The 56,963-nt window shown below is 33.2% G+C and overlaps 7 protein-coding genes across 32 annotated transcripts; 3 read left to right on the top strand and 4 right to left on the bottom strand.

The window, feature by feature from the left end:
• Positions 1 to 6,519: 6,519 nt before the first annotated feature.
• LOC101262366 (protein gar2-like) lies at positions 6,520 to 7,768 on the top strand. The gene has a single exon (XM_010316965.4). The coding sequence runs from the start codon at positions 6,647 to 6,649 to the stop codon at positions 7,622 to 7,624; it is 978 nt and encodes a 325-aa protein (XP_010315267.1). The 5' UTR covers positions 6,520 to 6,646; the 3' UTR covers positions 7,625 to 7,768.
• Positions 7,769 to 11,607: 3,839 nt separating this feature from the next.
• On the bottom strand, positions 11,608 to 16,606 carry LOC101247074 (zinc finger protein ZOP1). 2 transcript variants are annotated; one of them, XM_004230757.5, is made up of 6 exons: positions 16,311 to 16,606; positions 15,101 to 15,301; positions 14,300 to 14,423; positions 13,106 to 13,201; positions 12,623 to 13,020; positions 11,608 to 12,061 (listed from the first exon to the last, which is right to left on the bottom strand). In XM_004230757.5, exons 1-5 carry the CDS (start codon positions 16,317 to 16,319, stop codon positions 12,662 to 12,664), a joined length of 789 nt encoding a protein of 262 aa, XP_004230805.1. In that variant the 5' UTR covers positions 16,320 to 16,606; the 3' UTR covers positions 11,608 to 12,061; positions 12,623 to 12,661. The 2 variants fall into 2 exon arrangements, with proteins under 2 accessions (XP_004230805.1, XP_019067451.1); XM_019211906.3 differs by lacking the exon at positions 11,608 to 12,061 and adding an exon at positions 12,383 to 12,534.
• A 248-nt stretch (positions 16,607 to 16,854) lies between these two features.
• LOC101246769 (protein ANTAGONIST OF LIKE HETEROCHROMATIN PROTEIN 1) lies at positions 16,855 to 18,669 on the top strand. Its single transcript, XM_010316964.4, has one exon. It carries the CDS (start codon positions 17,061 to 17,063, stop codon positions 18,417 to 18,419), a length of 1,359 nt encoding a protein of 452 aa, XP_010315266.1. The 5' UTR covers positions 16,855 to 17,060; the 3' UTR covers positions 18,420 to 18,669.
• Positions 18,670 to 19,816: 1,147 nt separating this feature from the next.
• On the bottom strand, positions 19,817 to 34,558 carry LOC101261764 (pentatricopeptide repeat-containing protein At5g39710). Of its 24 annotated transcripts, none has more exons than XM_069292951.1 (10): positions 31,846 to 34,552; positions 31,296 to 31,382; positions 30,794 to 31,115; positions 30,046 to 30,228; positions 28,055 to 28,360; positions 26,878 to 27,241; positions 24,339 to 24,661; positions 23,000 to 23,137; positions 20,290 to 20,592; positions 19,817 to 20,138 (listed from the first exon to the last, which is right to left on the bottom strand). In XM_069292951.1, the coding sequence occupies exon 1, from the start codon at positions 34,355 to 34,357 to the stop codon at positions 32,054 to 32,056; it is 2,304 nt and encodes a 767-aa protein (XP_069149052.1). In that variant the 5' UTR covers positions 34,358 to 34,552; the 3' UTR covers positions 19,817 to 20,138; positions 20,290 to 20,592; positions 23,000 to 23,137; positions 24,339 to 24,661; positions 26,878 to 27,241; positions 28,055 to 28,360; positions 30,046 to 30,228; positions 30,794 to 31,115; positions 31,296 to 31,382; positions 31,846 to 32,053. The 24 variants fall into 24 exon arrangements, with proteins under 24 accessions (XP_069149052.1, XP_069149068.1, XP_069149049.1 ...); XM_069292967.1 differs by lacking the exon at positions 31,296 to 31,382 and adding an exon at positions 20,708 to 20,810 and having other exon boundaries at positions 20,290 to 20,609; positions 24,374 to 24,652; positions 30,945 to 31,115; XM_069292948.1 differs by having other exon boundaries at positions 20,290 to 20,609; positions 23,000 to 24,661; positions 31,296 to 31,452.
• LOC101262062 (GATA transcription factor 26-like) lies at positions 19,984 to 28,756 on the bottom strand. Its single transcript, XM_004231356.2, has 5 exons — positions 28,723 to 28,756; positions 28,055 to 28,360; positions 26,917 to 27,241; positions 24,374 to 24,531; positions 19,984 to 20,138 (listed from the first exon to the last, which is right to left on the bottom strand). Exons 1-5 carry the CDS (start codon positions 28,754 to 28,756, stop codon positions 19,984 to 19,986), a joined length of 978 nt encoding a protein of 325 aa, XP_004231404.2.
• An 880-nt stretch (positions 34,559 to 35,438) lies between the features above and the next one.
• LOC101246189 (CDPK-related protein kinase) lies at positions 35,439 to 41,827 on the bottom strand. 2 transcript variants are annotated; one of them, XM_004230755.5, is made up of 11 exons: positions 40,967 to 41,827; positions 39,568 to 39,698; positions 39,204 to 39,245; positions 38,986 to 39,094; positions 38,534 to 38,612; positions 38,153 to 38,449; positions 37,964 to 38,076; positions 37,001 to 37,108; positions 36,817 to 36,879; positions 36,561 to 36,728; positions 35,439 to 36,411 (listed from the first exon to the last, which is right to left on the bottom strand). In XM_004230755.5, the coding sequence occupies exons 1-11, from the start codon at positions 41,480 to 41,482 to the stop codon at positions 36,271 to 36,273; spliced, it is 1,767 nt and encodes a 588-aa protein (XP_004230803.1). In that variant the 5' UTR covers positions 41,483 to 41,827; the 3' UTR covers positions 35,439 to 36,270. The 2 variants fall into 2 exon arrangements, with proteins under 2 accessions (XP_004230803.1, XP_069146423.1); XM_069290322.1 differs by having other exon boundaries at positions 39,568 to 39,829; positions 40,967 to 41,702.
• A 4,947-nt stretch (positions 41,828 to 46,774) lies between these two features.
• LOC104645417 (uncharacterized) lies at positions 46,775 to 51,795 on the top strand. Its single transcript, XM_010316941.4, has 2 exons — positions 46,775 to 51,313; positions 51,660 to 51,795. The coding sequence occupies exons 1-2, from the start codon at positions 50,128 to 50,130 to the stop codon at positions 51,692 to 51,694; spliced, it is 1,221 nt and encodes a 406-aa protein (XP_010315243.2). The 5' UTR covers positions 46,775 to 50,127; the 3' UTR covers positions 51,695 to 51,795.
• The last annotated feature ends 5,168 nt before the right edge of the window (positions 51,796 to 56,963 follow it).

Below are 56,963 nucleotides of genomic sequence, written 5' to 3'. Positions count from 1 at the left end.
ATCAAATAAATTTTTAAAAAAAAATTAAAAATGTTTTAACAAGATCTTTTATGAATCAATCCGTGCTAGGGAATTAGGTATATAAACATCAACCCAAACAGGCTAAAATGAGTTTGGACTAATATAGACGGATCAATATGATAATTTATGCAATAGATTGATCATCTCTAGGTATATGTGTACACAGTACTGTAAATTTATTCCAAATTCAATGGCTAGAATCAGTAAACGGTCTTTTATGATCACGTTTTCGAGTATGTTTTAGTTTAATCACCGATTTAACATAGTGCTTAATTAAATTTTGGTCAAACCACGATCATCTAGACGTACTCAGCTGCCAATTTAGCCGCCACTATCCTATGGGAAATAAATATTTGGGTAAAGAGGAGTTAATATTCTTTAGTTTAAATTAAATTGAAGAAATATATACTAACAAATTGGAGGGTTGAAAATAAAAAAGTTATTAAACACAAGTCAAGTGCGTACAGAATGAGGCTTTGGTTCGTCAAAATTTTATATTGTATTATAATGTACATGATTACCTAACATATTTGTCTTTTTATTCGTCGAAAAGTCGAGATTTTATTATTCATAATCTATGATTTTTTTATGGCTTGGTTCTAAATATCGATATGAATATTAAATGGATATGTTAGACTAAATTTCTATGAGTTAAAATAATAAAAAGGAATTCTTTTTTTTTTTAAAAAAAGCAATATGTTTATGGATTTAGTTGATTTGAACAAATAATAAATCATAACTTAATTATCGATCACTTAAATCATGATCATTTTATCTATGTCTTGTTTCATTTTTAATTGTAAAAATTTAAGGAATTCCATAGTGTAATTCAATAATTACATTCTGTCCCGATAAATTTAGTATTTACAAAAAATCCCTTAAATTTGTAGTTCCGTGATACTTTAGACTCTAGTGATACATGGTAAATGATACATGGTAAGTTTAAACTGTTGAGAAAAAAATGGGGAAAAAATGGTACAATTAATGTTGTTACTAAAACAGCTTAATTTTAAGGTAACAGATCATTAATCACCATAAAATCAGCACGTAATTGGATATTGATTTCAAATTTTGAAAATCAAAATTATATCATCTATTTTGAAAACATTTTTTATGAACAATCATGGCGGAAAGAAATTTAGTCGTCAGTGGAAACACAGATGTGGGTCCTCAATTGCAAGCTTCTTAAGCAAGGTTAGTCCCAAAAAAAATCAGTTGTACAACTCGACAGTGAAACATTATTCGAAATTTAATTTTGCTCTACGAAATCTCAATTTTTTTTTCTTTAAGGTACGACCCTAGACAACCCAGCAGCAGGCAGGCAGCCTCCTGTTACTGTAAATTTTTTGCTTTGTAGGTGGCGCACATCAATTTTTGTTTTCTTATGTGTATTGGTCTACCTAGAATACAAGTATTTGTCATAGTAAGCCATAAGTTGAGGAAAGGTTTGAACTAATTGAAAGAGCAATAAGAAGAGGACAATATATATAAATGCATATTTACTCGTTAGTTTCTGCTCTTGTTGTATTGTATTACTTTTTTCATATCTGGGAAACTGCTACTGCAATTAAAAACAAAAAGTAACAAAACTCAAAAAAAACATAATTATTTTTCACTCATGCTCCTCTTGTCATTGGATCTCTCCTATTCCTAAGTCCTGACAACATAAAATAAAAGAATCTTGGAAACAAAAATCATTGTCATCTCCCCATTTGGCGTTACTCATTTGGTCTTTACTTCATCCTGCAAATACATTGACAAACGACAACGTACATGTATCAGTGAATCAACTAAAACATTATAACATGTGATTCATATCTAATACATGTATCAGAAACATCGACTATAATATACACACTGATTCTATATGTATCATCAAGTACAATGGATGACGCATTTATTAAACTTAGTGAATGATACATTATAACAATTTTCAAAACATGTATCAGTACATCAACTAAACAACTAATACCTTACTGATACATGATATCAGTTTTCAGAAATTCATACTACACGCAAAACATGTGATACATATCTACTACATGTATCAGTGCATTGACTAAACACTGTACACACTGATTCTATATGTATCATCAAGCACAGTTGATGACGCATTTACTAAACTTATTGAATGATACATTATAACAATTTTTAAAACTTCATGATACATATAAAATATTATGATACACAACAAATTCATATATCAATTCACCATCTACAACACTATACACACTTATTCAAATGTATCAGCAAGCACACTTGATTCCTTAAAATTTTTACTAATTTTAACAACAGTTTTAAGTACCAAAATACTAACCCGAGACAATTTTAAAACCTTAAAATTTTTACTAATATCATATATCCTTCTATTAATTGACGGATCCATTACTATGATGTAATTAACAAAAACAAAAAAGAGAAGAATATATGAATTGATGATGGATTAACTATAAAAAAAGGTCTGGGTTCTTACGATTCAAGATTAGGAAGAAATAGTCGAATATGGATTAAGAATAAAAAGAAGAAAATAAAAAAATATGCTGGGTTGAGAAGATTCAAAATTATGAAGAAATAGTCGAATGAAGATGATTAAGGAAAAAAATAAGTGAAAGTTGACTTTAGTAAGAACAAAACGGTAGAATGCATGGGAAGTTACCCTGCTTCCTAATTTTTTGAATTTTGAAATTCAAAATTTTAAAATTTGTTCTTTTATTTAAATTTAATAATTCAAAATCAAAAAGCTGATTAAAAGGTTGAGTGTTTAAATGGATAAAATTTAAAATTCAAAAACTGATTTAAGAGGTTGAGTGTTTTAATGGAGAAAAAATAGGCATTAAAATTGGTAAATGTGTATTATAGGAGAGAGAGTGTAATGTATCTAAAAACTTAAACTAAAATTAAAAAAAATAGGAAATTATGTAATATTTAAAAAAAGTAGGGAAAATTGGAGAATATAAAAATTATAGTTGTGTATTTAAGTTATTTTTACTTTTTAATTAGGTTAATTTTTATCTTTTAAGTGAATTGATTTTTTTCCCTTTTAACAATCAAATTTATATTTAATTGAGAATATAATTTTTTTAAAAAAAATTAAGATCATGTTCAAAGATATCTTAGTAAAGTACTATAGTAAAAAAAATATAAACTGTTGCTTACACTTTTAATTGTTATGTTGCTATTCGAAACTAAATTTGACTGATTTTTAAAGTTGAATTAGATTATATTACTTCGATATTTTTTTTAAAAAATAGATATTTAAAAACTATACGAAATTACTATAAATTATAATTTTTTTATATAATATATGATGAAAAATACTTCTAAAATAGTAATCAAAATTCTTATTGTTCGACTTTAAAAAAAGAAAATTATTACAATTAAAATGAAACGCATGGATATAAAAGCCGTGCATAAAAAGATAAAACGCAAAATAATAACAAAATTTGTGAATGACCCGTTCATGAATGGACTCAAACTTTTAACCGAATTAAGTTGAGTCATGTCCCAATTGACCCGCAATAAATAATTAAATATATGATCAGCTTTTTAAAATTATAAGGTCGAATTCATAAACAGATCTCTAAATTTGTTGAGTTTTTTTCTCAAGTACCGCAGTTATATTATTTTCCTATTAAATTATTGAACTATCCATAAATTGTTCATTTTAAACATTGTTGGCTGATTTTGATCGACTTTTCTATTGTAAATGCCTTCAATTGTGTTCGTATTGTAATGATTTTGATTGAAAGAATGGAGACAAATTGTGTGAATCTCATTTGTTTTTCTAATGTGTTTTCAAAAGACTGAAGTAAAACACAATTATTCTCGAATATTTTTACTATCAATTAGACTAATGAGTTCTGGAACAACATATGTATCCTCTGTCAAATATCCCTTACAAAATCTAATTTCACGTCAGTCAACGATGTTTATTTAAAAGGAAAAATTTATGAATAAATCAATAATTTAGTAAGAAAATAATATAGTTGACGTACCTGAGGGGAAAACCCAATGAATTTAGAAATTTGTTTATTCATGTGCCCAAATTTTAATCAGACGTCCAAATTCAACCTAATTTTTAGGGACTAAATTTATTACCCTTCCAACACGACACATTCAATAGTTTTGTTTTCATTTAAAACAAGGGAGGAACCAAAAATAATTTACTCCCTGTTTCACGTTATGTTAATTAATTTAATTAATTTTAAATTAAATTTAATTTAATTAATTTAATATTTTAAATTTAGATAATTATAATTCTTCTCATATTAATATAACGATGAAATTATATTTCAAAATATTAATTAAAATCTATATAATTTGATTTTAAAAAAGCAAAACGTGACAAGTACATTTAAGTAAAAAAAGAGTACTAGCACTAACTTTCTAAGGGAAGGAAAAAAAAAGATAGTGAAACATTATTACGAGGTAAAAATAATCGTATATGACTACTTATCAATTGAATAGATGGAAAATGACATTTTTCCTTAGATGAAAAATTCTTGTAAGAAGATATAGAATTCTAAAAACAAATTTGTGATTAATAGGCCAAAACCAAATCTCACTTATATGTATGATCTAGCTTGTTTCGTTTGATCCGTAAAAACTATTCAAGAACAAATTTAATTTTCTATTTATAAATTTATGTATATTCTATAACAAAAATTTTAAAAAGTTTCTACTTTCAGAGAAGTATCAATTACCAAGTATATGCAAATATTTGACGTTAATCCTAATTATTATTTTATAAACTTAAAATTATAAATCCATGGTTCTCAATACTATGTTAGAAAAAGCTAAAAGTTATCCATAAGACCGAATAGTACTGTCTAGCTAAAATGTAAATAATTTGTTATACAATAATATTATATTATATAATTGATAGAGACCATTCACATAGAACGCAGACCAATTTATGTACCTATTTTATTCTCAACTAACCAAAAATTCTCCAAAGCATGGACTTAATTAATTATTTTTGTTTTCTTAAGAAAACATTAGTATCAACTAATACGTTATGGCTCATACAACGTGGCTCACACACTCATGCAACTAGCTTTGAGTTATGACTCATGAAATATAATACCAAAAAAAAAATTACTTATTCCATCTTATATTAGAGCAACACTTTTTATTTTATATAGTAACTAAAAAATTATTAATAAATTGATTGATTTTTTTATTTTTCTCTTTGTTTATATTAATGCATATAAAAATAAGTTGCAGAGATAATTATTTTAGTAAGATATTCATGTAATATAAATGGAGAAAGTACAAAAGAATCATAATTAAGGAAAACACAAAAGTAATACCTGCCTTATCAATTATTGTCAAGACAGTTGTTAATTTATAAAAATTGAAATAATTTTCATATTTAAATAGGATAAGTGTCACAAATTAATTTTAAGACTTAGCAAAATAGAGAAAATGAGAAACCAATCCAAGGTGTTTTCCTTAATGAGTTTTCACCTATTTTTTGTTCATTTTTAAATGTTACGTTGTATTTTTTGAAAGTTTAATTATTTTTTTGAGATTAAATTCGATAATATTAATTTGACTATTTAAATAAAAAATTTAAATATTCAAAAATTATACGAAATAATATATAAATTTTCATTTTTAACCTATCAATATAATGAAAGGACTCCATAAAATGTTAAATAAAATTTTATCGTTACACTCTAAAAATAAAAATCATGGCAATTAAGAAGACAGTATGATTTCCTTCTGAATATGTACTCAATGCTTTGATCCTAATAAATCCATCAATAAATTTGCAAATTCGATTTCTTTTTTTTGTAGTAAAAATGTGCATGATATTATGGGCATCAATAATCATTAATACACGCCGTGATATTCCTGTAACCGTTGTCATTGAAATTTTTTCAAGAATCGAGGAGAAAAAAAGTAGTACTGTTAAGAAAATCAAATGTAGGAATATCAATTAATTATTTTAAGAGGTTAAAGTGAACGAATAAATATGTATCGAAAGATTGATTAGATTTAAATCAGTGACATTTAATACATTTTTAGCCTCTTATTCTTTGAACTCATCTGCATTATTGAGTGAAAGTTGCATTTGATTACTCCATTTTTCACATTTCTTTTCTTCTTTTGTTTTCTAATTCTTGTTGCTTTCTTTATTTTTTCTTCCTCACTTATCAAAAAAATAAAAATATCCACTAGCTGACTTTAACTTAGCCGTAATTTTTTCATCATCATAAGTTTTTTTTATCCTTTAATTTAAACTTCAAACAAAAAGGAAAAAAACACACTTAAAATGGAAATCAAACGGTAAAATCACGAAAAAATCGGATTCTTACATCAAGATTATCATCACCCTTTATTATTTTTTAAATGGACGATAATACCCCTACACAAATTCAATCACAACAATGCTTATCAAAATCAAATAGGGGTAAAATTGGTTATTTGACAAGTAGTTGTTCATGAGTCTTGATCATAAAAAGTCCATAAAAGTAAACGTAAGAAAAGGCGACTCTGTCTCTGTCATTTGGCCTATTTTCCTTATATAATCATTCTTCTCTTCCCCTGTTTTTCTAAAACTAAAACTTTCAGTATTTTTCTCTTTAAGAAAATTTATCGAACAGTTGGTGTGCATAAAATGGAAACAGAGGTGATGATGCAATCTCCGGCGCCGGTTGATTTCAATATCGACAGTGGTTGTACTACTCCGTACATGAGTGCTCCATCAAGTCCTCCACGTGCTGCCACGTTGTTTTACAGTGCACCTGCTAGTCCTACTCGGATTTCCCCTCTTTACGATGAATTCAATTGGGAAGAAATCCCAAAAGAGAAAGATAACCCAGATGAAGATGATGAAGATTTTGCTTTTGATTTCAGTGGGCAATTGGAGAGGATTTCGTTATCGGCAGCTGATGAGCTGTTTGATTGCGGAAAGATTAAACCTTTGAAACCACCTCCACGGTTTCAGTATGAAGGAAAACACATGGATTCTCCAAAATCACCGAAGAAATCGTTCATGGAAACATTTTCTCCTCGACACAAGAAAAAAGATTTCGACCCATCTGTTACAGCTTTACAAAAACAGAGCCGAACAGAGAAACCCCAACAGAATTCTTCAAATTTATCGCCTTTGAAAGTTTCCGACTTATTATTTGATCACGAAAGCAATCAAGAAAACACAAAAAAATCCGCCTCTGTTTCTTCTTCTTCTTCATCATCATCTTCCTCCTCTTCGTCTTCTTCAGTTTCTTCAATGATCTCACTCTGGTCCAAAAAATGGAAAATCAAAGACTTGCTTCTATTCCGAAGTTCTTCAGAAGGTCGACCAAGTAGTACAGAACAACTAAACAAGTACGAATTGTTGAAGAAAACCCATGAAGAAGATGTTAAAAATTCAAGCTTTAGATCAACAGAGAGTGTTAGATCAAGAAAAAAAGGACCCATTTCTGCACATGAATTGCATTACACAATGAACAGAGCAGTATCAGAAGAAATGAAGAAGAAGACATTTTTACCATACAAACAAGGCTTATTGGGTTGCTTAGGTTTCAATGCATCGCTGCAAGATTCTGTATCAAAAAGTGTCGCTAATTCTATGTCTATGAGTCGCCGTTAATACTTCAGATACTGTAATTTTTTGGGCCTTAATTTTGTTACTCATTTCATTATTTTCCTTTTGGAAAATTAATTTGTTACATATATTTCTCTCTGGAAAAATATTTTTAAAAATACAAAAGAGAGAGTGCTTACATTTTTTTCATACTTTGTGTATTTTACATGATTCTTTTTTGTGCATAAAATGTTCACTTCCAAAATCCTTTTGCATATGGTTTGTTGTCCCCTTTTTTTTTATAATCTTGAGTCATATGTTTTTCTTTTAAATCGAAAGTCTATCAAAAATATTTAATTTAACTCAAAAAAATAAGATTTGTCTAAATTCTATCTTTCACAAAACTCATACATGAAATTATGCTGATCAATATATTCTTGTTGAGGAGCCCCAAGTAATATGAATTCGTGTGAGGCTCATCTCTCTCTATTCTGGCACATAAATGAAGGGATCGAAGAGATTATGGCAGATCATGTTCACCAAGAAATGACCCGAAATTGGATCTTCGTCTACTATGCTCAAAACTCGAACTGAGAATCACCTTAGAATATCTTATATAACCCCATTATCCTTAAGGATAGAATAAGATCTCTTGCTTTACCCACAACTCCTACTAACGTAGCAAATTTGATCGCTGATATGCTATTCGTTCTAGTGATAAATTTAAAACACGATTTTAATTCTTAATTTAATTTTATATTTTAGAATAAATCCGTTCTGAAGAAAAAACCGTCTGTACTGAAGAGGAGCTTCCAACCACACTGTTAATAAATTTATGAGTAAACTTGGTCAAAAGTTTACAATAGTCGTATGTGAAAACGTCTTGACACGCAAGGGTACATATGAGAGCTTCACTACGATAGATTTAATAGTTTTAAAATGATTGATAATTATTTATTATTACTAAATAATATACTCCGTCTTATATTTTCCAATATTTATCGTGATGAATACTTTATGGATGGCACGTCTATAGACTTATTATCTGTTTTAAAATTTTAATTGTACAAAAAAATAATCCATTTTTGGACAATACAAGTGTTTGTATTTTATTTTAACTTATTTCTGTTATTCTTTATAGTATATACTTAATACATTTTTATTCGGATTATCCACATGAAGTCTCCGGACAATCAATCAGTATCTAGATTATTTTTTTTAATAATATTCTGCCCTTTAAATTTAGTGCATTTATTGAAAAATTGCAGGTGGTCATGTACTGAATAATTTAAGATTCTTTAGTAATTACCTAAGGAATATTTAGCATGATTATATTCGCACCAATAAATAGTTAATACTTGTTTCCTTTCTTATTATTAATAAAATAAAGTATTATTAGTGAAACTCCACTTTTTTTTTAGATTTAATTAAGGACGGGGTTGTCATTTGTCAACTGTACTTCTTTATACAATTTTTTTTGTGAAGAATTTCCATAATTAAATTACTCTTTTAGAATTTTGAAAACTAAATATTCCATAAAGATAGATTCAAAAATATAAACCTGTCAATATGGGTTAGCTCACTCTATTCGGGCTAATTCATATAGGCTTTAGTATTTTACGGGCCAGGTCGGGCTAGTCTATTTTTAGTGTGAGCTAGAAAATGGCTAGCCAACTCACAAGTACGTGGGCCACAGATTTGTCGGGCCAGTCCATTTTATTTAAAAATTATATTATTTTTAGAATTATTAAATTAAATTATAAATTATAATTTAAAAATATTGTCATAAATATCAGCAAAACAATGTTACATGATGTTAATGTTACTACTTTTTAATCAAATCCACAAATAAAATTATCTTTGTAATATAAAATTCTAAATTGAAATATTAACCTAATTGTTTTGAGTTTAACAACTCTTTAATTTTATATTTTAATATTACATTATATTTTTTAATTAATTTTTATTGGTCCACTGGCCGGCCCACTGATATTTCTCAAGTTCTACAAATCAACGGACTTATTCAAGCCATGCTAAAAAATCCTTTTCTCAAATGAGCTCCAAAAATCATAACCTAACCCTATTAAATTTCAGGTTAAGCCAGGTCGGTTCAACAGGGCTAACCCATATTAACGGCTCTACAAAAATATAGTAATTTGATAATAAGCCAATAACCAAAATAATAGACCTTTAAAAAGCATTATTTAAAGTTAATGTCTTTTTTCTCTGTAATCATTTAATTAATATTTTACATTAAAAGGTCTATCATCATGACAAATATTTTTCGGCCGGTCGACAACCAGACTTGTGCGGATTCATGTACTATTTATAATATAAAATAAAGTACACAAAAAAGTTTTGCATAAAATTAATATAACAAAGTACATACTGCTGGACTTGGTATCCTTGTTTAATATAAGAAAAAAAAAACTATAGGTCATTCAAAAATCTTAAACCAACAAATTTTCTCATATTAAATCTAACAACTTTTTTTTAATTCATTTTTAATTTTTACTATAGTTGATAGCAAAGGACGAATCATCTGTTGATCTATGATAAAAAAAAAACTACGCCTGAATTAATATAAAGTGGAAGCTTAGATGCACAATTTTCATTATGGTCCAGCTATTTCTAGTACTTGGCACAGTTCAATTAAGCAAGAAGGACCACATCCCAATTTATTTATTTTTACTTTATATTCATATCGTATGTAAATTAAGAAGTACCAAGTTGTTCGTATAAATAGTAAATAAACAAATTAATTAGTTGCCAAACGAGACCTTTTTTGGTATAACAAAATTAATTTTCATGCCATTACAGCTCAATGATATATTAATTTTTTGATTATCTACTCATCACTTTAATCCAACTTTTTTGATTATCATTTTCATTTTTAATGACTTGGTTAGTTGCTGAAATGTACCAGTGTCATTATTTTTCAAAATAAAATAATGTAATAACTAAGATATTGAAGAGAACTTTATGCTTTTTTTAGGGGGAAGTAGCATCATTACGTTAGTATAAACTTTTATTTTAGCAATAGTTAATTTTGTAGGGTAAAGTAGAAACGACCACCATCGTGGGAATCAAAACTTTTTTTTAGAAGAAATTAAATTCATTGAATATAATTTAGCTTTTTTTCTTCTCAATTCTTGGTATGTTTTTTTTGTGGGCTTAAAATCGACCATTTATTCTAATGATTGGATTAGAGAGTAAATGACGGATTAGATTAGCATAAACGGAGGTGGATGTAATTATTTGGATCGTATGGTGTTAACAAATAACAAGTGTCCCTTTGTTCATATATATAAAAAAGAACTTTGTTATTTTTATTTTTAACATGATAATCATGACCTTACAGTGTTTCTGTCGGTGGTTGTTACTATAATTTATGTTCTTCACAGATGTACTGTTTTTTTTAAAAGAAAAAAATGAGGTAAATGTTGACTTTTTATTGATTTTGAATGTATCAAACGTCAACAATAATTGTAATGTATGTTCATTCGTAATGGCTAAAAATGTGAATTTTTTTTTAACATAAGAAAAGAATTGTAGGAATAATTCGAAATTGAACTTGAGAAGTCGTTATTGTTGGAGGAAAGTAAAACATTGCAGAAGAAAGCAAAAGAATAAAAGCTGATATAAAAGAAAAGCTATGAAAACCTTATTGGGATAAGAACGGAGTTAAAAAGAAAATACTTATTCGCACCAAGTGTTATACTATACATACATTTTAAGTCATTAAATTTTGTGTCTTTGCATTTTTCGTTGCACAAGTCAAGCCAAAACAGTCTGTGTTTGTTTCTTTCTCACAATGGGTGTTTAGGCATTTATAACACTTTTTCGAGTCCAAAATGCAACCACGTGACTGGAACGCCAATTACTACTAATTCCACAATCACGGCTGATTTATTTGACATTCAAAGTCAAATAAAACTGACCCACCTAAGTCAATGTCACCCATATTTGTGGCCTGGGTCTTCATACGCATAAACAATTAATTTCATGCATACAAAGGAACAAAATTGAAGGAAACGACGCATACCTCATAGAGAATGAAAACACATTTCAATACAATTTGGAAAAGAAATTAAAAATTTTCGTTCAATTTCTCTGAACGCCGGATAACTTGATCTCGAAATTAACACGTAAAAGAAAAGAATCAGTTTGAATCTTGAACCAAATTCTTCATTCGCCACACATGTACAGTTATATAAATGTTTTAATTGGGAGAACCGCACATGATACAACAACAATACAAACTTCGTGATGTAGGGGCAGTTCACTGGTTGAAAGTGCATGAATAGATTAGGCTGCATACCTCACCCAGACTCCTTGTGTACGGGATTTAATGTAATAAACTGTCAGTCAAGTAATTGGTGAAGCAATTAGAATACCACCTTCGCAGCCTAACATTGTGTGGTGAATTTTGGGTGATTGAATGTTGTAAATGTCACTGAGAATCCTCAACACATTTGTTTGGCATCACCTTGTCAAATATTCCTGCATTTAATATAAGATGAAAAATACTCAGATGATAACTCTGGTCAATTCTAATGACCTATAACAGCCCTTGACCCCTTTTTCTCTCTTCACAGAGAAGAAAATGAAATTAGGAAAAAAAGGGACCTGATCCTAACACGGAGAACATTGAATTCCATTCTAATGCAACTTACTAGTAGTTACTAGTGTGCTACACCAGCAACATGTACTTCTAAGGAAATTGAATAGCAAGGTTGAGAACTTTCTCCAATGATTTGCATATCAGAAGAATCCAACTAATAAAACAATGAATTTTCTTTAGAAAAGTTACTTAGGCAATCATTCAATGAAATAGCACGGCCTTGATGATATAACAAGATAACTGTACATCTTTAGCACAAAATAGAAATTCCCATAAAGAACATCATTCATTGAAGTATAAGGCCATAAAATGACCTAACAAGGCACCTTGAAGAACCCATCACAGTGAAGTCCTACAACAAAAATTCAATATGGCTCCTTGATAGCTTCCTGACTGATAGTTTAGAATTCAGACTAGACAAAATCATACTGAAAACTCACCTCCTTTCAGCGAGAAAATGTTTGACAAAGATACACAAATCAATGCTTATACAGACCAAGCAGTGATTTCTCTCTCTCTTCAACTCTCTTCCTTGCAGCCTCCCTGGCCTTACGTGCTGTTGCTTCCTCCTCAGTAACAGCTTTTGGCTTCTCATTCTCCCTTTTCCTTTTGTTAACCATTAGTGAAGAAGGTCTACCTTTAGCAGATCTCATGGGATTTGGAGGGGTTGAAACAACACGTCCTGGTGGAGGACCACTTTGATGAGATACTGTGTTTTTATTTTCTGAAGATCCAGCACCCATTGTTGATACAGGTGCTTTCGCTAAAGGTTTCTTTGAAATGGACGTTGAAGAAACTTGAGTTGCAGCAAGTGCCTCTTCCTGTGTTACCCACCTACCTATGTCACATTTCATTTAATTAAACAAACTGCCAGAAAAAAAAGTGTGGGGTAGCTTTTTGGATCTCTGGAAAAGCAAATTTACCTAAAACATCTGTATAATAGAAGCCAGAGTTAGGATCATAGGAACATCCATTACTTTGATTGTAATAGTAGCCGGATGAGCTGTCATACTCCCATTCTGTTGTACAAACACAAATTTAAGTCGCACATTTAGCAAGACAAAATTAAGGCCACCATTTTGACTCAATCTTGAAGTAAGTGACGTAAATAGCGTAAATGTGGAAGAAAAAGGAACTCTTAGGCGACATAAACCTTTTGTGTTAATTGTCAATACAGTTGGAATCCACCCCAGCAATGTTAATTTCCTGTTTCACTTCACCACCCTTTGAATCCCCTAATATAGAAGAGAACTTTGCCACTAAAGCAAAATAAGCAAATTCTTTAGGACAAGATATTTTCACCCCCTTCAAATTTATCATCTGGGAAACTGAACAGTAGCATTAACAAAAATGGAAGAAAGGCATGATGCTTCATTGCTTTGTTCATATTATGAATTAATGACCTGATAGAGTGGTTCCCATAAAACAAGAGGATTAGTTAACTTTGCCTATTAATCAAGGTATCCTCTAGACACCACAAATTGCGATATTTCTTTAACCAAGTTAGTCACGAAGGAATTGCAAAGAACAAGCAGTAGATGCAAAACCAAAAACCAAACGACAAGAATTAAATAACCAATGCCAGAAATTATTTCTTTGTACACAACAACAACAAACAACAACATCCCTAGTATAATCCCACAGGTGGGGCCTAGGGAGAGTAGAGTGTACTCAGACCTTACCCTACCTTGTGAGGGTAGGGAGGTTTCCGATGGAGCTTGGGCCAAGAAGAGATGAAAAGAAAGCAGTAATAACAAGAAGATAAAACGATAAACGAAATGGAAGAAATCGTTTTCTTTGCATATGAAAGTTAAAAGACTTGTATAACCTAAAATATCTGCAATCCAGATAATTAAGTGGGAGAACTGAGATATTGTCAAATGATAGTTTAACTCATATTCAATTTAACTTGGTAAAAGTTTTTATCTCAAAATTGACAAATGAATACAAACTATAAGCACTCATGAGATATCTCTAGTTTATAACCAACTCCTTTTGTTCGGAAAAAGAACTCTATTTAAAACAAATTGAAAGACAATGTTTCTAATCAGAGTCCACACAATTATAACCAAATAGTAAAAGGTATAATGTCACAGGACAGCAAAGAAATTGAACACCTTCTGATACAGCAGATCCCTTGGTAGTCGCTTGACCATTATCATGAGTAGCCAGGGCCTGTATATTGGTACTTCTGGCTTCTTTTACTCGAGCCATGTCCTTATCATAGCTGCGTTGAGCTTTCTGGTCAATAAAAAAAAGACATAATTAAGCAATAACATTTTTGTTCATTCACAGTCACCATCATTTAATCCATTTCTTCTTTAAACTATAAAACAAGTCAAAAAGACGATGGATGAAATTATGTAAAAAAAAAAAAAAAAATTAATAATTCTATTCGTGGAAGTTTAAGAGAACCTATGTAATAAGATCATGTTAAGTGTTGCACTCTGAGATATCTTAGGAAGTTAGGATAAAATAAGTTGGTACAACAGCATATTTTGAGCAGCTATATAACCTGCAAATTAGACAATTAAAGAAGAATAGCCAGCAAAGACATTTTCTCTAGTAAATGAAATTACACTAATCTCCAAAGCTGCTCAGCATATCACACCTGATGGAGGAGGAATTGCAGTAATGGTACTTGGGAGAAATTTGACTTAATAATTTTTCAAAACAGATAATCTTTTAGTAAGGTAAGTATTTTAGAACTTAAATGTAATTACAAACAGAAACATCAACAGATTTACACACATATATTACAAACCCTTCATAACCGTTTTAATTTCTTTAGGATGGTAAATACTAACATCATAATATTAAGCCACAGATACTATCGGTTGTCATCAGAGAATTGAAGTAACTCGTCATAAATGTGTGAACTTATATATGAACATAAATACCAATACAATAGAACTTACCGCTTCAATTTGCTCCAGAGCACGGGCTGCTTCTTTTAACTCTTTATCTTTTGTAGCTTTCTCTTGTCGCATTGTGTTAAGCCTATTGCCCACACTTTCCTTGTGGCGCGTACCAAGTTCATGGTTCCTAATGCTCGTAGGATTGTTCGATATGAAGATTTTGCAGAAATCACACCATTTATTTCCTTGGCTAACCCAAAACTGTACAATGAGAAAAACATGAAACAGGCATATTTATAAAATTGTAAGTTCATCACAAGAAAGTAAACATCAGTATAATTATCTTGGGTTCTGTAATCAGAAATCGGAGGGAAAGGACGAAGAATCTGTATACAGAAAAGTAACAGGTTGAGGAAACAAGAAATATGCAAAATACAATGACAGAAGGCTGGAAATTCTATTACAGTAATAAAAAGGTAGAGCAGCACTAAATCAAAAACAAAAGCAAATCCAACTAAAAGATGATTGAAGAATCAAAAGACTTTGTAATGGATGGAATGAAATTGTTGTAGGTATTTAACTTCCAAATGTTCATAGCTAAATCTGAATACCAGAAACTACACTAACAGCTAATTTTTAAAAATCCCTCCACCACCACACATCCACAAAAAAATATGAATATTGCATTTGATTTCTACAATATAAGAAAGTTGAAAGATCATGACCCTGCAAATTAATCCGAAATCCTACTCTATCACCAATCATACTTATCCAGCACAACTCAAAGAACCCGTGAAATGGAAATCTAGACAATATAGATGATATGAGACATGAAGACAGATACATAAACACATTACACTTAGCAAATGTACAATGAAATAAGCATGAAGAAGGAAGCACGATAAGCAACCCCAGAGAAAGATAATCATCATGTGATAGAACTTCAAATTGAAATCATAAACTCTACATCAATTCAACAGTGGTCTATGTTCTTTGAAAGAGGGTTTCACATTATTTGATCTGTCGCTCAACTAAAGATTACCAACTCACAAATTTGAATCATTTTACCAAATTGAGCCCATCTCACAAGTGATCAAAAATTGAAACAGTTGATCATCAATCAGGAGTACATAAAAGTAACCACAAATAACCCATTCCTAACATCTAGTCTAGTTAGAATTAGCAGGAATTCCCAAGTAGAAATAAAGGGGGGGAAAAGTCATTTTTTGAAGTTGCTAGCCAAAAAAATGGAAGATTAGCAGAGCGATACCTCAGTCATGGCTGCAACAGATACACGAATGGATTGAATGAAAGGAGAAGACGGCGATTCTCAAGCTCAAATCTGTTTCCTATTCAAAATCAACGGCCTTTTCTTCTAAACCCTAATTTTGAATCAAAGAAGTAGAACCAAATTGAGGAACAAAAAATAAATAAAAAAGAACTCGGATTCGGGCCCACCCGATCCGCTTTGAGATATTTGTTTGTTTAGTTAGTGCTGAAGAAAAAGGAGATTCAGTGTTATATAAAACATAGAATCTTTAGATATAAAATTTAATCGACCTTCACAATCTAAATAAATTCTTTTTGGAACCCAAAATAACCCGCAGCTATTATAATCTTCGTCATTATTTTTATTTTTCTGGAAATATTTTATGCTCATCGAATAAACTTTAAATAAAAAAATATAATTCTTAATTATATTTATTTTTAAATTGATATGTCATAGTAAATTTATACGAAAATGATTAATTAATCTTTGTTAATTAATTAATCAAAAATATAATAAGTAAAAAAGAAAAATTCGGTTTATCAAAACGAACAAGTATGGGCTTGTTTGCAACATTTGCGAAACTACGTGGACTTATTTGCTCTTCTGCTGTAAGTTCTTCCACCCCCGCCCCCACTCCCACCCACTCGTCGTCAAATATGAATTGGCTTGATTGACATTGCCGCCGGTGGCTGCAAAACCCTGTCGGTCTTCTCCGGCAAAGTGGACCTTCAATCTCCTTCTCTGTTAACAATGGATCAATCTTTTCTGCTGATGCTAACAAATCTTCTTCACCTCCACAACCACCTTGACCCCACCACCTCTCTTCTCTCCGATTCCACATCATCCTACTCTTCCTCCGTCGCTTCACCCACCTCCCCTACTTCCCTCCTCACCTCCACCTCCGCCGCACCTCTCCTCTTCTTCACCATCGCATCCGTTCTCTCCTATCTCGCTACTCACCCACACAAGAAAAAACCTAAAACTTCAACTTCTTCACCTAACAACAACCCCTCTTCACCATCGCCGGCAGCCGCCGAATTCTCCGTCTCTGCTTTTCGTGCCCTCTCCACTGAACATATTTGGGCTATGGAAGCTCCTCTCCGTGACGCTCAGTGGCGTTCCCTTTACGGACTATCGTATCCCGTTTTCACCACAGTTGTTGATAAGCTGAAACCCTACATTACCCAGTCTCAACTCTCTCTACCTTCTGATTACGCCGTTGCTATGGTACTTTCTAGACTCTTCCACGGCTATTCTGCTAAAAACCTAGCTACCCGTTATGGTCTTGAACCTTACCTGATCTCGAAAATTACTAACATGGTCACCCGCCTCTTGGCTACTAAGCTTTACCCGGAGTTTATCAAGATTCCGGTGAGTCGACGGCGTCTTGTGGAGACCACTCAGGGGTTTCAAGAACTGACTTCACTCCCCAATATATGTGGAGCTATTGATGGAACGGCCGTGAGGTTGCAGCATCTTCCGTCGGAAACCGTAAACTCGTCTATGTACTATAGCCGATATGGGTTCCCATCCGTATTGCTTCAGGTTGTTGCTGATCACAAGAAGATCTTTTGGGATGTTTGTGTGAAAGCCCCAGGTGGATTTGATGATGCAACGCATTTTAGAGACAGTCTTTTGTATAATAGGTTGATTTCTGGTGATATTGTTTGGGACAAAGGGGTTAATGTTAGAGGAGAACATGTGAGGCCATACATTGTTGGGGATTGGTGTTTTCCATTGTTGTCGTTTTTGCTGACTCCATTTTCTGGGAATAGGACTGGCTCACCTGCTGAGAATGCCTATGATGAAGCCTTGTTTAAGGGGAGGAAGATGGTTGAGGAAGCTATAGGTTTGTTGAAAGGAAGGTGGAAAATTCTTCAGAATTTGAATGTGGGACTAAGCCATGCACCCCAAACTATTGTTGCATGTTGTGTATTGCACAACTTGTGTCAGATTGCAAGGGAGCCAGAGCCAGAGCTTTGGAGGGAGCCGGAAGAGAATGGTTCCCCTCCAAGGGTGTTAGAAAATGAGAAATCTTTCTATTATTATGGTGGAAGCGCGAGGCAGGCCTTGGCTGATGACCTATATCAACGGCTCTCTTCAAGATGAGTGAAGTTTCCTGGAGGATGCTTGGTTTGATGTAAGGATAATATAACTTGTTAAATCTAGCTTTTGGTTCATGGTAGCTGATATTGCTCTTTGACAAGGAGTAGCAATGTACTGAAATATTGTTGTAGTCTAGTTGGCAACCTTAAAAGCACCTCAATATTTACAGTAGATTGCTTCCAGTGTGGAATAACTCTCTGCTGCTTTCGAACTCTGCTATCTGAAAGAAATAGAAAGATTTACTTGTCTCTGATTGATATGAGCACATATGCATCCGCTGCTTGTCGTATCATCTCTCTTTGTTCAGCTACTCAATTTCACCTTATTATGCCTATCATGACCTTTTAGCTATCTATATTTTTGTATTTTTCCTGACCTAATTTAGAAGGCAGCGCATCCCGAGTCATCGATCATACATAGGATTGAGAGATAGAATCATACATTGATGAGTCATTTTATGAAATCTGGAGTAGTAAATCATACATTGATTTATCATTTTATGAAATCTGGAGTAGTCTTCTTCTTCTTCTTCTTCCAATGAGCCAATGTAGATACTGAAATTAGGAAAATATAGTGCAATTGAGCTTTAATGTTTTTTTTGGCACCCACTAGTTGTAGATAATTCCATGGTTCAGTGCTATTGATTTACTGCAACACATTTGACAAAGTATGCGGATGTGCTTTCCTTGTTTTGTATGATCCAATATGTTCAGCTGGAAGCCATTTCTTTTCCCAATAATGCCTATTATGACTTTGATTCTTTTTGATTGATTTTTTCCGACTTTTGGAAGATCAAAAAGTCATGTCATGGTAAGGGGGACAGAAAAAGAAATGAAGCCTTCAATTAAGTTTTGAGTTGCAAAATCCAACGCTTGATGTAAAATGCAATCTTACATTCCTCACAGCTTGATGTTAGCGTAAAAAATAAAGAAGTCACGTCTGTCATTTGTTCTGCTATCTGCTGTATTAATTGTTGTCGCTTTTGTTTTCCCTTTGGAAGAGAACGGAGGTAAAAGAAGTAGATTTTCAGTTTAGTGGATATTTCGTATTGTACATTTGACAACTTTATACTTCAGATTCAGATAAAGACGTGAAACTATGAGTATTTTTTGTGTGAAATCCCAGCTTAAAATATTTTCCTACTTTTTATGGATTTATTTTGTTAGGAACAGACACAGAGTGTCGTAACAAAAACAAAGTCGTCAAGAAACTGATATTAGTTTTTTAATAATCGAACCAAAAAAATGCAAACAACACCTAAAGAATTGTAGGATTTCTAAGGTAAAACTCAAAGCATTACGGGACATCTCATTGAGTCATCTTTGCTAAAACTTGCTTGTTTCTGGAAATTACCAAGGAAATGATTCCACACTACAAATTATAATTTGAATACAAGAGAATGATCTGACAAAGATCTCACATCTTATATAACAGCATCTCCCGGTAAAAAAACATAATATAACCAAAACAACATTTATTCAGCTTTTCTTTTTCCTTGGAAGAAGGTCTTTGTACAAGGAAATCTATCGGTTCAATATAAAACATATGAGTTTAACGACCAACTTTGTCAGTTGAGTAGCCCTGGAAGTAGATGCCTAGTAATAAAATAGAGCTTCGTTAAAGCCAATAATTGGCCCCAACTAGATTTTCCAAAGAACAGGTGCTCCTGAGCTGCTTTAGTCTTCAAGGACATATGCCTCATCCAAGTAGCTTCAGAGCTTCCTGAAGAACAGAAGAGGGCGCAGTTGTTTAGTAAGATAATCAACGTCCAGCTGGATAAGTAAGGAAATATCATTTATATAATCGTGTTAGTTTTTTATTTCAGGCAATTAAACTCTTAGATTCAACTGGAAACTTCAGATACTGTGGATACCTATTTTGCACTCTATGAAGCAATCAGGTACAGCCTTGCCCCACCACTGTGAAATGCAACTGAAATGTCTGATCTAGCTTGTACTAAAAAGCTCAGCTTCACAAGCTTGACACTAAGCACCAACATGAGGTACATACTCCAGAAGCAATACTCACCAGTTTATATAAGAAACTTCATGATCAATGACCACAAAAATTCGAAGGATACCCATTTTACATTATGACCAAGACTTCAAGTATCGTTGTCTTCATCATGCATGAAGCAAATGAAAATCCCCGTACGCACATAGTTAATGTTCCAAGCCTTTAACATGCGAAAATCTGATTAAAGTATCCATGTTTTTAATCATCCTACAAATATGTATCAACAACCTACCTAGTGTAATACCACAGGTAGGATTTGGGGAGGGTATGCATACCTTACCCCTACCTTTGTGGGTACAAAGGTTGTTTCCAATAATAGACCCTTGGCTCAATAGAAATGTTTCCGAAGCAAGATTGGAAGAAAAATATGACAAAAATCTATTGAGAAAAAGGATGTATAATGAGTTAATGACCAAGGCAAAGCTAATATATGATATAATTATTCAAAGAACTACAAGCAATAGATTTAGCAACTCCCTAATTTATTAATGCTTGCTGAATAACCCGGTAACTCAATTTTGCAAGTTGTGATCCGTTGGTAGTAAAGTCACGGTTTCAATACAACAACATACCAGTTCCATTCTATAATTAAAACAAGAAAAGGCTAAGAAAGTTCCGAAATTCATTATGAAAAATATTGAGCATAATACATGACAACTTTATCAGAAAAACCATCCCGCCACAGACCAATAAAAATGTTCTGAGAATTTAGAATGCCCAAGTCAGAAGACAATAAATCCAATAAAGCTTAATTTACTGACTAAACAGTCTTTTCCTTAGAACTGCCCCCTTACGTATAATATATGAACTATTTGTTGCCTCTTTTATTCCCTCCTATTTTTTTTTAGTAACTAGCAAAAATGAAAAAGTTGGTGAGTAGTTGGGAAAGAAGAAATGGACGGGAAGGAGCAAAGGGCACCAGAGGGTTTGGCAAGAAAATGTAAGGAAGGGCTACCGGGCATCATCTTAAGATAGAATGTAGGAGTATTACTTATTGCACATAGCCAATTGGCAACTAGTAGAGTAGTAATAAAATTATCCACTTTTCCTCCTCTACCCTTAATCACAGGTCATGGGTTCGAAGCTTTAGAAATGAAGTTAAAAGAATGTTAGACAAATCTCATAGTGTTAAGAGCTAATTACATTATATTCTTACTCTTTTCTAAATTATAAAAATCCTTTACATTTGATGGAATCCGGATACAACCCAAAACGTCCTGATACATCGCTTCTCCGTTTCGAATACGTCCCTCAACAACCTGATACATCATGTCTCGTTTCGGATACATCACTCAACGTCCTGATACATCACATAAAGTGATGTATCTGATCGATACATCGCGTTAAGTGATGTATCCGAGAACAGGAGAAAGGAAGAACTTTTGTAATTTTTTCAAATGATAAAAGAATTTAGAAAATATGGTAAAATAGTTCATTTATGGAAAATTACATAAATACACAACTTACTTTACCATATTTTCTAAAATTTCCTATCATTTGAAAAAATTACAAAAGTTTTTCCTCTTTCCTACTCTCAGATACATCACTACGTGATGTATCGGTTAGAATACATCATTTTACGCGATGTATCGATCGGATACATCACTTTATTTGATGTATCAAGACGTTGAGTGATGTATCCGAAGTCAAGACATGATGTATCAGAACGTTGAGAGATGTATTAGAAACCGAGACGCGATGTATCAGGACGTTTTTGGGTTGTATCCGGATTCCATAAAATTTAAGGAATTTTTATAATTTAAAATAGAGTAAAAATATAATGTAATTGATTCTTAACACCATGAAATTAGTGTAACATTCTTTAATTTTATTTGTAAAGCTTCGAACCTATGACCTTTGATTAATGATAGGGAGGACGAAAGGTGTATAATTTTATTACTACTCTACTAGTTGTCAACTTGCAATGTGCAATAAGTACTACTCCTACATTCTATCTTAAGATGATGCCCGGCAGGCCTCCCCTACATTTTCTAGCCAAACCCTCAGGTACCCTTTGCTCCTTCCGTCCATTTCTTCTTTCCCAACTACTACTAACTTCTTCATTTTTGTTATAAACAAAAAAAAATAAAAGATAGGAGGGATTAAAAGTGGCAACAAATAGTTCATATAAAGCTTCGTTTAGCAACTCCCTAAGTTATTAGTGCTTACTGAATAACCCAGTAAACCCAAATTTGCAAGTTGTGACCCATTGGTAGTACCAACGTCCCAGACACAGTTTCAATACAACAACATACCCAGTTTCCTTCTATAATTAAAACAAAAAAAGGCTAAGTCAGAAGGCCATTGAAATATAACTTGCAAATTCATTAAGAAAAATATTGAGCAAAATACATGCAACTTTATCAGAAAAACCATCCCGCCATGGACCAATAAAAATGTTCTGACCATTTAGAATGCCTGATCAGAAGACAATAAATCCAAGAAAGCTTAATTTACCGACTATAAAATCTTTCCATTAGAACTGCCCAACATAAATTTTCCAAAATCATCACTTAAGTTACCTCAATATAAAAACAAAGAAAGAATCCCCGGAAGAGTTCCCTAACCTTGAACAAATTTAACTTTCTGCAATAAGTATTTGATGCTCCATCAGAACAAGTAGGTACGATCACTTGCATTAGATAATGCTCAAGACTATCAGTTGTACATCTGTGAAAAAAATGCCTCTCCCTCGATGAATGTTCCTATAGAAAATTCCAATATGCAAGTGAATTTTGAGATACATGCATAACATGCAAGCTGGAATGGGAAACCAACTCTTATCATTTAGCTTGTGCAATGTTGGTAAAAAACAATTTGGGTTGTTCAAACTTTACCGGATGTCCCCAACGACAATGCACAACAACTTGTGTGTTTTGGGACCATCTACATTGCCAATTGTGCATTTCTTTATAGTTCTTCTGTTTTATTTAACCATAATTTCAAGAGGTTCAATATCTATATATATACACATACAAAATTTAAAAATTACCTTATATATACCGTGTATTTTTTGCCGAGGGGGTCGAGTTCAGGTGAACCCCCTCGCTACCCTCTAGATTTATGTTGCAACTTGGGGGGCATTTATGAAACGCAATACTAAATTATTCTAACTCTTAATTGCTCTTGGATTATGTATTAGTGGCTCTCTAGCTTCTCTTTAGTGTAAAAATTATCGACTTGTTATAACTTAAAAGGAAATCGAAGAGACTTTTTGGTTGACTTAGTTTTCAAACTTTTTGCAGTTGAGCATACCCTATCCTAAAGCTGATATACCTACTACTTCAATAATAAATTCTCATCTCCGAATATAGAAGATGCAACAAGAGAAGCATTTTAGAGAACTATTTAGTGACATACCCTTGATGTAGTATCCATTAAATGTGGAGTCCGCACAAACTATCCGTAAATAATCTTGGGCTTGTTAAGTCCCACATTGTGGGATGAGGGAATTATGGACTCCTTATAAGGATTTGAGTCATCCTCCCCTCATAAGCTAAATTTTGGGGTAGAGTTAGGCCCAAAATTTATTTCTTTACATGATATAAGAATCACACTCATCCCAATGTCGGTGCAATGAGGGAATTATGGACTCCTCATACGGACTTGAGCAATTCCACCCTCATAAGCTAGCTAGTGGTTTGAGTTGGGCCTAAAATTCATTTCTTTACACTAGCAAACTTGACATATTAAATGCACCCATAAAGCATAATAGACATCTAATTCATTGAATATCCCATCCAATAAAACAGAAGAAATATAGATCTCCAAAACAAATAAAAAATTAGCAAACTAGATGGTCCCAAAACATACAAGGTGTTGTCGTTTCCATTAGGGACAGCCAGAAAAGTTGGAACAGCTCAAATTGTTTAAACGAACATTGCACAAGTTAGATAAAAGAGTTACCAGCTTGAACCTTATGCATGCTTCTCAAAACTCACTTCCAGCATCTGCCATTGGAGATAGAGACAGCAAGTAATCTGTATTAGTAGGTGGTGATACGAGCAGCATAGCTCCAAGAACAATCTCACTAGGAGGAATATATTTGTTCCTTGCATAAATTAGAATATTTTCGTCATCGGCAGAGAGATTTTCAAGCCTGGTTCCTGTAGATTAGTATGAAGTTGCCCCTGCCCCCTGGAGTCTTTCAACAGGTGAAAACGTGTTTTCTACTCTCTGATCATTCTTCTTGGGACACTCAAGATTAGAGAGGATTTTGTCTGCTTCTCCTAACAAAAGGTGAACGTTAGTGTACATAAAACAATAAGGTATTAATACAATAGATCTTTTTACTTTGTGGTAAAGCTTTTATTATTTGTATGGTTAAAGTATAGTAAAGAATGTCTTTTCTACTCTCTGATCATTCTTCTTGGGACACACTCAAAATTTCAGAGAGGATTGTGTCTGCTTCTCCTAACAAAAGGTGAACGTTAGTGTACATAAAACAATAAGGTATTAATACAATAGATCTTTTTACTTTGTGGTAAAGCTTTTATTATTTGCATGGTTAAAGTATAGTTGGACTGATCAGTTCATATCTTTATCGAAAATCCAAGTTACCTGTAATTTGTCGATGTCAATTCATTGTGCAAAGGGAAGTAAGTTTTTTAAGCTTATGGGAGATGTTATAATTAATGATCTATGAGCAAGAAAGAAACCCAATATTTTGTCTGTAAGAGTATTATACAGTGATTGATTCCCTATTTGTGTATAGAATATTTTGGCTTAAAATTACATCTCCGCCAACACTACTTCCTTTTTTGGAAAAATAATTAACTTTGTAGATTAAGTATTCTATTTCAAACAAAACTAAGAATACGAAGGTAATTGGTCTCCTTATATGGACTTGGATAATCCTCACCCTATGAGCTGGACTTTAGGGTTGTGCTAGGCCCAGAACCTATTCTTTAACAAACCCAAAAGTAGCTTTTTTCGGTTGATTGATCCTTCGGAGCCTAAGATGCTTATCCACTGTGTAAAAGAGTGACGGAGATTTTAACGTTCTCATTTCTTCCCGTGTCCTATTTTCCTTTTCTAATTAGTAATATATTTTATTCTCTTTGCTCCTTTCTACTGTTATTGTATTTCCTGGCCTTCTAAGAAGTTTTATGGTAGTGAATACATTTTTCCGGTTTCTATAATGCTTGTTGCTTTTATTAAAACTACTTCGTATTACTTAAAAATCAATCAAGTCATATAAAGGTTTTGAAGAGTTATAATAGGTAAAGTGGCAGATCAAGGGTTTTCTCTAAAGGACCAAAACATAAAAATGTAGTGCTTGAGATTTAAACTTGAAACCTTATGGTGAATTTTGCACAGTCTCAACCACTTAATCAATCTCTAATCTCATGTTAAAGAGGTTCAAAATCTCTCTCTCTCTCTCTCTATATATATATATATATATAATTTGAAAATAACCTTATATCCCGTGTAATTTTTTGCTGAGGGAGTTCGGGTGAACCCCCACGCTACCCTCTAGATTTATGTTGCTACTTGGGGCATTCATGAAACTCAATACTAAATTATTCTAACTCTTAATTGCTCTTGGATTATGTATTAATGGCTCTCTAGTTTCTCTTTAGTGTAAATATTATTGACTAATCGTTATAACTTAAAAGGAGATTGAAGTTTGGTTGACTTAGTTTTCAAACTTTTGTGGCTGAACATGACTTATCCTAAAGCTGATATACCTATTTCTTTAATAATCAGACTCCCATCTCTGAATATGGAAGATGCAATGGTAGAAGCATTTTAGAGAACAATTTAACGACATACCCTTGATGTAGTATCCATGTAATGTGGAGTCCATGCAAACAAATGGTACATAATGGATATTGGGCTTTTTAAGTCCCACATCATGGGATGAGGAATTATGGACTCCTTATATGGACTTTGGCAATCATCCTCTCATAAGCTAACTTTTGGGGTAGAGTTAGGCCCAAGATTGATTTCTTTACATGGTATCAGTGTCAAACTCATCCCAATTTATCATTTACCGATGTTGGGCCCCATATCAAATAATCCATAGACTAGATGTCCAGTCTTGGGCGTGAGGCGGGGTGTTAAGTTCCACATAAGTGCGATAAGAAAATTATGAATTCCTTATATGAACTAGAGCAATCCTTTCCTCACAAGCTAGCCCGTGGGGTTGATTTAGGCCCAGAATTTATTTGTATACACTAACAAACTTGTAGGCAAGCACACTGTGACCGCCACCGGCATCGGAATTGACATATTAAATGCACATACTAATTTATTGAAATCACATCCAAAAAAAAAACAGAATTATAAATCTCCAAATATAAATGCACTACTGGCAAACTATATGGTCTCAAACACACAAGTTGTTGAGCGTTGCCACTGGGGACATCTAGTAAAGTTGGAACAGCTCAAATTGTTTTAATAAAAATTGTACTTCCTAGATAGTAAGAGTTGGCACACATACCAGCTTGAACCTTGTGCATGCAGCTCAAAATTCACTTACAAATTGGAATTGGAATTTCCTACAGGAACATTCACTGAGCAAGAGGCATCATTATCTTCTGCCAATGGAGATAGAGTTGTCAAGTGTTTTGTAGCAGTAGGTGGAAGCATAGCTCCAAGACCAATCTCATTAGGAGGAAAGTGTTTGTTCCTTGCATATACTAGAATATTTTCATCGTCTGCAGAGATATTTTCAAAGTCTGGCTCCTGTAGAATGTTATGAAGTTGCCTCTGGAATCTTTCAATAGGTGACAAAATGCATTTTCTACGCTCTGATCTTTTTCTTCTTGGGACACTGTCAGGATTCCATAGAGAACCTTTGTATGCTTCTCCAAACAAAAGGATTCGTTAGAGCACATAAAACAATAAGGTATTACTATAATAGATCTTTTTACTTTGGGGTAAAGCTTTAATTATTTGTATGGTTAAAGTATAGTTGGACTGATCAGTTCACTATCTTTATTGAAAATCCAAAATACCTGTAATTTGCCGATGTCAGTTCATTGTGTAAAGGAAAGTAAGTTTTTGAAGCTTAGGGAGACACTATATTAATGATCTATGAACAAGAAAGAAACCCAACATTTTGCCTATAGAGTATTATATAATGATTGATTCCCTGCGGCTTTTTTAAGTAAAACCCTGAATGTGATTTGACAATCACATGGCAATAATCGGGAAACAAAAAGAATTTCCAGCATAAAAATAAATCCGAGAGTCGTGAATCCTGATACATGCTTACCAAGTTGTCTTAGAGCTCTTCTTTGTGGGGGTGGGGGTGAGGGTGATTAAATTTATCCATTTTGAATCAAAAGAATAGGAGAAGTTCTTAATTGGAAGCTACAAATATTGGGTGAACTGTTTCTTCCTTTTCTTTTGAATCAGAAGACTATGCACTGCTGGATTACTTTTCGGGAAGGTGCATCCACAATGATTTGGTTGTCTAATTTCATCTATCTCATATTTTTCTTTGAGATTAAGAGTTTTGCGCTTACTATCATGCAAAGCAGAGGAAAGAAATAGGAAGACATTAGTTCTCCACTTCTTATGACCCTTGTGCTTAAGAAAGGATTTGATTCAGAACGTGCATCAAATTTGCTGCGACAAGTCAAGTGCTCTATATATGAGTGAAATTATTTTACCATTTGTTTCTTCCATCTGCATGCAGTTTTCTGAGGATGATCCTGCTAAACATAAGCTTGATATGTTATTCATTTCCTCTTCAAGACAAGCTGAAGAGCCATCCTGTCCAGAAACCTCTATTCCAACTTCTAACTTTTTTCCTTCACGGGCCGGCTTCATGTCATAAGGGAGCAGATAGTTCTCTATTTCTATGTTTCCATGTCTGGGAATATAGCCATCTAGTGTCCTTCTACCCCGCCATCTTGATCCACATGCATTGCAGAGCACTGGTTTTTCAGGTGACCCATTTCTCCAAAGAATGGTTTCTGTTTGAGTTCACAATTAATTAGTGTTTGAACAGGGACAAAATAATAAAACATTCTTACAGGCAGAGACTTACCTCAGAAATTAAAGCACAGGGTTCACTGACAATTAAGATTTCTTTTAAAAAGGTATAGAATGCATTTCACCAGAACAGAAGCGTCCCGAAACTAGAGTATGTATACGGGGAATTTCTTTGGGCAAACAAAAGGAAATATCTCTGTGGAACATGCATAGACTTTTAGAATGTGTCTACAGTTTTTGTACTCACATTTTCATCACCGTGTTAAGGAACCATACAAAGTAGTTGAACTTTGAGCTTTATGGTGGAAAGATTGAAAAGGATTTGCTTGATACTTCAAGGTACCATGCAGAACAGTTACCCTCTTAACAGACTGCATTTATTTTCACGATATTTTAAGGAGGAAAGTTACCATCTAATCCCACAGTGATTAACTGTACAATATTCAACAGTGACTATATCTTTGTGTAGTGCTCAACGGTAAAATAATTCCGCACCCACTGGCGGACCACCCACCATTCTCTGGTGTGTATTACCATTTGATGGTTTACTTACTTCATATCTTGTCATTTTCTTACAACCCTTCTTCAAATACTCCTCTTTAAAGCCGAGGGTCTATCAAAAACTGACTTTCTACTCCACAAAAGTAGGGTAAGATCTGTGTATATCCTAACCTACCTACCTAGGTGTCAAAACAGGCGTGAATCTAAAGAATGGATCCTTCATGCTCTAAATTTTAAGATTCAAGGATACGGATCCAAGTATTGATACAGGTGGAGGGATTCGGCTAATAATAGTTCAAATATCTAAAGGAGTTATAAAACCTTAACTATGAGATATTATGTAGATCAGGAGAAAAAATTAATCAAGAGGAGAACTTACGCTTGATGCCACAATGGAAACATGGCCCCGTTTTACCCATAAAATCTGGTTCTGAATGATTCCAGTTCGAATCAGGTTGAATGTGCCACTGCTAACCTAATTTTTTTTGCTCTCAAAATCTAAAATGACGGAGTGAGGTGACAGATCACAAGATATAAACAGATAAGAAATAGGTAGACTACAACTTGTCATTTCCATAGATACAAATGAATCATGATAGAGTTGTCATTTACCTTGATCTATTGTGAACTATTTTTTTTTTAGAAGGAATCTATTCTGAACTCTGAACTATTTTGTATCCCCTTATGACAGCTCAGCAACTTTGATTACTGTAATTTCTCAACTATTTACACTATAACTCCAATGAGAGAAGTATTTGATTCTCTATCAAAAGAAAAAGGGGTGGGGGATTTGGGGGGGGGGGGGGGGTGTGAAAGATGGATTTGGAGAATCCTCATTATGCTATGCCTTTAGTCTAGTGGTCAATCTTGTTAAGCAATGAATCTGAAGGCAAGGGAGTGTTAAATAGTTTCAAGAAGAAAATTTGAATATAAGAGTGCGCAAATAAACGAGTTGCCAAATAACAACGATTTAATGCAGTAATTGCCTGCAATTGTGGAATCAGATTTAGATTGAAAAATCCAAGGTCCTCAGATTACACTACTGAGAGCAGATCCAGCAAAAGAATGACTACATTCAATTTCTTTGCATCTGTTTTCTTACCAATTTTTACATCTGTTTCCCCTTGCACTAGGAACTCCACGAGATAGATTTATCATTACTTACCGATTTGATGCCATAAAGTTTGGGAAGTATGGATGCAGAAATAGCAGCAGCATTTCAATGCCTTTGAGATAAGATAGGCATGTAAATAGTATTATCTCTTTGCAAGAGTCCTGTGCGTTCTGCAAGCAGTGCTACTGGATGTTCATTTGTCGCAAGAGATATTGCCTCAACATCTTGTATTACCTGCACAAAGCGATTATTCATGAAAAACAGAGAAATTTCCTTCATGCCCAATCTAGAGGAAACACTGAACTGAATAACAACACTTAGAAACAAGCTATGATGCACATGGAACAGATGCTCCTGAAAACCAACATCATACTCTAGTAAGATGAGATGTCAACTGTTAGCAAGCGAACAGTTGGTCTACTTGTGTCCTTAGAACCATAGGAAGCAAATCAATCAAATGTAACTTCTGGATGAACTTGCAAACAGTCTTTTGTGGGGAAATATGAAGACACCCTGTCGCTTCCTGTGAGAAGCCTACTTAACACAAATGCACCACAATTTCTTGAGACTCATAATATGTTAGCAGTATATAGAAAGTGAGAAGACCTGGGGCGGTATTCTTGGTCTTTTGTGATCTTGTTATGTTCTCGATTATTTTTGTATACCATTATACTAAAACCATATTGCACGTCAATGTATGAGAAATATGGACGAAGTGTTTAACTGGTCAAAAGATATATTTAAGCCAGTACTAGTTTATGCAACCAGAGTTTTTATTAAAATGGAAAAGGCCTTCTACCTCAAAGTGGCAGATCTGGGCTGATAGACTTTGAGCTTCAAGTTCTTTTGATAAAAGTTACAAAACCAGAAAGTTCTTGCTAGACTTGGATTATTACATTTGGTATTAGAATGGAAAAAGTAAGTCCAGAATTAGCAACTAGGATTATTACATTTGGCATTAGAATGGAAAAAGTTAGTCCAGAAGTACAGAGACTAAGTGATAGCTGATCTGAAGGCAAGACACTGTAAATCAAATCCTACTCTCGAAACAGCCATGCCCATCCATTAACAGACTTCATCAATGGTACATACAATGTTCTTGAACAGAAAAGCTCCTTAGGCTGCACGGAATGAAGATTTCACAATGGAAAACATGTATCAAATTACTGGCAGAAAGAATTGAATTACAACAGAATTGTTTTGCTTAAGAATTACTTAAATTGCTCTTTAATCTACAATCATGTTATTGTTTAATGTAGTTTTACTATGTGAGCCAAATGTACCAGTAAAAGACATAATACCTTGAGGTTTCACACTTTCTCGAATGAAACTCACTTCCTTCTCTTCGTCTTGTTTCACTTTTTCAAGTAAGCACCATACTTATGTAGCTGAGACGAATTAAAAATTATTTTTTCATCTTTTGCGAATGCATTGCTGGTATATGGAACTGACCTACCACTAAAATATAGCAGATGAAATAGAGATAGACAATATGAACATGAGGCATCACATTTGGCAAGGCCAGTAAATCAGCAACGGGAGAAGGCCATTTATTGATGGAATATATGACATAGATGCTGGGAGTTGACACATAGCATGATAATGCCATTACAGAAGAGGAAATCCCAATTTAGCATGATGATGCCATTTCAGAAGAGGAAAACCCAAAAAAAAATTGCAGCTAATGTCCATGCATTGACAATTTCAAACATCTGAACCTAAGACTAAATATAACTAAACTTCCTAAAGAAAGTAAAAGAATCCTATTTATATGTAAGTTCAATGTGCAGGATATTGACAATAATTGAGGTATGTACCAAGTCCAGAGATAAAAGGAGTTCAAAATCTGACCTACAATTTTCAAGCAAAGTGGGAATTTAACCCTCTCGAGAGAATGTCGCTCATCGGAGTTCAAAATATGACCTTCCACATTCACAATGTCATGAGAAACCTAAATGAGGGGGAAACAGTTTGTAGCAACCAAGTTTCCTGCTTGCTTGATGCATTCTACCTCATGCAGGGGAAAAGTTGGTATGATTGTCTTAAGATGATAAGTACTTTATTGTGGCATGTGACAAAATGCGGTTTTCCCACTATTTGGAAGAAGGCCGTCCTTGGCCATTTCAGTGAGTGCATTGAATACCGCATCCATGTTCCCTTCCTTGTAGTTCACCTCAACAATAACTTTTGCTAGCTCACCATCGGCAAGTTTACAGGTTTCCAATGTGCTTTGAATTACTTGATGTAATTCCTCGCTCATCCCTTCTTTAAAAAGTTCTTTCATGAGCACAATAATACTTACTGTATGAGGAATAAATCCAAGATTAGCCATTTCTCTGAAAAGATTCAAGGCTCTATGCAAATTCCCACCCCTGGAATGACCGTGTATAAGTAGGCTATAAGCTACTTCACTCGGCTTCTTGTGTTTTTGCAGCATCAACTCAAAAACTTGGTCAGCTTCATTCAACAGACCTTTCATGCAGAATCCTTTAATAAGATCTAACGCACTCTTCAATTCAAGATCCTTGCAACTTTCTATTAGCATGTCATAAGTGACACAATTTGGCACTGATTGCTCATACAACAACTTGAACAGAAGCCGCTTTGCTTCCCTAGTGCGAGCTTGTTTGTTAAGCCCATTGATTAGGACATTGTAAGTGACGACATCAGGAAAGCAACCCTTATAGATCATTTTGTTATGCAGGTGAAAAGCACCTTTAATATCCCCATTTGCACAGTATGCACCAATAAGTGTAGTATATGTAAACTTATCTGGTTGCAGACCTACTCTGAACATCTCTTGGAAAAGTTCGAAAGCTTCAGTCAGTCTTCGCTGCTCACAAAGACCTTGAATTAGGGATGAATAAGTAATAACATCAGGTAAAACCCCTTTTTCAACCATCTGCTGCTTAACACAGAATGCTCTTTCCAACCCACAGTTTCTACAGAACCCAGATATTATTGTACTATAAGTTACAACATCTGGGACCAGCCTTCTCTGTTCCATCTCTTGAGTCACACGTAAAGCATCTTCCATCCTGCCCACTGCACAATGCCCATTAATTAACGCATTGTAAGTTACAATTGAAGGGGAAAAGCCATTTGAAATCATTTCATTCAACAGCTTATAAGCCTCATTCATAAGACCCTGCTGAGAAAAACCAACAATCAATGTTGTGTAAGTTCTATCGTTGGGATATAATCCCCTAGCATGCAGTTGATCAAAGAATTCCATTGCACGGTGCAAATTCCCAGTCTTGCACATGCTATTAATCAAAGAAGTATAAGTCACAACATCTGGAGACAGCCCATTCCTCAACATTTCCGAGTGCAAAACAAGTGCTTGGTGAAAGTTACCCTCTCTACAATAGCCATTTACCAGTGTGTTATAGGTTACTTCATCAGGCATTAATCCCTTTCCCCTCATCTCTTCCAAAATCTCACTTGTCTCTTTCATTCTACCTTCTCGACACAACCCATTAATAATAGCATTATATGTGACCACACTTGGTTCCAAGCTCCTCACTTGCATTAGCTTCAACAATTTGACTGCCTCATCAACCTTACCTATCTTACAATAACCACCTATGATAGTGTTATAGGTTACAACGTTTCGCAAGCAGCCATTTTTTTCCATTTCATTGAAAACAACCAAACTCTTTTGCAACTCCCCTTTTGCACAAAGGCCTCGGATCATAATGTTATAAGTATACACATTAGGTGAAACCCCAGATTGAACCATATCATCATAAAACTTTTGAGCTAATTCGAAAGACCCATTATATGAAACCCTGATCAACGCATCAAGAATGGAATTATAGGACAAAACAGTGAGCATAAACCCATTAAACTTGGCTAATTCAAAGATATTCATAGCTCTGTCAATCATTTTCAAATGAGAGTAGGATTTTACCATCAAATCGAACACAGCAGAGCTGGACTTGCAAGAATAGTAAGTGTCCCTGAGACATGAAAAGACCAATTCACCCTTGTTATCGCCGAATTTCAAAGCAACATCCTCTGCCAGGGATTGGGCAGTCTTGTAAAGCTTGAAACGAGTGAGGATATGAATGGAAATACACTTGCATTGAAGATTGAAGAATTGGCGGTTGCGTGCCCAGTTGATGAATCTTAGAACAAGGGGTTTATCGAATCGGCATTGGAAAAGCACGGAAGAAGCATATTGAGGGGTGAATTGGGAAGAAATGGAGTCCAAGGAAATTGGGTCGTATCCTTTAAGAATGGATACAGCCCTGTCGACAAAAAGGGTGGTGGAGGAAGGAGATGGTGAGTCTAGGGTTTTGCATTGGACTTGCCGAGTTGAACTATGGAGGGCTCTCCGGTAGGGTTTAACAAGTAGCATGTCGGAAAAAGCTACAACCGGAGTTACGGCGACTGTGATATCATGTAATACCAGTTACAAAAAAAAATACCCTGCTAATTAAGGAATTCACCATATCACTAAACCTAAAATTAGAGAGGACAAATAGACTATCTAGTATAAGCTGATTACTTCATAATTTATTTATTTATTTTTGAACTAGTAGCAAATATGTAGAAAGTTATTTTTTAAAAATTAGTATATGTCAATATATTGTATATTATAAATCTTCCAAAAATAGATTATCAAAAAGCTACCGACGTATTCTCATTCCCTCCTTGATTTTTATTTTGTTTTTTGTATTATCGATTTTCTCCTATCTTAGTTAGTACGGTAATTTGACTTAATAAATATTTTATAAAGACAATTTTATTTGTAAATTTGATTAAAAAGTAATAACATTAATATCATGTGATATTGTTTTGTCGATATTTATGATAATATTTTTAAATTATAATTTATAATTTAAATGAATAATTAAAAAAATATATGATTTTTTAAAAAGTGGTCTGGCCCGGCCAGCCTGTAGCCCACGTACTTGTAGGTTGGATCGATCATTTTCCAGCCCACACGAAAAATAGATTACCTCAGCCTGACTCATAAAATATATAAGCTTATATGAGTTAGTTCGAATGGAATGAGGCTAGAAAGATAACAAGAGTCCTCTTGTTAACACGGGGACCAAATTTATGATATGCTACCTATTACGTCTGATGCATTCACTATTGATTTTATTTATGATGGTAACTTAATATATTAATATATATCTTTTCTAGTCGGAAAAAATAAATTGTCATTGAGGATTAATTAGAGCTAACAATTTGTTTGGATGGTATTGTTTTATAATGTATTGTATTGTATTATTTTAATCCATGTTATTTGATAATGAATAAAAACAATGAGAAGAAAAGTATGAAGTAACAATGTCAAATTGGTTCTTCCCTGTTACCTTACAACGAGTTTAAACAATACGAGATACAATAGAATTTAAGTAATTATAACCAAACAAACATTGTATTTAAAACTAACAACCATCCAAACAAGGTAAAGGAATCAACTGTCATTTGATCAACAATATTCTAATTTATCAAATAAAAGTGATCTTTCGTTTCATCACAAAGATTCTAAAAATGCATCCAGTGTGAATTTGAAGTAGACATTATGATAGGTAAGAAGACAAGAAAAATGTTTGATCCTTGGAAGGAAAAAAAGAAAATAACATGTACTTTACCAGGTTTTAAGCCAGCAATCAACACTTGTACAAACATAAAAGTCCCAATGCTAATTAGCTGGTCAGACATCATGTCAATATTGCTCATTCCCATTGATTGTGGAATGTGTATTACTTGAGACAGCATGATTTCAGTCATTTGGTTTCCAAATAGGAAGGCAGAAGTACCTTTGTCTGCTAGGAAAGAGGATACAAATCAACTCCAAGGCAATTTTTAGCCTGGACTCAAATTTGAACAATAAATATAAATCAATCAGTTCCAGCATTGAATCAACTAAGGCTCTATAATCTATACTGACACCTCAATCCCAATTTAAAGTGTCAAACTAGTAACTACATCTTGTTAATCCCTGTTGGCAGGAGTTGCAACCAGGACATTCCCCTTGGTAACAAAAAACTGCAAGTCCAATCAACCATGTCTTTACCCCGCACAGCATCAGAAATCTTTACACAACATGGTGTGGAAGTAAAAGCAATCAAATATGTGCTGAGAGTGAAATCTGATAATCAAACATACTCCAGCAAATTGAATTCAGAGCAGGCAGGAATTTTGACGTTTCAGTGCAACGTGGCTGATATCTGTAACTTTCAAATGCTTGAAGATTATCTCATCCACAATGTCTAGACTCTGGTATTTCGGGCACTCTTGAAAGCGGTCCAAATGTTACTGCGCCTTTGCAAGTCCTCGGGTGGAAGGACCATGCAACAATTTCACAAAACCAAGAAAACTTAGCTTTCCATCTGTATGCCTTATCCAGTCATTAAGGACAGCATGAACTGGAATTGAAGGACCCAGTCCAAGCTCCTGAAAGCGAGATTTGATAATAATATTAGGCATTAAACGTATAATGGAACGTACAATACCCTGTGTTCTCAAAAAGTCCAACTGACCGAGACAACAACACTAACATGAGAGCATAACATGGCATTTGTAACAAACAAATGGAAACTTACAGAGGCAAGTTCTTCTATAACAATAGCCCTATTGCCATCCTTATCAAAGATTTCATATGCACACCTAGCATGTTGCTCCCAGCGCTCAAGAGCTTCCAGCTGATGAACACTTAAGGCAGCTGCGCAGAATTCTTCAAAATCCATCTTTCGATATTGAAGTGCATTTAGCTGTCAAAGACAACATCGGAAACCACTTCTCATAATCTAGAACCACAGAAGAAGCAGGGAAACACACAAATGGTGGTTATGTCAATACCGAGGCAAGAAAATCTGGAATCCGTGACTCCTTCATAGCATCTGTTCCATATTTCATTAGTGCCTATACGGAACAAAAAAAAGCAAGGAGATACGACCTTTTTAGGAAAGGAGTAAGAAGATAACACCAAAAGGCTAGAGTAAACAGCATAGAATAGCTAAGATGAGAGAGTCAAGATACTAACTGATCTTATATTTTCTAGCTTTATGTTGCCATTTTTGTCTGGCTCCAGTAATGCAAATTGCTCTTTAAGATAGAAAAGTTCATCTGCGGTTAAAGTTTTTGACAACGCCTATCAAAGGGAAAAGTATTAGGTGCAATTTACCAAGTCAAATGCTACCAAGCCTATAAGCATCAGAGCTGCTAGATGCCAAATAATCATATCAAACTTATAAAAAATCAGCAGAACTTTAAAAAGTAGAGCATTAGCATTAACAAGAGAACATTCCTAACTATTTATAAACAGATGCAACAAAAAAATTCAAATTTCATCCATTTAATCATGGATTTTCTCCGATGAGCCACAAGAAATATTTATAGAAAACCTTTCAAAAGTTCATTACTTACAGAGCAAAAGAATCAGAGATGATACCAATTTTAACTAAGATATCACAGATGATGAGTCTTGTGACCCTGATGTGATCAGCAAAAGTTAATGCAAAATATGAACTATGATGGGGGATCACCACGTTTTTCCCGCACTAGCTTTTCTTATTATCCATCTTTAGTACGACACCTAATTACTTATTGAAAAAGTATACAGAAACCTTCACCAAAGACAAAAGGCAAACGCAATTTAAAAATCTTATTAACTACTTCAGACCTAAAACCAAAAGATATAGGTGACCATAAGTAGTTTGGCTATCAGGGTAGAGACAGATATATTAGGTAATATTGATAGTTCCAACTAAAAAATACAGACATACTTAAAAGCAGTCTTACACAAAAAAGGATGATTGCATATATGCTTTCATTTGACGAAATATGAGAATACTAAGTGGTAGTTTTTCACCAATGACAAAAGGCAAAGATAACTTAAGAACCTTATAAACAATTTCAGACCTAAAACCAAAAGATATAGCACTATCAAGGGCAGAGAGTTATATATCAGGTTATATCAATAGTTCCAGCTAAATAATATACACACCCTTAAAGCAGCCTTACGCAAAGAGGATGACCGCATATATGCCTTCATGAGACGAAATATAAGAATATCAAGTGGTAGCTTTGCACCGCTATGATTACGCATCCAAGGATGACCTGAACAAGGGGGTCATGAGAAGAGGCAATATAAAGAAAAAGGATGCCAAGAAAATTCAGAGGAGCAAACACTCACATAATGCTTGAGCAGCACTCATTCTTTTTCTAGGATCTTTATTCAATAGTCGCTTGACAAAATCATTAGCCTCTGAAGTTAACGTAGGCCAGGGTGCTTCATCATAAGTTGGATCAGCCTTTAAAACAGCCCTGAAGATTCCAGACTCTGTTCGAGCCCAAAATGGACGACTACCACATAGAAGAATATATGCTATTACACCTATACTCCACACATCAGCCTCTATACCATATGATCTGTGCAGAACTTCCGGTGCTACGTAATATGCACTTCCAACAATGTCATTAAGCTTTTCATCTGCATACATCATATTTATATTAAATGTTTAATGGAGAAGACAAATATAAGAATTCATAGAACCTGCATGGCGTAAAAACTAACCTGGTCTAACAAAATCTGATAAGCCAAAATCGATGGCTTTTAACGGGGAGGATTCATCTTTCGACAAAAACAAAAAATTCTGAACAAGAAATGGAAAAAATGAGATACTTTTGCAAAAATATCAAAAGAAAAAAAAGGAGATATGATACATAAAAAAAATTCATATCCTTGTTAGTTAATCACCAAAATAATTATCATATAAAGGGTTTTTGAGGATGGATGTGCACAGCAGCTACGTTACAAGCAAGGAAAGATATTAAAACAGTTACACTTTGTATTCAGAGGATCTTCAGTGTCGATCAAAGTAATAAGATAAAGGCACTCTTCGGTATCATTAGCATACCGCACACGTTACAGAAAAACTCAACAATGAAGTGCTTCTCTGTTTTCTTTTTTAAATAAAAAGTAACCAACATTCTAATTTGCAATGCCAGTTTGAGGAATATGTTTACCTCGGGTTTAAGATCACGGTGCACAACACCCTGGAGATGGCAGAATGCAACAACATTTAATATTTGTACCATGACATCCTTCGCATCCTCTTCTGAGTACTTCCCGCCCCTACAAAAAGAAATGAGAAGGAAATTAAATACTATCCCCAAATAGAATATCTTTAAAAAACAAATCAATGAATTAGAAGTAAAATTCCCTAAATCAAACAAAGACATACCGTGCAAGTATTCTATCAAGGAGCTCTCCTCCTTGGCATAACCTGACCAACAATTTTCAAGAATTTCCTTAGCTTTATATTTTAAAAGGACATGCTCGGTATTCAAAAGAAATTCTTCTAAAGCCTGATGCTATAAGGTTTAGCATTATGCACTTTCTTTGAGTAACAAATTGTGGCTTAGTACCCAAACTTTCTTCCATGTTGTGCAAACATGAATTATCACCAGCCCAAGGGGGTACTTTCTTCTCTGATATGCGCTATATTACTTTGTCCTATTCCTTAAGGAGTGTCGCGAAGACAGACAGGAAAAGAAAAGCCTTACAAGAAATGGATTAAATCTCACTAATGTGGTTTAGATTCTTACTCCATCACAATGTAGACATTATCCCGATCTTCAAATGCATCATAGAATTGTATCAGATTGTTATGTCCTGTTAACGCGCGCAAAATTTTAACTTCCCGTCTGACATCCTCAATGGAAATAGCTGTTGTCATCTGAAAGACAACAAAATTGGGAGTATGAGTCTGATGTAGGGTGAGATTGAAGCGAAGAATTGCATCTGACCGAAAAGAATTGTTAAAATGATTTCTGACAAACTTAAACCCCCAAAAGTGAATTCAGTTTACTGCATACAAATATAATGGGTCAAAAGTCAGCAGTAGCAATAAGATCTCCATATGAAGGCAAAAAAATATGACATGGTCTAATTAGGTCAAGTCGCAAAATTTCACTAAACCTATCTACTATTGAAACCTTTTCTTTTTTCTTAAGTAATCTGCTACAGAATAGCAACCCAAATAGTTATTTACTTATTTTCATGAATTCATGTAGAGTTTTTTAGTTTACTCCTAAAATTGTTGATTATGAACAGAATGAAGCATAATAGTGTGATTGAGTCTCTCATTTCCTTTCCCTAGTGATGATACTGAAACCTTTTCAAGAGGAGCTCTTGGCGCAAAAAGATAATCCTATGCATTTTTTCTCTTTAATAAGTTCCAAAGCTCCCCAGTTTTTAATGCAGTGACTTCAACAGTCTCATGGGAAAAGTCAGTCCTTAAAGTTCTGAGGGAGATATGAATAACTTAAATTGCATAGATGATTTTGTGAACAAAAAGTAAAAATCTTTAGGACTCAGGCAGGGACACAAGACACGGTGAGTTTGCTACCATTCATGTCTTCATCCAAAGCAAAAGGACAAGAGCTTGCAATTCTATAGTGCTCAAACCCCACCAACTCTATATTAAATAGTAAAAAACACTATAATTTTTTTCAAATATTTCATGGACCCCAATAAATTCCAATAGGAATTCCTAACTAAAGCCTACTAGTGCAACAAACAAGACCAGTACAGCTCTTCAGAGCAACTTCCTAGAAAAGGATAGCTAATGCCCCATAAAAAGGGGAGGTTGATTAATAAAATAAAAGTAAAAGTAGCTTAAGAATCTGGAACTTTGATTTTGAATCACCAAATTTACAAGTGAAAAAGCCCTAAATTTTCAAGATAGGAGGAGAAAAAGTAAAAAATTAAAATACATCTTGGCGGTGGGAGAATTAACAGAGTGAAAGGATGATCTAATGGTGTTCATGACATAAAGAGAGAACAAATCTAAAACCCCAACAGAACTTAAATCAAAGAAAATGGACTCATAAGATTGACCAACTTTTCCCACCATGCACTTCAAGAATCAAACATTGTAAAGTAATTCAATATGCATATACACTTCAATGCATTAAGGACTAAACAGAGTGGAGAAGAAGAGACCTTGGCTTTTGGAATGACCTTAACAGCAACTTTCTGACCCTTAAGTTCACCTTTCTTGACAATAGCAGAACAAGTATACCCAAAATGGCCTCTACCCACTTCCTCCCCAATTTCATACTTACTCACAAATTGCTTAGAAAACCCAAAACTCTTATCCAAGTTAGCCCCCTCAGTTTCCTCTCCTTCCGGAATAGATGCAGCATTAGGCTTCACACTACCATGCCGTCTCAAAAGCAAAGCTTTAATATGCTTCGCCGGTGAAGGAGGAGGAAAAGGTCGTTTAAACAACCTCGCCGGAGTAGAATTCGCACTCTTAGAAGCAGAAGAATGACGGGCAGGTGATTTCTTGGAGAGAAAAAAACGAGCAGGACTGGGAGAGTAAAATGGGAAAAAAGGTGATTTTTTAGCTTCATTTTCTTTCTGGGTTTCAGCGACGTTTGGTGTTTCCGGTGGTGGAAGAATTTCTTGTGGGGAATAAGGATTGGGTCTTGGTGGTTTTGAGGTACAAGCACCCATGGTGATTATTCCAACAAAAACCTTAGACAGAAAACATAGTTATAAGAATCAAGAACCAAGAACAATTGTGGTTAAAAGATTGAGAATTTCTGGTCCTGCGGGAGATTTTAAGGAAGATGGTCGGCAGCTATGTATAATGTAATTGCAATAGAGGATTGATGTGTGGATAGTTGAGCTGGAACGGTGTTGGGTAGAGCTCCGTTTTAATGGATGGATGGATGGAGACTCAAGGAAGGAGAAGGTGTTTTATGTCTCAAGGGGCACGCCTCATCCACGTGATAATTTACTGCCCAATTAACTATCACCTAGCTAAGTGGAACCAATCTCCTCGGCATGGAATAACTCGAAATTAAGTTATCTCAAAACTAGTTATTTCATTTCAAAAATAATTACATTGTCTAATCAACATCATATTGCTTCAATTTTCGTAAAAAATAATTAAATTGCAAAAGAATTTTTTTTTTTTTGGTCATACCTTATTGTCTCATCATTAAAATCACGATAGTTTACTTGATAGAAATGTATAATTTTATTGTTTTTTACTTATTTTTTGAGAAATATCAATAAATTTGTTGATTGACTATATAAACTTCCATATTATTGATAATAATTTCATTCTCACTTTGTAATTCCTTTTTTATAAAAAAAAAAAATTACTTATTCAGTTCGACAAAATGCAAGAGGAAGTAAATGTTCTTGGTAGTATGTTGGAGTAGGTGGTTATGCTACTTGATTTGTAAGTGTCATTTTCTATATTTTTGAAAGGTTCCAAGTGTTGTAAAATGGGAAGAGTAGTCCTCCTTGCATAGAATAAGGCAATTAGATTGAGATACTGTATGGCAGTGACCACATTTTTGGAGTAAAAAGTAGAATTTGTTCAACTTGTGTCTGCCTTTAACCCCATCATTTTTGGCCTACCAGAATTAAATTGAGACTGCTTGATCGTTGTTACTCTTTTTTTTTAATTGGTTTGGATCTGCGTCAGTAGCTTATTAAAATATAAATACTGTAATGGTAATATGCGTTAAGCTTCTAGAATGCCTGTTTTGTTCTCTTCTTCTTTTTTTCTTTTTTCTTTTGACTGAATTGAGATATATATATATATAGATAATCAAAAAACTCAAAGTGGTAAGCCGTATCAGTTTGTATTTTTACTCGAAAATAAAATAGATCGATGAATAAAAGAGATACATATATAATATTGTGGAAAAATAATAATCGAAAGCACATATATTTTTTGACTAACTATTGTATTTGTATATAAATCAACGAAATTATCAGAATATTATTTATTCTGGAAAGCTTTGACAGTCTTTTTTAATATCGATTTCTTTTAAATAATTCAAGTCTTTCAAATAGAATTATCTTTAACAACAAAAAAGTTTTACTTCTCAAGCGAAAACTAATTTAACGAATTTAAAATTAAAAAAAAATTATATTGACAACAACAAGACCGGAAACTATATTGAAGTTCATCGACAATCTAAATTTGATTATTAATTTTTTTCCATTTTATTTTTATGTTCAAATTTCAAACTTTATAAATTTCACCCTAAGGCATGGTGGTATTAATAATCGAATTAATTAATGGAGGGAGAACCTTCATATTGCGAGAAGAACACGCAAATATTAGTGTTATTATTATTACTTGAAGTTCACGAAAATCACATTATTTTATGGAGCCCAAATATTTTGGGATTCCTTAAATTATCATCTTTTTGACTACTTGTACATGACACCAAATTCAACTTTACGTATCCTCTTCACAAACTGACAATAACAGCAATTAACAATAAATAAAATCAGTTTTCTTTGTTAATTATGATACGTTGCCATGAGCCAGCCAACACACACATGCATATAACTCGATCTTACTATATAGTATGTAATTTGAAAGAAAAAACAAAATATTTCTTTTCAAATTCAATTGTGATTGCAACAGGTTGTAACAATTCGTATCAATAGGATCTTAATATCAAGATTCTATTGATTATTTTTTTTAATTCCATATGCTCTAACCTTTTTTTACAATGTAATATTATAAATAAAGTCTGAAAAGAATATATGTGAAGCCTGACTTCTAACCTAATATTTTTGCTGTTACATGCTAAAAATTTGTTACTATCGAATACGTACTAAGGAACACATATGTGAACCTCAAGTTTTTTTGTTTTCTTTTTATAATTCAACTTAATTAAGTTGGAGAAACGAAAATCCTTGATCTTAAGGGTCAATTGGTCAAACAAAACATCATTTTGGTCTAATTTACATTAAATTAATGAAAATACCGGACATGTTATTTTGGTAACATGCTCATCACTTGATCATAATTACATTACCATTACTCCTATTTTTATTTTCTCATTGTTTATTTCTGTCAAAAACATGAAATTTTCATTATACGTCATAAAAATATATAGATGTATTCTTGGGATGACTCAGTAGGTTTGGAGGGTGGTTATTCACATGGATGATTCGGGATCAATCTCCCTTCAATGTCTATTAATTCGAGTTTGTTGCATAGGACTTGTCTAGTGCAGTTTACATTCCTTGTTTGATATGCATGTTATTACACGATGGGGAGTTTATCCAGTACGCACTAATTTTTTTTTTAAAAAAATAATATATATATATGGTGACCGGAAAAACTACATTATTCATATGTGCAAAAGAAGGAGCCAAAATATTCAATAAAGGGGTTCAAAGTCTATAAAAATAGATAATTGAAAAGGGTTCGACATCTATTATATATACATATAAACTTATTTTAACCATATAAAAATAATATAATTTTTCGTCGAGGGGGATTCGAATCCGAACCCCCTTGTATGAAGGTATATGCATATATAAAAATTCATACAAAATATATATACTTGTCGTTTTGATTAGTTATTAATTGATTAATTAAAGAAGCAGATTTTGAGGAACACCGCAAAGTAAGAAAGGAACCTAACCCGCCGAAGTTTGCAAACAAACAAAATAATACAAATCAAATAAATAAAGTTATGTTCTCTTTCAAAACATAATTAATTAGTAATTTAAAAGTCAATTATTGGAATTTCCTGATAGTCACGAATAATATTTTCTTATCTTAAACTAATTAAATAGTCTTAAAAACGTAGAATCAAGGATGATCCCCATAAGAAAGATTAGGCTATTTTTTAAAAAATTATCATATGGACGGTGAAATTATCGTAAACTTATGAGGTCACTATTCATGATGATCACACAATTAGAAAAGAAAATTTTTATCTCTAATTATGTATTCATAAAATTAGATTGTTATAATAAAATATTGTTAGAATAAATTATTAATATATAAAGAAGTTTGACAAAGTTTTAATTAATCATCACATAATAATTTCTCTTAGTTGATTAGACACCGAATTAAAATCATAAGCAAAAATGATTCATGAATAGCTACAATATCTTCTTCATTTATTAGTTCTACATTAAAGTCATAGCAAAATTATGTAAAATATTCCTTCTGACAAGATTATTATTAATTTGAGTTATAAGAGGCAGAAATGTTTGTTTTACTTGTGTTTTAGTCTTTTGTTTTGATTAGGACAAAATGGAAATGTAAAATATGGTTACATAGATTTCCATAATTATGAGTAATGATACGATAAATTATACACTGACACAGTATTTAGTGAGTCCCTTTACCAGGAAAAATCCACATTATGCCTTTTTTCACCAATGTGAAAGCTGCCCCTCACAAATATTCTTTGCTCAGAATATATCTTCACAAATAGTACTATATATATTTAAAACGAAAAAAAGAAAAGGGAGAATTATATTTTTTTCGTCTCAAAAAAATACTCCCTCCGTCATATTTTATGTGGTACCATTTCTTTTTTTATCACTCTCAAAAAGAATGTTACATTTCCTTATATGATAAGTATTTAAAGGTATAATTCCTCTTTTATCTTTGTTGGTCCCATTTAATTTTAAATAGTATTCTAATACATTTATGAGGAGAAAGAAAAGTGAGTCCACTTTTAAATTATAATTTGGTAAAAAAAATAATTAAAATCTTCATTTATTTTTTAAACTTTTTGCTGTGTCACATAAAATGAGGCGATGCGATTGTGGTTTACTATAATAAAAATAATTTTTAGCGGCATTAAATATTGACATGAATAAAAAGTGTTAAAGTCTCTATCGTCATTAGTTAAATATTATTAGAATTAATGTTGCAAAATGTTTTAGACACATATACAAAAAGTAACAATTATTATTTTAAATATATATTTAGCAATAATTAAGAATTAAATATGGTCGATCATATTTTTGTCTTAGTGGTTAGTAGATAAGTTTGAGCAAGAAATTTCATCCCATATGTATATATAATATTACTACAATGATGAGAGATCTAACCCATACCCCACAAAGATAACTTAGTAATTTACAAAGCATTAAAGAAAACAATTGTATATCTTAGCAGCCTTACCAATAGGTGTATTCCACTATATATTTGTAGCGTATATAAATAACTATTCGATGCAGAAATTCAGTGTGTTTGGTCCATTTTTCAAGAAAAATATTTTTCTAGAAACCAGTTTTTCTGAAAAAATTCTTGGAAAATGTTTATTATAGTATTTTGTTGGTAATTGAAAAATATTCTCCTGAACATTATTTCGTTGTTCACTTTTATTTGTCACAAATAATAGGTAATTATTTTTATTTGTTTGATTTATAAAATTAAAATATAATTTATGATTGTTTAATTTTTAATTAATTATTATTCTTTATGGTAGTCATTTCTTAATGTATCTTTTCAAATATTATATTTGTTATATTTAAAAAATACTTTATTGATCTTAAAAGAAAAATATAAAATTAATACTGGTATAGAGGTAATAAATACTATTCCAAGTCCCAATAATATAATGTTAGCAAATTAGAGAGTTTTGGTGAAAACTTTTGAAAAAGAATAATAAATAATGTCTAGATGTTAGTTGAAATAGTACTCCATCTCTCATTTTATTTGAACTCTATATTAAAAAGTAAATGTTTCATTTAGTTTGTTCTTTCATACCACATTTAATATTAAATAACTATTCCACATAGTAACTAAATTTAATTTATTAAAATACACCACTAATTATATTTTTCTTAAAAAGCATGTGACATGTCATATCAATATGAACTAATTAAATAATATTATGCAAGATAAAGATAAAAGATAGTTGACTTGCATGGAAAGTGATTTCTATTCGATAGTAATTAGGAAAATCATTTCCCACGTTTTATGGTAATCAAATATCATAAATTAATTACATTCTTGTAGAGAACCTTAAAACAACTTAATGATATATGTAAGATTTATTTTCATTCTATATTGACATGAAATCTTCCAAGCATATATATATTGATGACCAAAATATTTGAGAAATTGAAAAAAATAAAACATTGGGAAACCATACATTCACAATCCACAAATATAAATTAAGTTGTTGTATAGATTTTATGATAGTGTTGTGTCTGTTTCAAAATGAGTAGGTTCCCCACTAAAATGCCCATTATTAAAAAGGAACCAAACCAAACCAAAAATTAGTAGGTGCTTTCTCTTTTTTCTTGTGCAGCCATCATATCTTATAATTCATAATTCATGGAAAGATCAGTTGTTAACATACAATTGGAATACACCATAGTTGACTACTCCTTTATAGCTAGCTACCAACCCTTAGTGGCTTAATCAATTGTCACTACCATTTTTTTTTTCATGTTGATGCCATGCTCTCTTTTGTCATGTTGGTATCAACTAACAACACCCTATAAAAACATCCAGACTTTATAAGGTGGCGTCTGAGTTCGATTAGATTTATAAAATATATGTTAATCACTTACTATCAACAATAAGTATCAGATAGTTATATCAATCAAGCAATAAAATAGAAGAATTTAGATTGACAAAATTAAAACATTTTAGAATTTATTTTCACATCGCATGAAAACCACCTTATGACCTTTGTTAATTAGCTATAGTAAATTTTTTCACATTTTGCATTAATAAAGACAAGTTATCATAATGTGTGCGCGTGCGTTTAGAGCCAAAAAGAGTGAAATGAAATCCTCTAATTATTAGGTGATACCTATTTGGTATCTATTTCATTGTTGAAAGAAAAACAAGATACCTATAATGGGAATGAATATTGATTTCCACTCATTCCGTTTATTTATTTATATTTGATTTGACACGTTTATTAAGAAATATATTAAATAAAATAACAATTCATTATATCACCTTTAATTATTATATGTTGAGAAATGAATTAAAATTGCAGTATATGGTACTGAATAATAAGTGTCAAATAAAATAAAAAATTTATCTTGATTTTTTAAATTTGTAAAGTAAAAATGAAGATCTATTTTTAATAGAATAAATCAGTAAAATTGTGTATTAGATAAAGAAATTATTAGATTAGTTACTTTTCACCGGCAACAACTTAGCTAGAACTCTAAGATAAACGTACATATAATTATAGAAAATTCAAAAGGGAAAAGGATTTAATTCATCCATGTATCTCTCATTAATAACTTTTTTTGAACTAATAATAACAACTCTCCTTGTTAGCAAAACTTTCCATTAGTGTAATTTTTAAATAATAATCAAAAGTTAATGTTAAAGAAATATACTTGAACTTTTCTTCCAAAGAATTAATTGCATACGTAGAATCGAGTTATTTCATGTTACCTCAGTAAGTGTACGTAATTAATTAATAAATCCAACTACCAGATTAGTAAGTCCAAGGTCCAGTTCAAGATAAAAAGGAGATGAACCAATATTGTATATGTCTCAAAGACTTTGATTAGTCATAGCTTGACCTCAAAAATCAAAAGGCATTAAATAATACAAAAGGGAAATGATTGACTTTGAAATATTCACTACCTCTACCACTTTCGTTTTAAATTGATTTTTTTTAACAAATCTCATATGAAAAATGCTTATTCAGTGAGATTTAAATTGGAGATTTTTAATTAAAAATAAAGAAATACTTATTATTTCATAAGAAACATGATTACTATGTGTGAACGTTTTACTATCTACCAATTTCGTTTTAAATTGATTTTCTTTAACAAATCTCATATGAGAAATGCTCAATAGTAATAGTGATTTTATATTTGGTGAGATTTAAATTAGAGATTTTTAATTAAAAATAAAGAAATATTTATCATTTCACCAGAAACTTGATTACTATGTGTGAACGTATTATTTGGTCATGCAACATGGTATAGCAGTAGTCTTCTTACAACTTCTCAATTGCCGTCACAAGATGTTAAGGAGATAGTGATTGCTCAAAAACAAATTACTCACTACTAGCCTAGGAATATGACACAAAAACATCCTTATCCAAACAAAATCTTACAATTTTTTAAAACTTTTAAGTTAGATTATTTATCGATATATTTAGTCACTCAACTTATTTTTGTTCAATAAAAATTGAAATCAATATCTTAGCCTAAATTAATTTGTGATAAGATATTTTTAATCAGTATCGATCATACGTCCAATATTCCAGCAAGAAATGATTCATATATATATATATATGAATGTGTTGGAATAGTCCCAAAATATAGCAGTACTGTTTTAACCAAACGTAATACTAAATTGATAGTCAATAAAAGGGAATTAATGTGAAACACGATGAGGTTCTCGAAAAATTCAACATGGAAACGTTAATGGGCCTTGTTGGTTTTGAGCCCAAAAGAAGGACTGATTTACGAGAATAGTCGAGATCTTGAACTTTTGACCTTTGCTGATAATTTATTTATTTTTGATCTTAATGTTTTATTCCATGAGATAAGCGGAAGTTAAAATTTACGGATCACTTATCTATAGTCATTGGGTGTAATTTCCTGCAAAACAAAAGAGGTAACTCATCTATTTAAGATAGGCTAAAAATTTATTAGAAAAATAAAGTATCTTTGCATATGCATGTTCATCCTAATTGATATTTAACTTCTCACATTACGAAAAAACGTATCAAGGTAATATTTATGTATTACTTATACTTTAATATTTCTTCAATATAATGAATATAATGAAGAAAATTATACTATCCAACTACTCTTAAATGATTGTACTTTTTGGAGGGGAACTAATTCTCATACATTGCAAAATTAGTCATAAAATTGAGTGTAAAGTGCTCCGCCTTAGTAAAAACGCAAGGCCTTAGAAAAAGAGACAAGAGAGAAAAGAATAAAGCTTCTTTATTCTTTTCTTCATTTCAAAGTAAAGAATAATAACTCCCTTCTTTAATGTTATTGAGGTTAAATTAGTCATTACACATAGCTGTTAATGTAATTAATTAGTTGTTAATTCAATTACAATTAGTTAGTTTAGTTTTCAGGAAGTTAGTTACAAGTTTTCTGTTTTGGTTAGCTTCTGTTTTTGGTGGTTATATAATCACAGCTACTCACATTTTCTGTTACACAACTGAATAAGAATTGTTCACACATTTTCCATGCCTCTTCTTCTTCCTCTTTAATCAAGCCTTCATCCATGGAGGTTTTGCAGCTCTCTTCAATTTGACATGGTATCAGAGCAGGAACGTTTCTGATTTTCTTACATCTTTTCTTCTTCAATCTGCGCATCAGATCCTCTGTAAAATCGATTTTTTGTTTTTCGAAATACAATGACAAATTCTGCATCTACGAGCACTGCATTAGACAGTGTTCCTTCATCTGGGATTGATGCAGGGAGTCACTTTTACATTCATCCCTCAGACAATCCTGGAGCAATACTTGTACCAGTTCCTTTCAATGGCACTGGTTTTCATTCATGGCGTCGTAGTGTACTTCGTTCCTTGTCAGTGAAGAACAAGCTAGTGTTCATCAATGGTGAGTGTAAGAGACCAGAGATGAACCATTCCAGTTATCGTCAATGGGTGAGATGTGATGATATGGTCACCTCATGGATTCTCAACTCTCTAGATCGAGACATTGCTGGTAGTGTTGAATATGTTAATGATGCTTTGGAATTATGGACAGAACTGGAGGATCGATATGATCAGACGAATGGAGCAAAATTGTATCAAACTCAGAAGGAGATAAATGACCTTAATCAAGGTATTCTCGATATCACAACATATTACACTCGTATGAAGAAACTTTGGGAGGAGTTAAATAGTTTGTGTGTTTCAAGTCAGTGTAGTTGTGTGTGTGTGTATGGAGCTAAAGCTAATGTTCAGAAGGCAGAGCAAGACAGACGTTTGATTCAATTTCTGATGGGCTTGAATGTGGTATATACTACAATTAGGGGAAGTATCTTGATGATGAATCCCTTGCCATCCTTGGCACAAGCTTTTGCCTTACTAGTGCAGGAGGAAAAACAACGAGAATTTAAACCAAATAATCAACTGTTTACTGAGAGTAGTTCTCTAGCTGCAGTTTCATCAAGTTCAGGAGGTAGAAGCTTTCAAACAAACTATTCTACCTCCAACACAACACCAAGGGGAAGACCTTTCTGTGACTATTGTAGAAGACCAGGACATGTTAGAGCAAAGTGTTACAAGTTGCATGGCTATCCATCTAATGACACAAATGGCTCTGCTCGTGATCAGCATAATCCAAGGAGCACAGTTCAAAACACATATCCAAATCCAAGGCATAACAATAAAGGAAGAGGTGCATCAGCAAACTCTGTAAGACTATCCTGTGATGGAGATACTAGTGGACAAACAAAGGAATCAAGTTCAACATCTTGTAATGACCCTAAAGGAAATGAGAACATCAGTATCACCAAGGAGCAATATGATCAAGTTTCTCACTTGCTGAATCAGTTTCAAAATGATGGAGTGTGTGGATCTGTGAACTTTGCAGGTGGTTTTGCTTGCTCCTTTTCTCTTGATTATATCAAACTTTCATGTGAATGTTTCAAAACAAGGACTGACCTATGGATTCTGGACTCAGGAGCCTCTCATCACATGACTTTTAACAAAAATAACCTTGTAAATCCAGTAAATCTTCCTTATCCTATGTTAGTCAAATTACCAAATGGATATAGAGTCAAAATCACAGTGGTTGATAGTGTACATCTTACACCTAAAATCATCTTGTCAGGAGTATTGTATGCCCCCTCATTCAAATACAATTTATCTCCATAAACTCTCTTGTAAACCATCTTCAATGTACTGTCTCTTTTTCTAACACTTCTTGTCTGTTGCAGGCCCCTTCACTGAAGAGGCCTCTGGAAATTGGTAAGATACATGATGGCCTTTATTTCCTCTGCTCAGATTGCTTACAAAAGAATTCACATGCTCAGCATTATTCATCTTCTCTTTACTCTTTATCCAGTAATAAAGTACAATGTACATCTCTTTCTTGTAATTCTCATTCAGATGAAATAAACTCTTCTCTTGTTGGTAATAAAGACAATGTTGCTAACAACTCTCTTATTTCTAGTTCCTTCCCTAATGATAGTGTAGATCTGTTGTGGCATTATAGACTTGGTCATGTACCCTTTGTGAAGATGAAAAATATATCTTCCATACCAGCAAAATTCTCATCAAAATAACCTTTCTTCTGTCCTATATGTCCCATGGCAAGACAATCCAGATTACCCTTTCCACCAAAAACACACACCATTACTGGCATTTTTGAACTATTACATGTTGACATCTGGGGTCCATATCAAACAACAACTCATGATAACTTCAAGTATTTCATCACCTTAGTAGATGACTTTAGTAAATCTACCTGGACACAACTTCTGAGCTGTAAAAGCAATGCTTTCCATGTCCTTAAAGCCTTTGTACTCATGGTTGAGAACCAGTTCAGCACCACTGTTAAAACCATCAGATCAGATAATGGGTTGGAATTCACTAGCAATGAAACCACTCTATTTTTTCAATCCAAAGGGATCATCCATCAGAAATCCTGTCCCTATACTCCTCAACAAAATGGTGTGGTCGAAAGAAAACACAAATATATTCTTGAAACAGCAAGGGCTCTACTTTTTCAGTCTAAACTCCTAGTGAAATATTGGGATGAATGTATACTTGCTTCCACATACCTTATAAATAGACTACCTTCTTTTCCTCTCCACAATAAAACTCCATATGAAATCTTATATAAACACAAACCTATCTACTCACACCTAAAGAGTTTTGGATGTTTATGTTATCCTACTACTCCAAAAGTTCACAGAACTAAGTTTGATCCCAAAACCATACCACATGTGTTTGTTGGATATCCTTATGCTACAAAGGGTTACAAAGTCTTGAACCTATCCACTCAGAAGATCCATGTCTCAAGGGATGTTATTTTCCATGAAACTATATTTCCTTTTGTCATGTCTAAAGACCCTACTCACTTCCCAAAATTTCCTTTCCACTATGTGTCCGTTCATGATTATCCAACATCATATGATGATCAAGATGTCACGACCGGAATCTAGACCCCAGACGAGACCGGCGTCGTTGACCTCTCAGAGGTCGCAGACAAGCCTGCTTACGTCATTCTTACTTTACATAGATTAATTTTAGCGGAAAATTTGAAATTTTTGATTCTTTAATCATACTTGCTGAACATTCTTAACATTTCGTAATCGTTCATCATCAACCATCTAACATTTAAGAGATAAGCAACTGAAAGAAATAATTCATTAAGTATTAATTGTATATCGGCCAAAATAGCACCAATACAAAGTTTGAACCAAAACAGGAAAGAAACGCTAGTGGAACATGTTCCGCTAGCTCAACTCTAAAACTACGCTAGAATGTAAAACAGTAGCATCCTCACAAGCATGAGGACCTACCAAACTCCGGATGAATACTGATGTCCGGATAGCTGCAACAACGAACCTGTAGCTCTAGCGTCCACCTGTGCCTGCACCTAAAAATAGATGTTCGTATGGAATTAGTACACACTTGTACTAAGTATGAGTATATGCAAGTACACACCAGGGACATGCATGAGGAAGAATAGCTCTTTCCTAACAACATGATTTTTGGAAGTCAAGTCAGTGGACTTGCCAAATTGAGATTGGGAAAGTTATGCCATGAGAGTGACATGCATCATTATAATTATCGTATAGCACACAAAACATAACATATTCATATAACACATAACATATAACACATACTTTCTTTCATATTATTCATTCGTATACCATGAGACCTTATTATCATAGACTTAACTTTAAGACTTTCCAAAATGAGGGCTCAACATATGGGACCTCAACTAGGGAGCCTTCTTTAGCAAACACAGAGTCTGCTTCACTCATTCATTCGTATTTCATTTCAATTCATTCATAGGCCAGTGCGAACACCAGCTATACCTAGGATGTAGTTTAAGACTTTCATCGGGTTTGCTGTGCAATGATCAGGAATGACCTAATGTCATTACCTGAATCTAGCTCACCTCTTGATTATCCTATCCTAACACCTTCGGTATCATTCATTTCTTTATATGATTCATTTGAGGCTGGCCTCATTCATTCATTGGGAACTTTAACTTTAACCGACATAGATCATGTGAGCATCATGAAATCCAGTGTCTTCCCCACACCGAAAAGAGGTGGAATCACCGGCCAAAGCGATTCAAATAACATGCTAGCGTATATGGGAATTTAACCCCGCCAGATCCCTATAGTGGCAATATAGGTTCAAAGACTAGGAGATGTGTGGAGACCCATACCCGGCAAGCCGGACAGTCTCATCTCATGAGAATTACGTGAACCTCCGCCCTTCCCGAAAGAAGGCATCACCACTCATAGCTAGCCTATCGGTGCTCGGTATAAAGTTCCATTACATGCAACTCATACATCATAGAAGTTTGCTTCTAGTATGAAGACATCATAGCTCAATAGATGATTTCTCATCTCATCATTAGTATTAAGTGTTTTAAACTCAATATTTTTATTAGAGTATTCATAGAGACTGGTCTCTTCATTATCTTACACTCTCATTGGTGAGTATGTATCGGTAACATTTACTTAAGCTCATTTAAGATTGCTCTCATCATACGCATTAACCTCACATCATGATTGTCACCACATTCTTCATTTCATTACGTATATCTTAGGTTCACTTATTCTTGAACGTATGTTAAACTTATATATCTATACATACAAGCCATGAGGCTTCATTTATAGTTCGTTAAGTGAATTCTTGTTTTTCTAAGATTATGTATTACAAGACTTATGTATCTTGTATATATGCCAAGATCTTTGATTTTTGATCTACGTAGATGACATTATTCTTGAATATTTCACTCACGTATGACTTATGTATCAATACGGAGGTTTGGACACGAGAACCCAAATTTTGAATTATTTGGATATCATTTATATTTTTCATTGATTTTTGTTCTAATATTCATAAATTTAGAACTCTAAGTTAAGTCTCAACATTTTCGTGAAATAATAAATTTTCTATTTTAATTAGAATTCTAAATTAAATTTCAATCATTTACATGAAAGAATAATTTTCTAATTTAATTAGAATTCCAATTTAAATCTCAATATTTACATAAAAGAATTAATATTCTATTTTTAATTAAAATTCTAAATTAAATCTCAATGTTTACATAAGAGAATTAATTTTCCAACTTTAATTAGAATTTTAATTTACTATTATTATTATTTTTAATTAAATTCGCTTGAATAGGGAGGTTGTGGGTTCGAACCCCCACAGCCCCCTTATTTTTCCTCTCATTTTCGCTGAAGAGGAGGCTGTGAGGTGGTGGGTTCGAACCCCCACAGCCCCTCTATTTTTTTTTTTAATTCTTTGACATCCAAAAATTTCCAGATTCTTTTTAAACCTATTTCTATGTTTTTGGAAATTTATTCCACTATTTTTTCTGCACTTTTTCATCAAGTTTCACATTAGTTCTTAGGGAGATTTCATGGTTCATTCACTTCACTATGCTTCATCAAAATGAACATCACATTGCACACCCATTTCACACATAAAATACATGATAAATAAACAACTTATATACCCCAAAACAATGCCTAAAACACTGCCCTATACACACCCATACATCAACTTTTTCCGGTCATATTCTGATGATCATTATCGCGATTTCCCGCACATAAACACACTCATATTTAATTTAAACACATCATTCATGCAAAAATCTAGCAGCACAACATACCCAACCTACAAATTCATTAGGGAGCTAAGGACAAGGACATACGAAGGGGAACAACCTTAGTTTCAAGAGTTTAAGAAACGTCCGAAAGAAAGTACTCTTGGAGAAAGAATTCCATGAGAGAAACTCATACCTTAATCGATGTTCAAACTTTAATGTTGCTGCCCGGAAAACTCCTCCAAACCACTCCCAATTCACTTCAAAGTATACCTCTCTTAGCCTTGACGTTTTGATTACTTTTTCTTTTGCTTAAAAAAATTTTTTGTGAGTTCTTCAAGCATGAAAATTATTGATATTTTGGCAGAAATAATGTGAGGAAGATGGAGAACGTGAGAGAGGGAGTTTAGAAGCGTGAGAGAGAGAGAGCTAATTGGATTAGGAGACTAATTCAAGAATTAGTCAAATAACATTAAAATAAATAAATACAATTCTGTTTTACTTATTTATTTATTTATTCATTTAAAACGTGAAAGGACAATTATGCCCTTAAATACCTATTTATTCTTATTTACATAATTCTCTTTTTTTTTTGAATCGTTACATTATCCCCCCCTTAGGAACATTCGTCCCCGAATGACACTACCATTTCACCTCATAATGCCAATGAGATCATAACTTAATTGCTATGTACAATCAGCCAATAGCAACAAATATGAAGAGATAAGGAACTATAGCCTTACGAGTAGGAAGCCTAACCTCAAGAGTTGAAAAGATGTGGATATCGGGATCTCATGTCGGCCTCAGCCTCCCACGTAGCACCCTCAACAAGATGGTTTCTCCACAATACCTTCACTGTGGCAATCTCCTTGTTCCTCAGCCGCTTGACCTGTCTGTCTAAGATCTCGACAGGTACTTCCTCATAGGACAAGTCTTCACCAACCCCCAAACCTTCTACAGGTAGGATTGATGCTGGATCACCTAGGCACTTCTTCAACATAGAGACATGAAAGACTGGATGAACAGAAGCTAGCTCCGCAGGCAATGCTAACTCATAGGCCACCTCACCCACGCGCTGTAGGATCTCATATGGCCCCACATACCTCGGACTAAGCTTCCCTTTTCTACCAAATCGCATCACACCTTTCATAGGCGATATCTTCAAGTAAACCTGGTCACCAACGTTAAATTCTAAGGGTCACTTTCTGTTGTCTGCATATGACTTTTGTCGGCTGTAAGCGGTAGCCAACCTGTCTCTAATCATTCTAACTTTCTCCAAGGCCTCATGAATGATCTCTGGACCCAAAATAGATGACTCTCCAACCTCGAACCACCCAACTGGAGATCTACACCTCCTACCATACAATGCCTCAAATGGTGCCATCCCAATGCTGGAGTGGTAGCTATTATTATACGAGAACTCTATCAAAGGTAGATG

Source organism: Solanum lycopersicum, chromosome 1, assembly GCF_036512215.1.
Source record: "Solanum lycopersicum chromosome 1, SLM_r2.1".
NCBI classification, from domain to species: Eukaryota; Viridiplantae; Streptophyta; class Magnoliopsida; order Solanales; family Solanaceae; genus Solanum; species Solanum lycopersicum.
Note: the sequence above shows the minus strand (reverse complement) of the source record. Positions and strands in the feature narration are given on the sequence as shown.

Excerpts from the sequence above, each read along its gene's own strand:
- LOC101262366 (XM_010316965.4), top strand. The coding sequence starts at position 6,647 with ATGGAAACAGAGGTGATGATGCAATCTCCGGCGCCGGTTGATTTCAAT.
- LOC101247074 (XM_004230757.5), bottom strand. Across the intron at positions 13,202-14,299 it reads GGGATCTGCTGTATCAGAAG|AATGGGAGTATGACAGCTCA; the intron begins GTGTTCAATTTC and ends TTTGTACAACAG. Across the intron at positions 13,021-13,105 it reads CTATTATACAGATGTTTTAG|GTAGGTGGGTAACACAGGAA; the intron begins GTAAATTTGCTT and ends AATGTGACATAG.
- LOC101246769 (XM_010316964.4), top strand. The coding sequence starts at position 17,061 with ATGGATCAATCTTTTCTGCTGATGCTAACAAATCTTCTTCACCTCCAC.
- LOC101262062 (XM_004231356.2), bottom strand. The coding sequence starts at position 28,756 with ATGCAGTCTGTTAAGAGGGTAACTGTTCTGCATG. Across the intron at positions 27,242-28,054 it reads GCAGATGGAAGAAACAAATG|CATACAAAGGTTCTCTATGG; the intron begins GTAAAATAATTT and ends TGTTTGGAGAAG. Across the intron at positions 20,139-24,373 it reads TCCAATGGCAGATGCTGGAA|GAAGCTCTGAAGCTACTTGG; the intron begins GTGAGTTTTGAG and ends TCTGTTCTTCAG.
- LOC101261764 (XM_069292946.1), bottom strand. The coding sequence starts at position 34,357 with ATGCTACTTGTTAAACCCTACCGGAGAGCCCTCCATAGTTCAACTCGG.
- LOC101246189 (XM_004230755.5), bottom strand. The coding sequence starts at position 41,482 with ATGGGTGCTTGTACCTCAAAACCACCAAGACCCAATCCTTATTCCCCA. Across the intron at positions 37,109-37,963 it reads TGCGTAAGGCTGCTTTAAGG|GCGTTGTCAAAAACTTTAAC; the intron begins GTGTGTATATTA and ends TCCCTTTGATAG. Across the intron at positions 36,412-36,560 it reads TTATAGAAGAACTTGCCTCT|GAGCTTGGACTGGGTCCTTC; the intron begins GTAAGTTTCCAT and ends TCTCGCTTTCAG.
- LOC104645417 (XM_010316941.4), top strand. The coding sequence starts at position 50,128 with ATGACAAATTCTGCATCTACGAGCACTGCATTAGACAGTGTTCCTTCA. Across the intron at positions 51,314-51,659 it reads TGGATCTGTGAACTTTGCAG|GCCCCTTCACTGAAGAGGCC; the intron begins GTGGTTTTGCTT and ends TGTCTGTTGCAG.